The 72,089-nt window shown below is 43.5% G+C and overlaps 1 long non-coding RNA gene across 1 annotated transcript; it reads right to left on the bottom strand.

Moving 5' to 3' along the window:
* Positions 1-33,397: 33,397 nt before the first annotated feature.
* Positions 33,398-44,897, bottom strand: LOC131516107 (uncharacterized). Its single transcript, XR_009263893.1, has 2 exons — positions 44,495-44,897; positions 33,398-35,615 (listed from the first exon to the last, which is right to left on the bottom strand). It is a non-coding gene; the product is annotated as an uncharacterized LOC131516107 (long non-coding RNA).
* Between the last annotated feature and the right edge of the window lie 27,192 nt (positions 44,898-72,089).

The raw sequence follows: 72,089 nt of genomic DNA, 5'->3' as shown, positions 1-72,089 counted from the left end.
TCTATTCTAAATGACAGACTTGCTGGATAAAGGATTCTCGGCTGCATATTTTTTCTGTTTAGCACACTGAAGATATCGTGCCAAGCCTTTCTGGCCTGCCAAGTTTCAAAGGAGAGATCAGTCACGAGTCTTATAGGTCTCCCTTTATATTTGAGGGCACGTTTATCCCTTGCTGCTTTCAGAATTTTCTCTTTATCCTTGTATTTTGCCAGTTTCACTATGATATGTCGTGCAGAAGATCGATTCAAGTTACGTCTGAAGGGAGTTCTCTGTGCCTCTTGGATTTCAATGCCTTTTTCCTTCCCCAGTTCAGGGAAGTTCTCAGCTATAATTTCTTCAAATACCCCTTCAGCACCTTTCCCTCTCTCTTCCTCCTCTGGGATACCAATTATGCGTATATTATTTCTTTTTAGTGTATCACTTAGTTCTCTAATTTTCCCCTCATACTCCTGGATTTTTTTATCTCTCTTTCTTTCAGCTTCTTCTTTCTCCATAACTTTATCTTCTAGTTCACCTATTCTCTCCTCTGCCTCTTCAATCCGAGCCGTCGTGGTTTCCATTTTGTTTTGCATTTCGTTTAAAGCGTTTTTCAGCTCCTCGTGACTGTTCCTTAGTCCCTTGATCTCTGTAGCAAGAGATTCTCTGCTGTCCTGTATACTGTTTTCAAGCCCAGCGATTAATTTTATGACTATTATTCTAAATTCACTTTCTGTTATATTATTTAAATCCTTTTTGATCAGTTCATTAGCTGTTGTTATTTCCTGGAGATTCTTCTGAGGGGAATTCTTCCGTTTGGTCATTTTGGACAGTCCCTGGAGTGGTGAGGACCCGCAGGGCACTTCCCCCGTGCTGTGGTGTATAACTGGAGTTGGTGGGCGGGGCCGCAGTCCGACCTGATGTCTGCCCCCAGCCCACCGCTGGGGCCACAGTCAGACTGGTGTGTGCCTTCTCTTCCCCTCTCCTAGGGGCGGGATTCACTGTGGGGTGGTGTGGCCCGTCTGGTCTACTTGCACACTGCCAGGCTTGTGGTGCTGGGGAGCTGGCGTATTAGCTGGGGTGGGTAGGCAAGGTGCACGGGGGCGGGAGGGGCAGGCTTAGCTCGCTTCTCCTTAGGTGATCCACTTCAGGAGGGGCCCTGTGGCAGCGGGAGGGAGTCAGATCCGCTGCCGGAGGTTTGGCTCCGCAGAAGCACAGAGTTGGGTGTTTGCGCGGAGCGAGCAAGTTCCCTGGCAGGAACTGGTTCTCTTTGGGATTTTGGCTGGGGGATGGGCGGGGGAGATGGCGCTGGCGAGCGCCTTTGTTCCCCGCCAAGCTGAGCTCTGCCGTCCGGGGGCTCAGCAGCTCTCCCTCCCTTTGTCCTCCAGCCTTCCCGCTTTCTGAGCAGAGCTGTTAACTTCTGACCTCCCAGACGCTAAGTCGCGCTTGCTGTCGGAACACAGTCCGTCCGGCCCCTCCGCTTTTGCCAGCCCGACTCGGGGGCTCTGCTTGGCCGGCGAGCCGCCCCTCCGCCCCGGCTCCCTCCCGCCAGTCCGTGGAGCGCGCACCGCCTCGCCGCCCTTCCTACCCTCTTCCGTGGGCCTCTCGTCTGCGCTTGGCTCCGGAGACTCCGTTCTGCTAATCCTCTGGTGGTTTTCTGGGTTATTTAGGCAGGTATAGGTGGAATCTAAGTGATCAGCAGGACGCGCGGTGAGCCCAGCGTCCTCCTACGCCGCCATCTTCCGGGACTCCTCCTCCAGCCTGTCTTATAAGCAGACGTATCTCACTTTGAATACGGGCAGGACTTCCTCGGAGCGATGGTACGAGAGTATTCATGGACTCCCTCCCTCTCTCCCCCCACCACCCTCCTTTTCAGCCTTCCCTCCCTCTCTCCCCCCACCGACACCCAACCAAGTAAGCGGCATCAACAAAATCCCCACCACCCCACGATTTCCCCAGCAGCCACGAAACAAGAACATGAACCTTAACCCATAGGCTTCCCCACGTGCCAGCCGAAGAGACTTCTTGGCTTCGCGTGATGGTGCGCCAGCCTTTCCTCAGTCTCCCTCTTAAAAACAATACCCATCGTGTAGAATCAGCCACACCCCCCACCCCTCTCCTCGTCAAGGCAGAGATAAATCTCACACCCTATGCCTGGAGTGGCTCTTCTTTCTCCACAGGGCCTACCATTGACGAGAAACTTCCATCAATGAAACCCCTACTCACGTGTTATAATTCCCAAGGTAATAGCTCTCCTGCTGTTAGTTCGACTTCAGGCAGCTTTGTACAGAGTCGACAGACGAAGCGGCTGTATTCTAACAAGTGGGCTGGTTCCAAATCACAATGCAGGTAGGGTGACGGCACGTCCCCATGAGTAGAAAATGTTTCACACCAGATACAGGCTTGAAGGAGTGTGCAGCCAGGAGCAGGGCATGAGGACTCATCACACTGTGGGGACTTGTTACTCCCCTTCCTACCTCCTGCACAGGTTAACTTTACTCAGTGGCAATTTTCCTCTGTCGCCTCTGACTCACACTCCTAGTTTTCTAAAGTTGTTGGGCTTCCGTCTCTCTCTTCTTTATTTCTTTGGATAAATGCACTTGACCCCGAAGATGCCAAAGCAGATTTGGGTGGCTACCTCCCTTCGGCCCCCTTGTACCTGGCTCCTGAGCTCCCACCCCTCTGGCCGGGCCAGAAAGACCCCCAACAGTCAGCTCACGTGCTGTAAGAATCCCTCATCCTTCAAGCTCAGAGGAATCTCCAGATGTCCCAACATGGCACCAAATGAAGACACCCACAAAGAGCGCAGACCTGAAATCTAGCCCCCCAGTTGGTCATCCACCTGTTGGTACCCGCCGCTGTGTTGTTTCACGCTACTAGTTCCGTGGAGAGAGCCCATGCGGTAAGAAGTTGGTGAAGCGAAGAGAAATGGCCAGCACTGGCTGATGAAAAAAGAGAGGTGTGGGGACGTTCAGTGATTAGGATGGGGACAGGCGTCCACACCCAGCTCTCTTGAAGCTATCTTTTGCGCACCAAAGATGATACACTTCGGCTCGATTTTCTTCTTGGTATGGTTGTTATTTGTTGACCCCTACAGTCGACTTACAAAAAAAAAAAAAAGTCCTACTGATCTGAGACTGAGATAGGTCTGGTTCATGTCTGAAGGCTCAGTGTATGAAAGGGTACAGTAGTTAGTACTGCCCAGTTAAATATTTGTTGATTGAGTGATAGGTTATATATTTTAAGCATATTTTCCTGAAGGCACATGTAAAATTAAGAGGCACCAACCTCTAAGGAGCAAATGAGTGCTCATCCTGCTGCGTAAAGGTTGCCATAATGTCTCTCTCCGTCGTCTGGTCTGCCACCGTTTCCGCCAGCTTGGTGGGAAAAGCTTCCATTTTCCTGCAGAATTTTGTGTGAACAAAGTGCGTTTCTATAAAATTACGTGTGGGTGTGTGTGTGCCTGTAAGGTGTTAAGAAGTTATTTATAGAAGGAAGATTTTGCACCCTCCATTCTAGGGGACAATCTGTCTCTGTGGATGTTCCCAGGAGTCACCGATAACTTTTAACAATTAACTTTTTTAAGTCAAATGATATGGAAACACAGCGTGAGCTGCCTATAAAAGAAACCCCACACTGAATGCTTTTGAAATGGTAGTAACCATCTCTCTTCCTAAGACAGAACTTTTTTAATGTTAGGAATTCTTACAGGTTCAAAACGTTTGCATCACTGGGCTTTAAAACATTTCTTTTGGTCATAAATGATCTTTATTTTATACATCCTGCCACATAAGACCACTTTAAAATCATGAGGCAGTTTGGGGCACGTGGGTGGCACAGTCACTTGAGCGTCTGACTTCAGCTCGGGTCATGATCTCATGGCTCATGAGTTCGAGCCCCGCGTCGGGCTCTGTGCCGACAGCTCAGAGCCTGGAGGCTGCTTCCGATTCTGTGTCTCCCTCTCTCTCTGCCCCTCCCCTGCTGACGCTCTGTCTCTGTCTGTCAAAAATAAATGAACACTAAAAAAAAATGTTTTTAAATCACAAAGCAGCGTTACTGGAAGGTAAGCATCCTATAACTTAAAATTTTAAGTCTATTTTAAGGATTCTATTCTATTTCTTGGCTTTGCCCGGCTTCAAGAAGCTGAAGAAAGCATTTGTTTATATTTTTATTAACTTTAATGATGACCTTCTAAAAAATCATTTTTAAGTCAAACCTGAGTCATTTCATAAAAAGCAAAATTGTGCTTACAATTAATCAATAAAGATACCAAAATCTTAAGATTCCCTCAAACTCTGGGTATCTCTTTTAATACACCGGAAGGGGCGAAAATGATTTCAATCTTGAAGGTAGCAACAGCTTTGGGCATAGCATTTTGAGACATACTGTACTGGATGCACCTGTCCTGCCACACTTCCCTGAAACCCCCACCACAAGACTTGCTATTTAGAGTGTAGACAGTGCCTTGAAGTCCAATGTTAGGATCCACCCGTTTCCCCAGAAGAGGCAGACGTACATTCGCAGAAGATTATCGAAAGAGGGGACTTGGAAGGTTAGGTCTGACTAACCCTAAGAGAATGACTCATGGAACACAGGAATGTGCAGGGGTGGTTGGTATGACTATTTCTAGAGCAGAACATGGCACTTGGCGTGTTAACAGAAGTTTTATCATTTTGAGATTAATAACTTAGCAAAAGCATACAGATCTAGGTAAGGGCACCGCAATGAGCGTGGAGCAACCAAAAAGTTCTGGGTACAGGGGCGCCTGGGTGGCTCAGTCAGTTGAGCCTCTGACTCCCGATATCCGCTCAGGTTCGTGGTCCGGACGTCGTGGGATCGAGCCTTGCACCGGGCTCCATGCTGAGCGTGGAGGGAGCTCGGGATTCTCTCTCTCCCTCTCTCCCTGCCCCTCCCCTTTCTCTTTCTCTCTGTCTATCTTTCTCAAAATAAATAAGCGAGCTGTATTTAAAAACAGCTCTGGGTTCAGAGGGAGGGGTGAGCGTGGTGGATGAATAATGGCTGAGCTGTGGAAACAAGGAGAAGCTGTAACTCAGTGGCTCGAGGAATATGCGAGTTGATTTCTTTGTCACGTGACTCTGTCGGTTACAAGTTCAGATGGTGGGGCCTCCTCGGAACTCGCCCGTGGTCTCGAGTACCAACTTGTACCACTGCCCCCTCGGGCATCATCTTCATCCAGGTGGAGGCAGCTGGCTCACTACTCTGAACTCAGTCCATGTCCTATCCTGAGAGAAGAGAGGAGGCCATTTCCTTGGAGTCCATTTCCTTGTTTTAAGGTCACGCCCCGGAAATGGCCCACATCACATTCACTTACGCCCTGTTGACTGCATCTAACCATCAGAAAGGCCGTAAAATCTCAAGTGGGAGGTCATGTGCCAGCAAAAACTGTTTCTGGGAGAAAAGAGAGGAGCGGTTGGGGGGGTGGGGGAAGATATCTAGGAGTCTGGCAAGATGAGGAACAGTCTATTGACGACCATGGAGTGTTTGCTGTAGAGTCAAAACTAACTTTTCCATCACTTTTCCGTGAGGCTCATCTCCAGCACGACCACCGGGTACCAGCTTGGCCACCACCTTGGCCATGGGCTGTGTGGTCCAAGGACTGGCAATTTCTGCTGTTCCTGAGAAAAATCTCCTGCATGACAGCATCCATTTCATGGAAGTTGGCTAATCCCACGAAGGAAAGGCATTGTTTAAAACTTCAGCCCTGGGGTGCCTGGGTGGCGCAGTCGGTTAAGCGTCCGACTTCAGCCAGGTCACGATCTCGCGGTCCATGAGTTCGAGCCCCGCGTCAGGCTCTGGGCTGATGGCTCGGAGCCTGGAGCCTGTTTCCGATTCTGTGTCTCCCTCTCTCTCTGCCCCTCCCCCGTTCATGCTCTGTCTCTCTCTGTCCCAAAAATAAATTTAAAAAAAAAAAAAAAAAAAAAAAAAACTTCAGCCCTGCTTCCACTTTTTTTTTTCAGCCTTTGAAGAAACAATCTTGACATTAGAATTCTGAAAAAGAAGTAAATACTCTAGTCAGTTCTTTTCATTTACTTATATTTGAGTGAGCTGACGGCCAAGCTAAAAGGCACTAATGTATTCTCCTCACTCCAAATACATCAAAGAAAGAATGAAAAGATATTGTGAGTAAAGTTTTCAAAGCTTTTTTCTTTTCTTCTTCTTCTTCTTCTTCTTCTTCTTCTTCTTCTTCTTTTTAAGCTGGCTATTTAATGGAAATGGTTTCTAGGCAGTCTACAGATTATTCTTATTAACAAAATAAGGGGAATCCATTTGACGCTTTGTAAAGAGTAACTTTGCAACTTCTAAGCACTTTTAATCCAGGTGCTTCAGAAAAGTGTTACTCTGGGTTACTGCTTTTAAGGCAGGAAGTCCATACTTGAATGTGAGAGCAGCCTCAATGCCAGATAATGCAACTGCTCCTGAGACTCTGTTGGAAAAATGCCTTAACCTTCTGAGCAGCCAACATTGGACACTATTACTAATCATACTTTTATCTTGTTGATGGGTCCCACCTTTAAACTCGTCTATGGAAATGTTGGAGGAAACTCCTCATTACATTGGGAATACCGTCTACACAGACACATGTTTATCCGTGAGGAGGCTTTCCTACCACTCTTTTCCAAGGACTGGCATTCCCTCTCTACCCGAGTGATACCCTGACACCTTTGCACATTGTGCAACAGTTAACAAATGCCTGTTGTCTTCCTGATAAAATACTGAAAGCTTGTCATGGTCCGGCTGATGGGAGTGGGGGAAATGAAGAGGTTCCAGCTGCCTTTAGGTCTGTCTCAGCCTCACTGCCTGAGACCCGAAGAGCCTAAGAAATCATCACAACCGGGTTCTAATGGAGGAGGGTGGGCTCAGAACCTTCTCCTATCCCCAAAGACCTTGTGGGCTTTTATTTTAAAACCCTATCAGAAACAAGGTCCAAAGAAAGGGTTTGTATTCATTTTCTATTGCTGCCAGTACAAAGTACCACAAATTTAATGGCTTCAAACAACACCACTCATTATCTCACAGTGCACATGCTCTCGGTCTCTCAGGCCAAAATCAAGGTATCTGTTGTCAAAACTCTTATCAACGGGCTCTGAAAATTGGCTTCAAAGCCCATCTAGCTTGTTGGAAAAACCCAGCTTCTTACGGTTGTAAAACTGAGGTCTCTACTTCCTGGCTGGCTATGGGGTAGGAGCTGGAATATCTCTCTGATCCCTGTCCCTGGGCCCTTCCTCGTCTGAGCCAGCAATGACCTCCCTTAGAATCTCTCTGACTTTTCATTCTACAGCATCTCTCTGTCTCCAGCTGGAGAAAGTTCTCTGCTTTTAAGGGCTCATTTGATGAGATGGGGACCGTCCCGATAATCCAGGGTAATCTTCTTGTTGTAAATTTGAAATCTTCATTTCATCTGCAAAGTCTATTTTGCTAGGTAGGGTAGCACACTCAGAGGCTTCCGTGATTAAACCACTCTGCCCACCACAGAGCCTCACCAGAGAACACAGAAAACAGAAAGCGCTCTCCTCTTAGCCGGGAAGTCATGCCTAGTCACGGCCAGACTTGGGGGAGAGACAAGGTGATGGCGGTCAGAACTACCTACCTGAATCCCAGAGCAAGAGAGGACAAGGACAACAGATCGTTTGCAGCTGGTCGATTGTTGCTGGAAACAGACAAGATCCTAGACAGGTATGGTCAGACCTATTTTGTGAAAGGCCAGAACTCATTTTTTTAACATATATTTTGTTTTGCTCATTTATCTAGTTAGTTAGTTGGCTAGGGAGTCTGCTAATAAGCCACTAGTTGGCTGTTGCCCTACGTTTCTACAAAGGATTATGACAGCTTGCAAAACATATATACAATAATATAGGCACCACAGCAGCAACAATAAATCAAAAGACAGCTTGCTTAGGGATATGCAACTCTCAGTGAAATATTATATATCAGATGGCTCATAAATACACTTTATGAGGGGCACCTGGGTGGCTCAGTCGGTTAGGCATCTGACTCTTGGTTTCGGCTCAGGTTGGGATCTCACAGTTTGTGAGCTCGAGCCTTATGTGGGACTCCACACGTGACAGTACAGAGCCTGCTTGGGAGTCTCTCTCTCTCTCTCTCTCTCTCTCTCTCTCTCTCTCTCTCCCTCTGCCCCCTCCCCCACTCGTGCTCTCTCAAAATAAATAAAATGATTTTTAAAAATACGCTTTATGAAAATTAGACATTGGGGCTAAGCGGGACATGATGTTACGGCTTCTCCGTGCTTCATGCTTCCCATAAGAGAAGAAGTGAGCTTCAGTACAACTTTCAGGAGTTCTACTAACAGAGAAGGGAAAAGGAACACAGAGAGATTTTGCTGGACAAAGCACAGCAATGTTCTAAGAAGTTCCTGAAATGAACTTCCAGCTTTCATAGCTGGACATACTTAACCCTTGTGTAGGGTCTAGTCTCATCTCAGACTCGGGGACAGCTCTGGTTCTTAGGTCATTTGAAGACAAATCCTGACTGATGTGAGACACAGAGAGACCAAAATCGATGCAAAGAAGAAGCAAATCTGTCTATCTGAAGCCTTATTCTGGTGCTCCCTTCCTATTCAGGGATGTCCTCCTTACGTGTGGCTTGGTGGTGGGAAACATATCCAGCTCTTTTCTCTGGAGGCCAGCAGTCCACATGTACCCCTTTCCTATCTGCTGGCAACTAGATAGTGAGTATCCAACGTGATTTGTCTAAACTGATGCTCTTAGCTGGGTTTCAGAAGATTAGGGGGCTGTATTCACTCAGGAGCAGCAGGAATGTGCTTGTAGTTGACCCTTGGTGCCTGCAGCGTGAAGTGTCCGGGCAGGACTCTCCAGGCTTCACGATGGTTTCTGTCATTCCTGATATCCCAGTGCACTCCCTCCTTGCTTAAGTTAGCCAGAGGTGGTTTATTTTGTTTGCAGTCAAGAACTCCACCTGATGTATGATTTGTTGTCTCTGAATTCTTGCTTTGCCTGGCATTATTGTGTTGGGGATATATGAGACAATGGAGAATGCAAAAATTCTGATGGATTTACATGGAGAATGATGGTAACAGAACAACAGCCCAGGTGCCACATGGTCGAATGTCTAGGGAGCATTCACTGGGCAGGACAGGGACTCCACAAAAAAAGTCACAAGTTGGGAACTCAAGAAAAAAGTGATCTGGGGCACCGGGGTGGCTCAGTCAGTTAAGCGTCCAACTCTTGATTTCAGCTCAGGTCATGATGTCAGGGTTCAAGAGATCGAGCCCCACATCAAGCTCTGTGCTGACAGTGTGCAGCCTGTTTTGGATGCTCTCTCTCTTCCTCTCTCTTTGCCCCTCCCCCACGTGCATGTTCTCTCACTCTCTCTCTCTCTCAAAATAAAGAAATAAACTTCTTTTAAAAGGTGGTCTTTTGCCCTTCACAAGTCCACTGAGTAAAGGAAAATGACATCTCTGCAAATAAAGAATAGGCCTAGATCCTTTGAATCAGGTCATTTCGATTGCCCTGCTTGCAAATCCTCTTTGCCCCTCAAAGTAGAGTTTCAAGTACAGATATTCTTTAAAGGTCACCAATTTACCTCTGATATTGTTTGTTATTGATATGAATTCTAGATGATAGCTACATAGATAGATGATAGATAGATAGATAGATAGCCCCTATGCCATCCATCCTGAGTTTCCTGCAGAATTTCAGTCCTTTGTACAAACTCAGCCTGCCTTAGTTCTTGATTTTACTATCTACTGCTTCCCTGGGTTTATGATTTTCCAGTGGTTACTAAACACCAATAATTTCATCTCAGTTACTGTCAGATATGCTATTAAATGAGAGTGAGTTTCTTGTTCAGGTTCTAGCAGGTGGAGACGTGTTGGAACAGAAGTACATTCAATTATGAATCTGTCCAGTTGTCCTGTAACCTCCTCACATAAGAAGGTCACTGAAGAAAGAAGGTCAGGAATTCTGCTCTCACCCTTAGAACAGGTGAGAGACATTTCTGTGGTGGATAGGCCAGCTAATGCCTGAGGGAACACAGTTAAATCCCGAGGAAATGGAGTTGCTAGTTAGTCCTACAGACTGTCCCAGGCAAGATGAATTAGATTAGAACTGGGCAAAAATACTTGACTTCATTTAATATTAATTTCCAAAATACCCAACAAACCAGCCATTGAGGAAGGAAACTCCCGGAAGAATCTACTAGCACAAGGAAAGTCCCTTATTAACTGAACTATCTGTCCCTTCACCGAGTTACCCACTTGACCCTCCCCATTCTCCTCTGAGCCAATTTGCCTCTGTTTTGACCTAACATTTGTCTTCCATCCCCATCTATATCTTAGAAACAAATTGTGGTTTCCCTCACCTGAACTTAAGCTCAGACTAGCCTGTCTACGTGAGTCCATGCTGGACCTCCCACATGGAGCACCTTGCATCTTTCAAGGCCTCCATCTAAGTTCAGACCCCTGTAGCCATTTTTATTAGCTATTACTTCCAATCACAGATAGGAACCCCTGAAATGCCTTCTGACATTATCATAACCCCTCAACAGAAATCTCCCTTACTTTCATGGCCAGAGAAAGAAGAGGGACAACTTAAACATGTTCCAGTTGCCCATAAAAAAGGATCTACAGTGAGCTTGCAGCACATAGACCTTTGAGAGTGAAGGTGTTGGCAGGCCAAGGTGCAATTCGTCATCTTGGTTTATGAATTATTGGGTTTTTTTAAGTTTTCTAAAATTTATTTATTTTGAGAGAGAGAGAGAGAGAGATTGCTAGCTTGAGCGGGGGAGGGGTAGAGAGAGAGGAAGAGAGAGAGAATCCCAGGCAGGCTCTGCATTGTCAGCACAGAGCCCAACGTGGGACTCGAACTCACGAACCATGAGAACATGACTGGAGTTGAAATCAGGAGTTGGACACTCAACCGACTGAGCGACCCAGGCACCCCTATGAATTATTGTTTTAAAACTACATTATTCTACCTTCCTCTGAAGCCATATGCTTCAGCAAGGAGAGAGAGAGAGAGAGAGAGAGAGAGAGAGAGAGAGAGAATAGCAGGAGCCAGGATCATGTAAGATCTTGCATGCTATGTGGTTTATCTCCATCCCAAGAATAGGAGGACACCAGCGAAAGCTTTTAAACTAGAGCGACATGATGAAATTTATATTTTCATCACTTTGGCTGTAATATGAAAAACAGATTGAAGACGGCAAGAATGGATGCCTGGGCCCTCGGACTTAGGTTGTGGCAGCGGAGACCAAGACACGCGGGTGGATTCCAGAGATAATCAGAAGATGAAATCAACGGAACTCGGTTATAGTTTGAATTCGAGAACACGAGAGAGAAGGACTTGTCAAAGAGAACTTCCAGCTATTTGGATTGAGTCACTAACGGGAAGGGTTATGGTGTCATATGCCGTAGGAGGACCAGCTTTGTTCAGTTTTGTTAGGTGTGGGAGACAAATTAGAAGTTATGTTTTTGACGATGTTGAATTTTAGACATCTGAGGACACACCCAGGTGAAGATGGAATGCATAAAATGAGAGACTGACGATTGTCCCCCAATATCCATTCTCCTCTTTTTCCATTGTGCTGTAGATCAAAATAAATAGCCACAAATTCTTCCCTTCGCATCTGGAAGTGGAGTGTAACTTCTCTATTTTCTGAATCAGCATTGGTCACTTTGGGCAATGGAACTTCAGCAACCCTGACCCAAGTAGAGTCTTGCAAATGCTTCCGCGTTAGGGCTTGCCCCCTTCCGCTGTACGCACAACCTCGATACCACCATACAAGGAGTCCTAGGCAGCCTGCTGGAGATGAGAAGCCATGTGAAGGTGAACAAAGCTGACACCCCAGTTAAGCTATCCTGTCAATTGAAGTTAGTCACTCTTGGCCAGAGCAGAAGAATCGCGTGGCTGTCCCGGACGTCGAGTGCCATGTAAAATGGTTGCTACTTAAGCTGCTGACTTTGGGGGTGATTTGTTTTGCGGGAAAAGCTAATTAATACAAATGAAAAGAAATCTCTTGTTTTAAGCTGGGCAATCTTTCCAGGCCCCCTTACCGCTAGATACGGCCTTATGACCACATTCTGGCCAAGGAGATATAAAGTGCCGTCGCATGTTCTGGGGATTTTCTTAAAAGTTGGCTGGTATGACCATCCGCTTTATCTTCTCTCCTCCCTCACCTCCTTTATCTGCCACCTGATCTGCAGTTTTGATGGATGATGCTCCAGCCATCCTCCTGGACTGCAAGAACACGGGTTCACTGCGGGCATGCAGCATTATGAGTGGGGAGAGTCCTAAGTCCCTGAAAGTTTCATGTGGAAGAACCCCCCACCAGCCCTGGACTGTCTGTCTTCATACATTCATGTAAAGGAGAAACAATTCCGTTCTATCTTGTTTATGCCTCTATTATTTTGGACCCATTTTACTTACTGGCAAACCTTAAGCATATGAGTTATAATCAGAGTGCTGGGCTTGCCAAGTAAAACTGCACTGTGGTCGTCTCTGCTTGAGCCCGAATCTTCTAAACCACTCGTTTTTGTTCTTATGTTGCAATTCACTGCAGCAAACCATTTAGCTGCTCTAGTCTGGATTTCCCCTGCCTCGTCCAAATCGTAGCAATTGTCTGATTACCTGGGGCAATCTATAACTGGGCCTGTTAGCTCTTGCCTGTGGTTGAGCTGCACCTTACTCCACAGGCCAAGAGTACCTGGGTCAATCCACATGTCCTGCCCTTGGACACTCACTGATACACCAACAATTTTTAGTTGCTTCTTCTTATACTCTGTTTACAGAATTAAGGTGGCATGGACCCCATCTTAATATTAATATATAATATTATATTAACAGCTAAATAGTGCTTTACAGTTTATGGTGTACTTCGAAATATGTTTCCTGTGAGGAAGTATTTTGTAAACTGGGGTTCAAATTTGTGAATTATAGGGGCGCCTGGGTGGCTCAGTCGGTTAAGCGTTCAACTTCGGCTCCAGGCATGATCTCGAGGTTTGTGAGTTTGAGCCCCGTGTCGGGCTCTGTGCTGACAGCTCGGAGCCTGGAGCCTGCTTCGAATTCTGTGTCTTCCTCTCTCTCTGCCCCTTCCCTGCTTGCTCTCTCTCTCTCTCTCTCTCAAAAATAAATAAACCTTAAAAAATTTTAAATAAATTTGTGAATTATAAAATCAAATTACTGCTGTAAACTACATTTGGCAACGAAATGGGAGAAGATTGAAAACAAATTAGAATGAACTAGAAAATAGATCTAGGTCCACTGTATGCAGTGAGGTTGGTTATCTCTGGTGACACTGTTGTTTCATTTATATTATAAATACATATGTGTATAGGATTGTTGAATCATTTAAAAAAAGGATCGCTGAATCATTATACACTTGGAACTAATGTAACTCTGTATGTCAATTATACTTGCATTTTAAATACTCACACTGATTTTGCTAAACTTAGAAAATTTGGGACGTTTTCAAGAAAAAGAGCAAATGGGGTACCTGGGTGGCTCAGTTGGCTGAGCTTCCAACTCATGATTTCGGCTCAGGTCATGATCTCACGGTTCGTGAGTCCTAGCCTTTCGTAGATCTCTGCGCTGATAGCTCGCTTGGGATTCTCTCTTTCTCTCTCTCTCTGCCCCTCCCCCATTCTCTCTCTCTCTCTCTCTCTCTCTCTCTCAAAATAAATAAATAAAGTTTAAAAAAATAAAGAAAAAGCGCAAACTCCATAGTCATCTTACTATAAAAAAATACATATGTGCGTACCAGATCTTCATGTAAAAGTGATTTCTAATTTCGGTGATAATTTAAAGGTCTGAGAAGCAATGCTCTAGAGAACAGGCACTATTTCCCCCTACTTGTGAGCCATCCTTCTCCTTCGGTTAAAGTCACCCCAACTTTCAATGGGGACCCGCCCTCCCTCATTTATACTTCATGGAGAGAGCCGGGTACCTGGCTTCCACCTGCCCAGTGGCACGTTACACCCCTTTGGCCATAGAATGGGTTCAAGAAATGAGAGTCCCAGTAACTTCCAATCAGCTCAGACCTTGCTAAGTGAAGGGATACTCTTCTTTCCACAGAGCTCCAAGATAGGACACTGGAGTCTCTTCTTGTCCTTCCCCCTCCCGTGTCCCTCCCCTCATTCCCAGGGGCTGCTGAGAAGTTAGCGTGCGAACCTATGGAGGGTCTTGAAACCATCATACCACCAGCAGACAGAGCTTGCCTCTGGGTGGGGCTGACGCGGAGGAATGTACAGGGAGGGGCAGACCGAGAAAATAGGAGCCAAGAAGATACTGTTCGAGCTCCCTTATCCGGTCATACCTGCAGCCTACCTATTCCTGGAATGTGAGTTGTACCAAGAAATCCCCTCTGGTCCTCAATCACATTTGATTGGGCTATCCAACCCTCGCAGTTGAGAGTCCCGACCAGTACACTACCTCATTGGACCATCGGAGGAAATGATGTATTATTTTTAAAAGGGGGCACCAAGGCTTAGAAAAATTCAACAATTCTACCACTTTTACACAAATAACGGAAGCAGAACCTGAATTCAGATCTTCCCACTCCAGAGCCTATATGCTCCCCAACATATGACCCTCGTCTAGATGGGAGTTCAGTAGGCATCTTTGATGCCTTGTTTGAGGAGACAAGTCAGCTTTTATGACTGAAACACAGAATAAGAGCATCTCTGCAAAGTTTTGGCGTCATCTGGCCTTGGGAAATAGTACAGGCACCCAAAATCCAAACATCAGGCTGTTTCCTAGGAATTCGAATGTCTTAACGAGATAAGACTTACAAATTTCATAGGGCGATGTAGGTGGGGCAGGAAACAACGCTGTCCCCCATCATTTTGTTCTTTCATGCTTCCCGCACCTCTGCTCTAGTCTCCTTTTTATAGCTCCCTGCTCCAAAGGTGCACTTTCAAACGACCAATGACAAGAGTCACCGCTTTTTAAAATTGAGATATAATTTCCATGCCATAAAACTCAACTGCCTCGCAGCGTGCAATTTCACGATGCTAGTGTATTCGCAAGGTTGTGCAACCATCACCGCGATCTAATCCCAGAACATTTTCATCAGTCCCAAAGCAATTCCCAGACCCCTGAGCAGTTCCTTATATCCACCCCTCCTCCAGTCCCTGGCAATGGCTAATCTACTTTCTACCTGTAAGGGTCTGCCTATTCTGGACATTTGCTAAGATAGAACCATACAGTATGTGACATTCTGTGCCTGGATTCTTCCACATTGCAAAACGTTGTCAACATTTATCCACGTTGTACCAGATTTCAGTTCTTCCTTCTTTTCTATTGCTGGATAATATTCCATTGTGTGGATGGTCCACATTTTATTTATGTGTCCATCAGTGAATGGATGTTTGAACTGGTTCCACTTTCTGGCCATTGTATATAATTCTGCCATCACTGTTCATGTACAAGTTTTTGTGTGAACATAATTTTTTTTTTTTTTTTACTTTCCTGGGTGAATATTTTGAGGGACTGTCAGTCTGTTTTTTGATGTGTCTCCACCATTTTATAATCCAACCAGCATTTATTATTGTTATTTTATTATAGCCATTCTAGGGAAAGTAAAGTGGCAACTCATCGAAATTTTGGTTTGCATTTCCCTAATGATTAATGGCATTGAGCATATTTTCATATGCTCCGGAGGAATGTCTATTCAAATACATGGCCCATTTTTCAATTGAGACATTTGTCTTTTTATTATTTTTATTGTTATGAGTTCTTTATAGATTCTGGATACTAGACCCTTATCAGATCTATGATTTGCAAATCTTTCTCCATTCTGTGGGTTATCTTTTCATTTTCTTGATAGCGTCTCTCAAAGCACAAAAGATCTTAATTTTGTTGAAGTCTTATTTACCTATTTTTAATTCGGTTGCCTATGCTTTGGTATCATTTATAGGAAACCGTCGCCTTATTCAATATTTCAAAGGATACCAAGATTTTTTTCCTTAAAGTTATACAGTTTAGCTCTTACATTTACAACCTTGATCATTTTCTGTTTATTTTTATGTAGTGTGTAAAACAGGTGTGCACATTTATTCTTTTTAAAAAATTTTTTAACATTTATTTCTTTGTGAGAGAGAGAGAAACAGAACGCAAGCAGGGGAGGGGCAGAGAGAGAGGAAGACACAGAATCCAAAGCAGGCTCCAGGCTCCGAGCTGTCAGCACAGGGCCCGACGCGGGGCTCGAACTCACGAACTGCGAGATCGTGACCTGAGCCAAAGTCGGACACTTAACGGACTGAGCCACCCAGGCGCCCCCTCACAATTACTCTTCTGCATGTGGAGACACAGTGGTCCCCGAATCATCTGTTGAAGAGACTGTTTTTTCCCCATACCAGTAACATTTATTGAGCACCTGTTATGTACTGAGCAAACACTCTTGGCTCTGTGGTTACTGCACTGAAGAACATAGACAAAGTTTTCTCCCTCCTGGGCCTTATGTTTCAGTTGCAGGGGACCCGAGGTCAGGCAGTAGCCCAACAAAGCTCTTCTGCAAATCGAAGCAGAGAAGAGAGGAGAAGCAATCCTGGGGCGAGGTTACTTTTTTTTTTTTTTTTTGTATCAACTGATCCAAAGAGGCCTCCCTGCTAAGCCGATATTATTGACGATAGTTCATTTCATGCTCGCGACAACCTTCAGCGGCAGGCCCCCGACGGCCTTGACTGGACAGATGAGGAAATCCAAACACACCCGAGCCACAGAAGGAAGAAGCTCACCGCCGAGAAGGGTGGGCTTGCAGGTGCGTGTAACTTCAACGTGGTGACTGAACGTGTATCTCTTCCGTGCAGGTAAAAATCAGCACGGCTCCTTAACGAAAAGGTCCGCAAGGCAGATACTGCGGTGACTTTTGCAACAGCTTTAACAAGACAAAGGTGTGTTGCCCGTTGACAGCAACAGCGGTGGGGATTGCTGGTTGGAGCCGGTTCCCACCGCCCCCTCGTCTCAGCACCCTGGGCCAGGTTTCTCTGCCCCGCTCTTAAGTTTCTTCCTGCTCCCTGCCTTGGGGTCTCTTCTCTTCTTACCGGATGCCTCAACCCTGGGAAATGCTGCCACATCCCAGATCCTTCATGTTAATAACAGCTCTGAATTGCGTTCCAGCACTCAGAGGGTAAAACACACACACACACACACACACACACTCACACACACACACACACACACACACACACACCCTCCGTATTTCTTTATTCTCTAAATCAAGTGACATACCGTTCACACCCCCTACATCCAACATTAACAGGAAGCCCTCCTCTTCCTCTTCCTCTCCTGGGACCTCACAAGTGTCCCGGGGACCTTTCGTCAGGTCCCCGGTGAGCACGCATGTTTGTGCGTCACTCTCTTGACACCCATTGTGGCTTTGGAAGCTGCATTCATTTATTCACTCAGTTCAAGCCAATCATTCATTCATTCATTCATTCAACAGATCGTTTTCAGGTTTTTTTTTTAAGTGTATTTACTTATTTTGAAAGAGAGAAAGAGAGCAGTGGGACAGAGAGAAAGAGAGAGAAAGAATCCCAAGCAAGGCTCGTGCTGTCAGCACAGAGCCCTCTGCAGGGCTCGATCCCACAAATCTTGAGATCATGACCTCAGCTGCAACCAACAGTCAGATGCTCAACTGACTGAGCCACCTAGGTGCCTCTTGACAGATGTTTAGCAAATACGTAAACGATGCGTCAGACACTGTGACAGACCGTGGGATAAATGGGAAATGAGATGATCAGGCCAAGGCAGACATGTGATGCTTAGCCCGTCAACAGGTCTCATGCCTAGAAAAGGTCCTTTCACCTCTGGGAAACTACAATCCTCATCACTATCACAACCCACAAACCTTCCTTTTGTCTTTGGGGAACCCAAATACCATCATACACTCCTCCCTTCCCCCCCGCATACCTCTGAAAAAGCCCCAAGTATCCTCGTCTCTTCATCTTGAATACACATTCCCCCAGAGTGTCTGGACCGGAGAACGCAAGTTAGCAATTTGCATCCCGAACAGAACCTACAGATACATGCTTTTGGTTTGCATACTTTAAAAAAAAAATGGACTTAAATGAGTATTTTTAAATGAGCAGTTTTCACATAAACATCCAGATCCCCATTTGCTTTAAAAATTGGAAAGATCGAGGGGCACCTGGGTGGCTCAGTCGGTTAAGCGTCCGACCCTTGCTTTTGGCTCAGGTCATGATCTCACGGTTTGTGGGTTCAAGCCCCACATCAGGCTCTGCGCTGATGTTGCGGAGCCTGCTTGGGATTCTTTCCCTGCCTCTCCTCTGCTCATGCTCGCTGGCTCTCTCTCTCAAAATAAATAAATAAATAAATAAATAAATAAATAAATATTAAAAAAAAAACAAAAAAAACAGAAAGATCTGCTTAACCCAATGCCCTTCTAAGGGACGCCCTTCTAAAATGAGTGTACCCACTCTGGTCCTCCAAGGCCTTTCTGCACTGCCCTGGCCCTCCATATCTTGCACAGATATGGCCCCCATAGGTGCCAGTGACCCCAGTCTATACTTGTGATGGCAGATATGGCTATGGGTTCACTAAACCAGTTTCCTTTCCTGTCTGGGCACAAAGCCAGAATACATGTTCCCAGGCTCCTTTACAGTTGCCGCATGGGGTGGGGGCGGGGAGGGGTGTGCCTAAATTCTGGACAACAGTCTGAAGACAGGAGTGGTCCATGGAAATCTCCTATGGAATCTTCCATGCACCCCCTTGCCCATTGGCTGGATGTAAAAGACACAGGTAAACAGACCGGGGTAGAGACTCAAGACAGAAGAAGCCTGGGACTGACTGCATAGAACAGAGCTCCCCTGGGGCGCCTGGGTGGCTCCGTTGGTTAAGCATCCAACTTCGGCTCGGGTCATGATCTCGCAGTTCATGGATTTGAGCCCCGCATCAGGCTCTGTGCCGACAGCTCTGAGCCTGGAGCCTGCTTCGGATTCTGCGTCTCCCTCTCTCTCTGCCCACTCCTCCCCACTCACACTCTGTGTGTCTCTCTCTCAAAAATAAATAAATGTGAAAAAAAATTAAAAAAGAAAAAGAATAGAGCTCCCCTGCTGACTGCCTTGGACTGTAAGGTCTGCTAGACGAAACTTCGTTTTGTATTAAGCCACTGAGACTTTGGAGTTGTTTCTTACAGCATTCAGCCCATTTGACAAATACATGATACAACACGCAGTCCCTTATCAGGGTCATCTTCCGGGTAGGATGACGTCTCCAATTTTTCTCTGCAACACGCCAAATCTATTTCTAGTACACACCCAAACCCTCAGAACAAAAGCTGTCCCATCAAGAAAGAGCTAGAAAAAAAAGATCTTTTTTTTTTCTTTGTGGGGGTGCAAGTGAGAGAAGGTCAGAGAGAAAGAGGGAGAAGCGGGGCTCGTGCTCAGCCGACGCGGGACTCGAGCTCACGAACCAGGAGATCGTGACCTGAGCTGAAGTCAGGTGTTGAACTGACTGAGCCACCCAGGTGCCCTGGGTAAGACCCCTGAAGTTCAGAAAGGTTCGGCAACGCGTTCAAGATCGCACAGCCGGCCAGTCATTTGCGGCACCTGGTCAGGAGCTCAGTCACGTCCACCTGCGTGTTTCCCCATCTGGTTTCCTCAGCCTCCTTCCAGGAGGCCCGTGTACTGATTCACAACGAGACAACATAGGAGCTGCCGCCCCGTCACATGCTGCTACCAATTCAGACCGAGTATTGGATCAGAGGTGGGACTGATGGTACTTCATTCGAAACAATAACTAACGATGACTATTTCCATTGTTAGAGTAGGAGAGCACTGGCAGGGTGGTTGGCATGGCTTCATGTGAACAATAAATCCAAGAAGAGTCAAAGGAACACAGACAAAGCGCAAGCAAGACAGAAGTCACACCACTCCTGGAATCTCAGAAGAGACATCCTATCACTTTTTCCGTATTCCAGTCGTTAGAAGGAAGTCATTGGGTCCAGTCTACACTCAGGAGGGAATTACCCAAGAGTTAAGAATACCAGTAGGTCGGGAGGGTTGGGAGCCGCCTACCATACTATGTAAAATATCTCGCCCAATTCAGGATTCATCGTAGGCACTCAGTAAATCGTAACGGCAGTTATTACTATCATCTTTTTCATTGATGAGGAGGAGGAGGAGGATGGAAGAAATGTGACCACAATCCAAGACAAACAGATCTTTTTGAACCCAACCAGTTTGCCTGGGTTCAAACCCGTGCTTGGCCTCTCGTGCGCTGCGTGGCTTAGTATAAATTACATAACCTCTCTCTTCCCTCGTTCCTCATTGGTAACATGGGGATAACCACAGGATTTATGAGACCAACTCGGAGGGTTCCTGTGAAGATTCATCGACATAAGACAGGCACAGTCCTCGGGGCGCCTGGGTGGCTCAGTCAGTTGAGCCTCCGACTTCGGCTCAGGTCACGATCTCGCGGTCCATGAGTTCGAGCCCCACATCGGGCTCTGGGCTGATGGCTCAGAGCCCGGAGCCTGCTTTGGATTCTGTGTCTCCCTCTCCCTCTGCCCCTCCCCCGTTCATGCTCTGTCCCTCTCTGTCTCAAAAATAAATAAACTTAAAAAAAAGAGACAGGTACAGTCCTTTAGCTCAGAAGCTAGACATTAGTAAGTACTCGCATACATACTAGCGAACACTGAAGTCACCATTATTTTTCCTCTACCACTTGCCGAGGGCTACTCGGGCAACTCTTGCCACCATAACGCCACATAAGAAACATCCACAACATTTCAGGGGCGTAAAACAACAGTCACTGATTTCTTACGCATGAGTTGGAAGGTCAGCAGGGCAGCTCTGTTCCCTTGTGTCTCTCACCCCCCTTTTGGAGCCAATGGCCAGCCAAGGCATGTTCTCGTGACAATGGTAAAGTCCAAGAAGGTAGCCCACTTGCAGATTCACTTGCGTTACATCCGCCAACGCCCCAAACCAAGTCACGTGGCCAAACCCGAAACCAAAGGACAAAAAAAGTACACCCTCCCTTTTGTTGGAGAAACTGAAAGTTTCTCATGGCTTTAGCAAGTGGGATACAGATGGATGGAATGTAAAAATAGAGGCCGGGAACTCAATCTCCTACGTCTACCTACCTTAATCTCACTTTCTTGGAAGAGAATAGTAGAAATCATAACACAGTGGCGGAGGACAGAGAGATGGGCAGAGGGAAAATGAGGTTTTCTCGAATCTTCTCTGGTGAACACCGTCTGGATTGATCTTGTCATCATAAGTCCTCAGTGACAGAAGTATTGCTGTCCTCGTTTTATAGTTCCAGAAGCCGATCCAGAAAGAGTTGCCTGTGGCTTATCTGAATCTAGAGCTCTTTTCACCGTGCCACCTACTGCTGAATGATGCTGACCATTATAGCTAAGGTCACTGGGTAGGAAGCTTAAGGCTAGGACCAACCTTGAGGAGGCGACTGGCCTTGATTTCTGATACATGCAGAAAGTCTTCGTTTCTAGGTGGCCACTTTTGTAGAATTAGAAGGATGATTAGAGGTCCTTACAGGTCACTCCTTTCATTTGTGAAGGAAACCGATATTCAGAGAAGTGACACCCCCAAATGAGTTGGTGGTAACACCAGGATTGCAAATTTATGTCCAGGGCCCCAGGGCCTTTTCCACCTTCCCTAGCTACCTCCTTAGTTTAGGGCTTTGATCTCTGTCTAAATGCAAATTTCCCTGGGAAGAGACTTTTATCCTTAATGTGATTGATGGTGGGAAGCAGAGTCTGGAAGCATTTTTAAGTGCCTGAGGAATGAAGATTGGCCACAGGAAAGGAAGGACTCTGCCTACTTCACCCTGAACCTGGTCGTCCTACATGACTACCCAGGTGCCTTCATCAGAGCTCAGGTACAGGAGACCACAGCTTGGGTCTCAGTTAACTCTAGATCGGACGCTTCACAAATCCTCTAGTCAGACACAGGTTTTAAAGGCTGGCCTTGAGGCCACACCATTAATTAGGCACAAGGAAAGATTAGACCCAGTTTCTCTGATCCTGGGAATAATGTCAGCTCTCTGCATCCATTGAGGCTGCATTTGGATGACACCTTTCCGGGCATCCAAAGCAGTCAACATATTGCTTATCGAACACGTAGACGATGTTTGCCTCCAAATGAGCCTCGCGAAGCAGCCACCCACGTTCTGAACAAGGAAATAGACAAAAGTAACCTACTTAGATGCGTAACCCCGTGATTCACTGATTTTTGTCTTCCCACTTAATTACATGGCAAGAAATATTTGGCTAAGACATGGCTGCTTACGGTATCGACATTGATACCAGGATCAGGGCAGATTCGGGTCATTCTTCCTTTGGATTTTACTTTTACTTCTAGAAATAATATCACCTTCCCTGTCTCATTTGTAATGTGATAGCAAAATAAGTGATAAGGTTTAATTGTCTCTGGAAGAAAAGCTTTCAAAAATGCATTCTGTAATATGCAACATATTTAGAGCTTACGATAAGCAATTTCTCTCAGGAGGAAGTTTTTCGAGGAAAAAAACCAGTGACTCTAAAAGAAATTTCAGCAGCAAAGTAGATTAAATATCCACCATATTAGTCACAGAGCATTAGAGAGAATTGAATTGACTGAGCAGAGGTCAAAGAGTGGCTGAAGTTTTTAGCCCACCAGAGGAGCAATAAAATCCAACCATACTTAAAATCATTAACTTTAAACCCTTTGATATGAGATCCAAAACCTCACTGCTCATAGCAAGAACTTCCAAACACCAAGCTGGTAAAAGAATAAATCCCTTCAAGAGCTCTACATTTCATGAAACACTTTAACGGAATCGAAGGCAATGGAAAGACACTGGAATTTCCAGTTCCCTCCAAAGAAAATGGAATTCTACAAGGCCTGTTAGGACAAACAAACTTCTGGTCTACCCTCCAAAACATCCCCAGGCAGATTTGTTCCAAAACGTGAATGTGACGTGTCAAAAGACTTCACGTTCATTTCTGGAAAGAGAGGTAACCTCCAGGATATGAACTTTCCCCTTTCGCTTCGCTCAGCCTCAAGGACACAGCTCAACTCTCTTTGCCACACCCTAGCCCCTCCCCTTCCTGGGGGTGCCTGAACTCACATTCATACCTAATCGCGTTGGCTTCAAGGCTGTCTTGTTTTCTTGTTTTGCTAGAACTGGCTTTTAATTAGAATTGTATTCATGGGGCGCCTGCGTGGTTCAGTCGGTTAAGCATCCGACTTCGGCTCAGGTCTTGATCTCTCAATCTGTGGGTTCGAGCCCCGCATCGGGCTCTGTGCTGACAGCTCAGAGCCTGGAGCCTGCTTCTGATGCTGTGTCTCCCTCCTTCTCCGCCCCTCCCCCACTCGTTCTCTGTCTCTCTCTGTCTCTCAAAAATAAACAGCAAAAAAAAATTTTTTTAAAGAATTGTATTTACGATTAAACAGAAAGTATATTTGTTGCTGAGAAGCGAGTCATCTAGAGGATTACCTGGATGCTCTAATGTATTGCGGATAATATTTTAGAAAAAGTCGGGTCCAACTTTTTAAAAATAAGTGTGCCGCTTTGTGAGACAAGAACAATATTTGGAAGGGACCGTGCAGATTATAATGATGCACAGGCAGTCAAGGTTGAACTTGGGGACTAGACGAAAGGACACTGAGTCTCCATGTATGGCAGAGTTGGACCCAAGACAGAGGCGTCCCTGTTCACTTTTGTTGGATGAGCCAACGGGCCACCACTAATCCTTGCAGTTGGGAAGAACCATGCACAAATATCATCATCTGACTAAATGTGGACTGGGAAAGATGGTCCCACCAGAGTCAGGAGACTTCAACACGCCTGTGTATACATGATATATACACAGCATCTGGGAAGGTGTTCTAAAACCTTAGACAAAGAGTTTTAGGAAGGAAGTTCAGTGCTTATAAGCCCCTCCTTGTCTGTGTGAGCTTGGACAACTGGCTTACCTGTCTCCTGCCTCATTTTTTCCTATCTGCTAAATGGGGCGATGGTAACAGTTTTGATTTCATGTGGTTATTGTAAAGATTCACTGAACTAATATACGTAGGCATTAGAACAGTGCCTGGTACATACCAAACACTTAAGATTTGTTTTTATTAGTTCTTTAAAAAAAATAATAACTAGGGGCGCGTGAGTGGCTCAGTCGATTAAGCGCCCGGCTTTGGTTCAGGTCACGATCTCCTGGTTCGCGGGTTCAAGCACCTCTCAGCTGTCGGCACGGAGCCTGCTTCAGATCTTCTGTTCCCCTCTCTCCCTGCCCCGGCCATGTTTGTTCTTCTCTCTCTCTCTCTCTCTCTCTCTCTCTGTCTCTCAAAAATAAATAAATAAATAAAATAACTAGTGGATGTATACGGTACAAACTTTAAAAAGATATAAAGTAGGAGCACCTGGGTGGCTCAGTCAGTTGAGCATCGGACTTCAGCTCAGGTCATGTTCTCACGGTCTGTGAGTTTGAGCCCCGCGTCGGGCTCTGTGCTGACAGCTCAGAGCCTGGAGCCTGCTTCAGATTCTGTGTCTCCCTCTCTCTCTCTGACCCTCCCCTGTTCATGCTCTGTCTCTCTCTGTCTCAAAAATAAATAAACATTTAAAAAATTAAAAAAAAAGATATAAAGCAGCACACAGTGAAAACTAAGTCAGCCACCTGTCATTATCCTTGGACTCTCACTTTTCTTCCCTAAGGCAATCAGATTACCGGGACTTTAGGTAACCTCTCACAGCTATTATAAACATGTAACATACGTGTGTGTCCGTCCTTTCTTTAAAAAAAAAAATCGATGATAGAATACCCTGCCTATCATTTTCTGCCTATCATTTAAACTAAGAGTGAAACTTTGCTTGTTTCACTCAATAATCCATCTTGAACGTAGTTCCCTAGCAGACCTTAGAGAGATGCTCACTCGTGTCAGTATCAACACACCAGATTTCATTAAGTAAGTGTCACGGTTTTTTAAGCAGTTACTTATTGGTACACGCGTAAATTGTTTACAACCTTTTACTGTCCCAAACGATGCTTCCATGTCTACAGGTAAATAGACATCTTTGCACACATGTGCTTATATCTGTAGGAAAAAAAATGACTACATATGGCTTTACTGGGTCAGAGAATATGTACACGCTTAATCTTGACCTAATTCTCCAATGGTTCTAAGGAGATCTTCAGATGTGAATATAATTTGTCCAATTGAAAGTATATTACAAACAAAAGGTATGATTTTATGTCGATTTTCAAATGGGGGGCTCTGTTCACCACCCAGCATCATCTGATGCAAAATGCCCTAGAATTTTTTTTATTGGTGTGCAATTATTTTTACTAAGCCATCCTCTCCCCCAAAGTGATAAAGCTCATTAAAGAAGTCTGCTCAACCCGGGTATCTATGGTAGTTATGGGTGCAGACGCTTTATCCCAATCACATTATAAAAATAGAATTGGGAGCTGGAAAGCAACATGGAAATTATTTTTCCAACCCTCTCGTTTGACTGATGACGACACCAAGGACACATCATCATATGTCCATGGTTGTATCTGACCGGGGAACACCCAAGACAATCCACGGTCCTTGCTCAGTTTCAAGTGTCTCTCTTCACGTGAGATTACCTCCTTCTTAGTTTTGGAACCTCAAATCAGAAGACAAGAAGCAAAGTTTAAACTTTGAGTTAAACTAAAGTACATTTAGTTAACTAAAGTTAAACTAAGAGTAATTTTAGCTGGCTTATAATTCAGGGCTTGGTGGGAAAGACTGCCATTTATGTATCTATCTAACTGGCACCTTGATGAAATAAATAAGGTTCTATAAAAATTATGCTTAACAACAAGCATTTGAGATATCAAAAGCTATATCAACAATGTCAATATTAATGGTTCTTCTCCGATGAGGTGTCCGAAAATATTTTGTATCTCTTATATTTTTTGGCATAGGAAATGTTTTATTTCCAGAGAGATTGTACATGTAGTTTTCTTAGGAATAATTCATTGAAATGAGTATAGTAATACTTTTACGTAAGCTGATGAGCACTTCCCAAATCACAATGGAAAACTGAATTATCTCCCCAAATTTAGAAATTCCCCCTCAAACTATAATTCCCTTCAAAGTGTAGATTCCAAGAAGGTAATCAGCAGTCATCAATTGGTTGTATATCCCTCATTTCAATGTCCTACGTAGAAGAAGGCGTATCTTGAGTGGTCCTTGTAAATCAAGATATTGAATTTTAGCCTTACCGCCGCGAAATGTAAATGGTATCACTCTATGTATTATAAATACTTTTTATTTAGAATCAGACTATTTTACGCAACATAAAGGCATACGTGATGAAAGCAAAAACGTAAATAATCAAAACCCACCACAGCGTCCCTTAAGAGAGGCTTAAGAATAATGTTTAATAAATACGACGTAGGACTACCAAAATGAGATAGGGGCATCATTCAACCCGCTACAACACAGAGCTCCCGGCAGAACATCATTTATTTACCGCATACGCGAAACGCCAAAGTTAGAAGCTGATGTGGCCTCACGTAAAATTAGCTCGACTACAAATCTCAAACCACCTACATGAAGTGACTAATTACCTCCCTGTTTGTTTGGCTGGTATCATTAGAGCCCATCTCATTTTACTGTTTTTGTATGTGCTTTTACATGTTTCTCCAATTTGATATTATCTGTTACAAACAGTCAGCTACTTAGGGGCTGCTTCCAAAGTATTTTATAACAAGCCCAGACGGGTGCTTAATGAGCCTATTACAAGAGCTTCGGGAAGAAGAGGCTTTTGTGAGTCTCTTCCTGCCCCCTTTCGAGTTTAGAAGGTGAGAGAAAGCCGTTGAGAGAAGGGTTTAAATGAGCCTTTGCTGGCTTGTCCCACCTGTGAATAGCACTGGTGTGTTGCAATTAGAAAGAGGGCGTGGCTCGGGGGGGACAGCAAGGACTTGGGGGCGTGGGGGGGGACGTCCTCAAAGCAGCCACCTAAGGCTCCCGACTGCGGCCAGCTCAGAATCTGAGCCATCACAGCATCGTCAACTTGGACTAATAACTCTTTTCCAGACTCTGATGCTAGTGCCATTCTGCCTCTCAAGGAACAGACTCTAGCTGGGTAAATAGATTTTGAGACGGGTAATTAGAGTCTGAGTGGTAAGGGGAAATTCCCAGGAACTGAGGTCAGGCCCGCCAACAACCTCCTCCTATCTCAGCCCCTTACCAGCTCTGTGGACGTCAGCAAGTTACTTAGGAAACTTGTTTCTGCCTCACTTTCCCCGTCTGTAGAATGGGCATGGGAATAATGTTCTCTCTCGGTTGTTTTGAGGAGTAAGGATTGCGTGGAAATTACATGTTTGGCATGGATTTTTGGCTCTTTTCATCAGCTGTGGCTGTCCCCGGTATATAATAAGGGCTCCCTGGGGATTGGATATATTTATCTCCTCCTCACCACCTGCCAGAAATCATGGTAGGCACCCAAATGCATATCAAATAAAATTTCTGAGTATGTTAACACACTACTTTTAGTTCAGGGAGGCAAAAAAACCACAAAAATGTAGCTATTATTATGTTCATGACCTACTAGTTTGTTGAGACGTTATTTTGTGTATTTCCCCTCAAATTTCTCCAATACCACGACCCCAGGCACAGCAGATACCCAGCCCTTTGAGTATTCCAAAGAAATTGGAGCCAGCAACTCTGGAAGCTTGTGAAGACACGACAGCTGAAAGAGGCTCAAAGAGACCAAATGTTAGAGGAGGTGCCTCTACCCTAGACTGTACCCTACCTGCTGGCGGCAGGAGCTCAGAGGGCAAATCCTGCCAAGCGACTCACCCAGGATCTGCCCTTGTGCCAAACCTGATATAGACGCCATGGAGCCACGGTGCTGAAGTGATGTGAAAAGACCCACGGTTAGGTCAGAACTCAGGTGCGACCCGATGGCCAGTGATGATGGGTAGCAGACAAGTGTTCCCAAGGCCTGGACGCTGGGTCACACCGCAGGACCTCAGGCAGCCCCGGGGGGAATGGACTTTGGAGAGACAACCCGTACTGCCTGAGACTGCCTGACCGCCAGCGCAGGTTCTAGAATGGCTGCTGGGCTCAAACTAAATTAGCAAAGAGCACAAAACTGGAACGAGGACTATCTTCCGCAGTTTCGCCAATCCTAAATTTTAGTCTGCCCCATCGCTGTCTATTTTTCGTCGACTTTTAAACGTTTGTCTATCGTTAAGAAAGAGAGAGACAGAGTGCGAATGGGGGAGGGGCAGAGAGACAAGGAGACACCGAATCGGAAGCAGGCTCCAGGCTCCCAGCTGCCAGCAAAGAGCCCGAACTCGGGGGGGGGGGGGGGGGGGGGGGGGGCTGGAACTCACAAACTGCGAGGTCATGACCTGAGCTGACGTCACTTAGCCGACTGAGCCACCCAGGCACCGGGACTATCTTTTTAATGTGATACATTTTATGTTGAATTTAAAAAATCTTCCTTGGGGCGCCTGAGTGGCTCAGTCGGTTAAGCGGCCGACTTCGGCTCAGGTCATGATCTCGCAGTCCGTGAGTTCAAGCCCCGCGTCGGGCTCTGTGCTGACAGCTCAGAGCCCGGAGCCTGTTTCAGATTCTGTGTCTCCCTCTCTCTCACCCTCCCCTGTTCATGCTCTGTCTCTCCCTGTCTCAAAAATAAATAAACGTTAAAAAAAAAAAATTAAAAAAAATCTTCCTTAATTAACGCTACATTTTAATGGGAGAATGTTGTAACGGCGCTGTATTATGTATTATGTTGACCATTAGATAGCAGACAGATACAAGTGTTAGAGACCACTTTATCCATGAAAGCCTTCAGGATCAGACGTTTTAAGGGGTCTCCCTGCCTGTAAGTATTGCCCTCTCGTCCAATTGGCCAGCGGCCTTATTTTGAGCGGGAAAACAATAACAAAAATATACATATGCTTTAGGCAAGACATGTGTTCCCCAGTGTGCCATGGGCCCCACCGCAAGCCATTTCCAACTGGCCAGCGATGAACTCAATTTGAATTTCAGATTATGGTACAGAGGCTAAAATGGCAATACTTTCAGACATCCTAACCCGCCTGTGCATAACTCCGTCTTCCCTGCATCTCACTGGGTTAATGGTGCTGGTGAGGTTTATCTGAATGAGAAACAATCCTTTAAAACAAAATAGCTCAGCTCAAAACCACTGTTTACCCTCTGTCCTCTCCAAGAGAGAACTGAATGTGGGTAGCTGACTGCTTTCCTCTCTTTTCTTCCCGGGGGGAAAATAACGCCTCGTTCAGATCTTTGGCCCAACTAATGAAAATCGCAAATATATATATATATATATATATATATATATATATATATATATACCTGCTAATTACCCACATGATGACTGCTCCAGGTCAGGTTCCAGGGTGATTGGCCCCATATGCGCATGTCTGACTCTTCACCATCAGGCTGCAGGGTGCAGTTTTGTTGCAAGCAAAAAATCCTTTTTCTTATGCTGGCAGAGTGTCACCTCATATTTCCTGTTTTTAAGTGACATCACCACCACTTTTAGGAGAAATCACGGACCTGTCACCCTTCCTAGCAGAGGCGATCTGGCCCTATTCATGGCTCTGCGGATTCCCCTCCAGGAGTGACCTCATGAGACAAAAAGAGAAATCCATTACCATGCCCATTCAGGTCTTTGGCCTGTCTTCGGAGAAAGCCTGCAAGCCTGAAAACCTTGCTAACTATATAAGTGACTTAATTTCGATAATGTAATAGTTGACCATTAGATAGCAGACAGATACAAGTGGGCTCCACTCGGCGTTATGATGTCCAAATTGCTCAACGTTTGGTTGTTTCGTGCAGCCTCTTTTCTCTTTTCTTTTCTTTTTCTTTTTTTTTTTTTTTTTACTAGCTGGACGTATGTGAAAATAACTTCAAAGATACAAATCATCAGGAAATCTTAAAAGTGGAAAGTAGAGCCCGGTTCTTCCACCTCAATAAATACACAGTCTCGGAAGTCAGAGGGTTTGTATCGGGCCTCAAAATGGGATTGATTTAGGGTCTGAAAGACCGTTGCCTTGATTATTTCCTTCTGACACAAACTCCTCAAAGAAAATGTCTTCTTCCAACCACATGGGGTTGAGTGTCGAGTGCCTTATAGAGAGCTGATTTCCACTACTGTGGAAATGGTTAAAGAGAGACACCATTTGGAATGTTTGGCATGACTCATTAGAAAAATTATCCAAGAGTGCCGGAGGTTAATCTTGAACCGAGTAGCGATGTTTTGCTGCAAAGATTAGCACCTGGGTGGCTCAGTCGGTTGAGCGTCGGACTTCGGCTCAGGTCATGATCTCACAGTTCGTGGGTTCGAGCCCCGCCTCAGGCTCTGTGCTCACAGCTCAGCGCCTGGAGCCTGCTTTGGGTTCTGTGTCTCCCTCGCTCTCTCTGCTCCTCCCCAACTCATGCTCTGTCTCTCTCTCTCTTTCAAAAATAAATAAACATTAAAAAAAAATTTAAGGTACATTGTCTTGCATCAAGAGTGTCCTGTGTCGTCGTTGTCGTCGTTGTTGTTGTTGCAGAAGCTTATTGAACACAGAGCCACCTTTCCACACGAGCTTATAAAGATTCACTACTGCAGTTCCAAACATAGGAACTTGAAATCTGTCCGCCATAATTTCTTCTCATAGGTTTTACGGAAATGTGAAAGCATTCAAAAGTAGCCAAAATGAGCTTCCTCAGTTTGACATCATGAATAGAACTCGATAGAAAGAACACCCTTCTCTCTAACCGGGACACGTAATTCTGTGTGGTTTGGTTTTTGGTGGCATCCCTTGCCCAGACAGAAGTATGAAAATGACTCTTATCCATTGTTATTTTGGCTTCCTATTCCCACCTAGCTAATTCACTCGTGGGGCAAAATCACGGTCATTTCTAATTGCGCCCACAGTTACTTAATTACCACAGTAATTGGTCACTTGTGTCCTCACAATCGGAGGCAAATGCCTGATTTCCCCTGCCAACGGCAGGTGTAATTATTTGTTAGCAGAATTTCCACCTGAAATTAGAAATGACCACCAGAATAACAGGTGCGAAAAGGAAAACGCCTAAAATTTGGGCTGAATCGATAGCTCATTTCGATAAAGGGAACTGGCCATAGAGAAAATAAATAATGCGAATTGTCTCTATGACCTTAAGAAATCTCTGCAGGAAATAATGAAAGGTAATTGTAGGGTGGGGTGGGGGAGCGGCAAGAGGAGGAGGTGAGGAATGGAGAGGGGAAGGTACAGAGAAAGGGAGGGAGAGAGAGGCAGAAAGAACCTAGTCTTGGAGAAAAATAATGCCACCTTATCAAAGTGTGCAAGCCACCTCGACAAAGCTAGCCTGACTTCCCACTGCCAGAATGAGGCTCCAGCGATCAATTTCTTTTCACAGATAACAGATGAGGAGAATGCCTGACACCCAAGTACGTTTTTCGTCCTTAAACACCAGTCCCTCCATGTCTGGAGGCTTTTCTTTCCCCCCTAAAGATGTCGTGGGGCCTGGGGAACCACTTAAAAGTTCCTTGCTATGCTTTTGCCCAAGAAACACAAAGTGTTGGTGAAGTATAAACAGAGAGCTCTTTTTCTTTGACCCACTCTGCAGAGTGATGGGGTAGTGTTGTTAGTTTATGTGAGAGAAAACAGCATAGGCTTTCTGAAAACAGTGGGATTGGATTAAGGCCTTTGTGCAAGCCTCAATGCTGAGGGGAATTAGCAAGAGTTGTAGGCACTTAAAGGGGCCCTCATGCTGAAGCTTATCCCAGATTTTACACAATAAACATTTGAATATCAACAGTGTTTTGCAACTTGCAGCACTAATGTATAAACTTCTCTCTTTTGAAACCCCCAAATCCTTCCAAATGTCTGCAACACCCTCTCCATAAACATATAGAAGCTAGAGCAGAAAACACCTAGTCAATGATGTAAGTCTGCTTTTTTAAAAGATCTTTCTCCTTTCTACCTTCAGGATCTAGAATGTTTTATAACGGCTGGCTAGTGTAAGGACTTCAGATGCTCTATGTCATTTTAATCATTCAACTTTCTTTCAGGCTTTGCATTCTGACATGGGGGGGGGGGCGGGGGGCGGGGGTCCCAGGAACAGACAAGGATGCCCGGTTGAGTTTAGGACGGTTTTGACCAAGATCGTTGTTGTTGTTGTTTTAAACATCAGAATGCAAATGGGTATGTTGTTTCAGAAGGACTCCTGATGAAGTTTTCAAAAAGAAACCCAACTTTGGAGGAAAAGAGCTGTTTTGTCTAAAAGCCTGCTGCCTACCTCATTGAGAATCCACATATGCAAGCCGGGTTCCCACCCCAAACACTAATCTGATACCCAGTCATCCTGACTGAAGACAGGAGACTGATTTTTGTAGCAAGAGTGTCCAACATCAAACAGCTATTTGACGTCCCTGACATTAAGCAAGTTCTATTTTTCTCTTTAAGAATACCAAACTCCCAAAAGTAAAATCAAAGAGTCATAGAGCCTGGGGGGCGGGGGAGGGGGGAAACAGCTTTCAGTCCTCTCTCTTTCCAAAATCGATCAGAAGACAGACATAATATTTTGTTTTCAGACAATAGGATATTTGCTTTTGGTTGCTGTATTCTTCCGTCCAGTGCTTTGTGTGATCTGTGCAACGGTGTTGCTTTTTAACATTCGCCTCTCTTAATTTTACACGAAAGCAAACACTTGGGTTGCAAGCACATTCTTCGTCGAAAATCTACATCAGCAGTTTATGGAACTTAATGAATAAACAGATCCCCTTCTTGCTTTGCAGCATATAGTGTCTCGAGATGATTCTAAGCAACTTAGCCTGGCGGTAATGTATTCCATCCAACTGAGGAGTTTAGAGGGAAATATACCTACAGTGACCCAACAGAGTGGTAAAACACTTGTTTGAAATTATTTTTTTGTAACTGTGCTCATTTCATGCCTGGAAAGGCGGTGGTAAAAATCTCATTGCACTGGGGGCTGGCGGGGGTTGGAGGGGGGGTGGGGAGGGGGGTGGAGGGGGGGATGGGAATGAAGACATAACTGTCCTGTCCAGCTCTGAGGCATGTTGAAGCTGTTTGCCTATTGAATTTGATACAATGATGTGTAGATGAATAAAGTTATCTCCGGTTCTGAATAGGATGGTGTCAGTGGGAGGGTAAGAGGGGGGAACTTGGAATCTGAAAAGAATTCTTTTTTTTTTTCTTTTTCTTAAAAAAAAAAAAAAGAGAGAGAGGGAGAACTTGAAGGTCAGGGTCCAGCTGCCGGGCAAGAGTAGAATTCAACAAAATGCTGGACAGGCCTAAATAAAGACAACTATAGACACCCAGATGCACATATTGCAAAAGTTGCTTCGCTTCAAGTAACTAATGTATTAACATATATTTCTATAGGCAAAGAGCTATCTCTTTCCTTTAGGCTGTCTTAGACACTGATGAAAACATAACATCAAGAGCATCTGTAAAAATTACAACTTTAATGAAACAGATGAAACAGTCCATCAAAGGTAGGAGAAAAGAAGAAATTTTAATGATTATGGCTTAATTCTACTAGATTATAATTATGATGATTGGTACGAACCAGTTTCTGACTGACATTCCATTTTCCCCCATTTAAGCTTTCATTTTAAAAAGGGGGGGGGCGGGGGGGGCAAAAAAAAAATCCCAGCAGCCACTAATTATTCAGGATTTGCTGCTTAACTCAATACAAGGCCTTTAATCAAATAGAGTAAAGAGATAAAACCTTTAAATGTGAATCATCACAGAGATGCACACTTTTCCTCATCCTGTTCTTTTCGCAATGGTCTAAAAAGTTAACATTTTGATTTGTAGCAATTCGAGTGCTGTTGATGTGAAGGGACGATCTGAAGAATTTGCAGGTGGTCAGCTGGATTATAGCCGGAAGGTTGGGAGGTTTATGACAGATCAGCTTGATCTAATGTTTGTCATCTGTTCTCAGTACTGCTGATCGCTTTTATACTGTTTTTCAAATGTGGTGGTTTTCGATGCTTATTTTGATTAGATGATGCTTGTCTGTACCCTGATAAGTTTTTAGAAGACAGAGGGAGTGAGAAAAAGATGCAGAAGAAGGGTCTCACTCATCGAATCTGAAAATTATGTCCCTCCTGCTACAGGCACAGTGGTCCCCTTTCCATGGAGACATACCTGCGAAAAGCATTCTTGAAAATCACAAGTATGGACGATTCATATATGTATGCATTCATTTTTACTTCCATTTTAAGATATTTTTCGAGCCATCTTCTCTCAAAGCATGTTGATATTCGTGTCGGAAACATACTACAGGAGAGTTTTGTCTCTCTGTACTTTAAAGCAAAACAGTAAGGCCACCGTGATGATGCCAAATTATAAAAACTCAAAACGTCTAGCATGAGGTAGAGACTTGTTGAATCACTCTGTTGTACACCTGAAACAACTGTAAACTTTGTGTGTCAGCTCTCCTTCGATTAGGAAAAAAGAAAGAAAAAAAAAAAGAAAAAGAAAAGAAAGAAAGAAAAATTCAAAGTGACTGAAAAAAAATCTTGTTTCTCTGTATTTTGGTCCCAGGCTGTTCCAAGTCCAGCGTAGAAATCTAGACTCACAATCGTGAATATTAGCATAGGTTTTCTAAAGGCTGTTTTCGCAGAGATTGCATTCCATTTGATGCTTGCAATCAACTTGCAATTGAAAAGTACTTAATTTCAATGAAAAAAAACTACAAACCTTCACAATAATACTTCACGACCGAAATTATTTGCCCAGGGACATAACAGCCCTATATACGTCCACACTTTCCAACGTCCCTTATACTAGAGCCTTTCTTCTATTCCGCAGTGAAAAAGCCCGGGCCCGATCTATACATGTCACTGCATTAAACTACAGGGTGGCACGGCGTTTTAATCATGACAGTGGTCTCCTACGTCCGCAGGGGGGACAAATGGAGGAGTTTCTTCATCGTGCATGTTGCCAGTAGGCTATTGACACCCTATTGTGCGGTTGAGAGAGGTAAAGTCACCCAGGAGATTATTCAGAACGTGCGATTGTAAATGTTTCTTAAAGATGTCTTTACAGAAAGTATAGTTTCTCTCGTGTGGTCTCCAGGCCGCAGTGCACGGCTCTGGAGCCGCAATTGTTAAAGGCGGGTTTGGTAGCGTGCTGTGTTTAATGCAACTCTTACCAACAACTTGCAGAGATTAGGAGACTGGCAGAATGATGTCAATGGAGGTTTAAGGGCTCTGCTTTCTGAAGTTGCTCTGAGTTAATAATTAATGGGTATCTTTCTTTGATGGTTCTTTTATATTTACATGCAGCTGCCTGAAAATCAGCCACAAAGGAAACTTGATTTTGTTTGTCGTTAATTTTGACTTTGCTCAACCGATGTTTTTGTGCGCCTTCGCGTCACAGCCTTCCTAATTTGGCCTTGGTTGAATGTGGAGACGAAATCCTTGATTAACAGAACTGTTGTTAATTTCTAGGGATCGGTGATGGCGTTTTTTTTATGGAGTGAGGTCGTTCTAAGTCGTTTACCATCTTTCAGATGGGCTGAATCCAAGTAACAGTTCAGTGGTGATGCTGATGTTGAGGGAATGTGTTCACAGAGGAGTTCCTGTTCTCGTAAATGTAATCATTTATTCTGAGTGCCTTTAGCGTCGGACGATTCTCATGTTCTCTCCTCTGCTCTATTTTTAAAGGCAAGAGGGAGAATTACATAATTGCCCACAATAAGCAAATCTTAAATGTCCTCCCTGTACGTGTCTCCTGTCAAATAATAGGCAACAATTGGCCCAAATTAATATCGAAGATACCAATGAAGAAAAATAAATAAATACCTTGAAGTATATCCAGCCTTGAAGATATTCAAATCAACTGTTGCCATAAAATACATGTAACTTACCCGGATTTTCATTTGCACCGAATCCAGTCTATCTCAAAGGTGTCAGGATGATCTTAGAAATAAAACGGCGAATTTAATGTTTATAGTATGTGCATGGGATAGACTTTGGTAGCACCACACTTAAAGTCATTTCAAATGTCTTTTTATGCCAAAACAATTCCTGTTGACTCATTTCCAATTTCTGATTATATGAATAATTATTTCTGAATCCCACATTTCTCCCAAATAGCCTCTATTTTAATAACTGCAACTGATACTCCCATCAGTTAATATAATGTCTTGCTTCAGCAAATAACTAAACATCTGCTGGTTGCATTTACTGTCACTGAGTAAATGATTTTATTTAAAAGAAATCATGTAAATTAGAGAGAAGGACAGACTACGCAATTTTCTCTTCTTCATTAGCCAAAGAGTTTCTTTTCCCCCTTAAGATCAGGTTCCATACATGAAGAAAATTATCTGCCTTCCTAGCTTTCTGTAACAAGGTTATGGCATAAAATCTGGCTCTAGAAAAGCAAGATAAAAATAAATTCTATTTGGTTTCAGGATATTCCTTAATGCTCCAACTGTTGCTATTTAATTAGCTAACTGGGAGAGTTGAGATCTTTAATATCGGTGTTTCATTTTGCTGTGTTAGGCTATGCTCTCCTATCTGACGATAGCCTTGGATATTAAGGAAAGCTTTCGGTCCCTAAATCTCTGTTTGCTACAGACAGGGCAACTAGATGCCTTCAAGACTATATTTCTCAGATTTTTTTCCCAGTCAGCATTTAAAAGTCTTTTTTCTCAGTCCCTTCTAATAGCTACAGATGGCATGCTTTCAAAAAAAAAAATGGAAGGCTTCCTCATCATTCCAACATGCCCGTGATATCGGTGATCTCCTGTAATTGATAAGAGCATCTCTAGATTGTTTCTATCTGACACGTGTCAGACTCGAAAGCCACAGATGTACTGGGGTCATAATATACTTGTTCATGCCCCTACCTGTTTTCACTGAGAAGGTTAGAAAAAGAAACTGCTCCTGTCTTCCTGGATGTGTGATTACTACTTGGGTTGGACTTGAGAATACCTCAGAGTGATGTGTCAAAAAGATGTGTGGGGTGGGGGGGGCATTATGAAAACTTCCAAACCAGAATACTAAAAGGTGTCACGGTCGTGAACACAAAGAGTGCAGAGAAAATATGTGAAGAATTCTTTTAATCAGCACAATCAATAATGCCGTTAAAAATAAAACCTCCGTTTGAGAAAGAAAGCACAAAGTTAGAGCTGTCCGTGTGAAAATGTGTGTTTCGCAATTCAGCAAATGAATCTTACATAGCGCGTATGGAAATGCTTTTTAAAGAAGAGTGACACTTGTTGCAAGCTTTTCCTTTTGATGACATCTCATGATCACACATTAAAAGATACATTTTGTCCTCAAAGGGGTAATTACAAGATCAATATTGCACAAATGATCACAACCAGTTTTACGATTGGTTTTGTGTTTTCAGTACTAAAGGTTGTGAGTACTCCATTCAGGACAGGGGAAAAAAAGAACACTGGAATAGTTTAGAGTGCTTTTTATCGTCCCTGATTTAATGCTGTTGAAGTTCCTTTTTTAGCTGAAAAATAGAAATGTCCTTTCTCGCTGTTTTGGTCAGAATAGGTCATATATTTCATCATCACTTTCCACATTGTTGTGCATTTGTCAAGGCTAGAAAAAAATTATTTAAAAGAAACGTTTGACATTTAGGATTATTCAGAGAAAAAAGAGAGAGAGAAATGTAACAACGTGTATGTCCTCTAAAAGAGATTATGCAGATAGTTAAGGACCAGAAAACTAAAGCACTAGCAGGTTTTTATTCTTTTTCATCTTGAGACAGCTTACCATGACATTGGAAATTATTCTTGCTGTTGATTCTAATAACTTTCCCAAAAATGTATAAGCATCTATAAAACATGTTACTTCTGTATTAGCCACACGAAAATTCAAATCTGTACCTCATCATCTTTATGTATAAATACACTTTCAATAGCATAACACCTCAACTGAGAATATATACCTCATGAAAAATGAAAGGCTAACCCACGTTCATTCAATTAGCTTTAAGCTATGACAAGATTAAATATTGTTTTCCCTAAATTGATTTTATGTATTCCTGCTGTTTTTACTGAGTCCTTCGCTTTGTACTTTGGTTAGGTTACCCTCTGCTCAAAAGAAGCCCATCGCTGGAATATTAGAAAATGGGGGGCAGGGGGGAAATGCATCATTGTTCCACGGTAATAGATATTGTTTTAGAATGTTTGTCCTTGAGTTTAAAATAAAAGATATGTTAATAAGTGTCCTATTCAGGACTTTATTCTCCTACACTAAGAAGCTTGTTTTCATTTGATGAAAACTATTAATGCTAAAACAAAAATTGTTTTGAATTCATTTATCAGGGATGTGCACCTACCTCTTTGGTTAAAATCAGTGATCCATTAAGGCTTTCTAGCTTTTTTCCAAGCTGTGAGCATACTGAGTATTTAAGTATGAATAAGAGGGAAGGTGGGGGGTAGGTTTAGCTAAATAAAAGATTGCTTGATATCTTGGGGTTCTTTGAAGAGTTTTATAGGCTTAGAGTTCACAGTTTGAATAAAGGACTTTTTTTAACTTTTATATAGAGAAATTTGTTAACCTGCATTTCAATTATTGAATAATTAATTAATTACACTAATTACCTTGGTGAAAAAATTTACGCGGTGAGCAAACCTAAGCTTAAGTCATAAATGGAAGTGATAGACCTGGTATTGAAATAATTAAAATTGACTAGGATTTCAGTGATTTTTATTTAACATAGAACATTTACATGAAAAATACTACAGTATTTGCTCTGGAATATTAGTTCAGTGTCTATCAATGTACTTAAATACTAAACTATCAAGATATTTCATGCAAACAAAAAAAAAACCAGATAGTTACGTGTTTGCAAAGTTTTTGCTTTGGGAATTTATAAATATTGGCACTAAAAAAATAATAAAAATGTTTACTTTAAATAACTTTAAATAAATTTTTTATGAAGAAAACTGATTCTTGCTTGCCCAGAAATTATAAAATTATAATTAAGGAACAGAGAGAGTAAATGCCCAAAAGAAAAAAAAAAAAAAAAAAAAAGAATGCAATTTTGCCTTTGGAAATTTTGCCTTTTAAAAAAGTTTTTAACACGATCAACATCTACCAAACATTCTATAAATTGAAGACAGAAAAAAATGCGTCCTTTTGCACTACCTACTTTTTAAAGCAATTCTTCTTTATTTACCTGAGAATACTTAAAGAAGTCTTCAAATGCACAAAAGCAAATACAATGAATTGAATCTTGCAGACTTCTGTGAAATACTTTTACAAATGAAAATAAATGAAAGGCAAACAGAGTACCCTTGTTCCAATATTGACACAAACCGATGAGAAACAGAAAATTTACTCTCATTCTGCTCAGAAAATTTCCCCCTCCTAGCAGAACTGTCTGCCACAGTATCATTTCTGAAGGATAACCAAAATGCCGGACTATTCGCCGGTTTACTTCTTGATAGTTAGAATTTTTAAAGAATTATACCTTGGAAATATCTTTTGGTCTTCATGAACTACAACTGCTGTATTGCCTGGCACACACGATCCAGGATCCAGAAATAAGTCCAACAGAACGGGTCTAGATATACTTGGATTGCTTTGCTAGATTTTGTTACTCGTTATGGACTACGCAAACAAATAGTAATATGTCCTGATAATTTTCTCTGAGAGAATGCATTTTAAAATCGTCACTACCTTGACATCATAAATTTAAAGATTTTAAAATTTTATCACATCAAACTCAAACTCATAAATCATTACTTTCTTTGCAATTCCAGCCTTTTAAAATGGCTGCTACAAAATATTAAATATATTGAAGCAAAAACATTTTCTAAACTTGTGCAACTTATCTCCCCATTCTAATTGCCCTTGGAATATATATTGCAGTGGACTTTTATTATATAGAATTATTATTAAGAAGGAATCTTTTTCATAAATTAGAATAGAATGGAAAAGCTACTCTCACTAGAAAAGTCTCTAATTTTGACAGTCCATGTGAAAATTGTGGAACTGCATGAACTTAGTTTTATTTTTCTTGTATTATAGTCCACAATCAAATAGAAAAGTAATCAGATATATCTAAAATTAATCTTCCCTAAATTCAAAATACTGGCGATGTTGACAGTAAAAAATAAATTACTGTAGCAAAATAAATAAGCAATGTTGTTGTTAAACTCCAATTATCATAATTTAATGCTATTAAAGTAAATCTTAAATGCCTAATCCGTGGCTTTGATTAAAAATTTCCAAATATTTATCTAAATGATTCACAAGAACTTAGGCTTCAAAAAATATTCAAGACAGTATTCTGAATCCCATTCATTGAGGTATGCACCTGAAGGAAAAGGCGTTTGTTAAAAATACATTTAAGTAAATATTAGTGTGATAATTTTACTTAGCCTTCGATTTGATTGATGAAAAGTTACTTGACAAATAGCATTGATGGAGGAAAAAACAAAAGAATTTCTATTTCTTCTTGAAATTTAAATTGTAGAAATAAAGGATCTGGGGTTCATATTAAAATATTATAATACCCTTTTCGATTTGAAATTGAAAAACTTAAAAAAAAATCATAATTTTTTTCCATAAAATTATGTTATTGAACTAAGCAAAATGCTTACTTATGCCGTGCGTTCAAATGCAAGCTGAGATAAAGTGCTTCATATTTTAAAGGGCTTAAGGCATAGATAGCATATTATAATTTAAGGAAAAATACACGTGTACTTTTTAGTCCTGTTAATTTTGAATTATTTGGATGCAAATTATATTGTCGTGCAGAAACCTCAATCTTTAAGGAAGTTTAACACAATATTTAAATGAGTCTACTGTACTAAAATTTGAACCTACTTTTTCTTTTTATTTTGGTAGTCTGTGCTACATTCACTTTTATTTATAAAGCTTTTGAAATTTTCACAAACTCTAACCGGCACCAATTATAGGGGAAAGTATTGACCTGTATTTATTGGTGGTAACTATCAAAAATACAATCTTTTGTACTATAATTCATGTTGGTTTTATTTTAATGTTTTTCCTATGTGAGCATATATCACTGCAGATCAAAATTATTCAATGGCCTTTTCTCCTACCGTCTACATTCCAAGAATTATCAGAGATGAGAACGATGTCTCATGAACATTTCTCAAATGGTAACAAAATACATTCTAACCATAAATTCCCTCGCTTGTATGTGCAGATTTCAGTTAAATAAAATTTCAAAAAATAAAAATAATTTTCTCGATGTAATTTTTTCTCACAATGGAAAGTCTTTATCATAAACTGGCCTGAGTTACCTAATCAGGAACAGATCATATAGTAATGAGTGGGAAAATTCTAGGATGAAAAATAGAATAGAATCTTCCAGAAATAAAAAAAAAAAGGCAATTAAATGTAGAGGGAACTTTCTGGTAAAGTATATAAGCTCCTTGGGTTATAATATAGTTTTTAAAAAAATTATTAACATGTTTTTTTTTATGTTCAGTAATTTTATATGTATGTTTGTGTATACGTGTTATGTGTACGGGCATATGGGTGTCTATATATTTACAGAGTATGTTATATATTTAATATTATATATTTTTGCAATAGAAACAGTTAAAATTTTTAGCTTTTCAAGTGTGAAAATGTTTTCCATCTGACAAAAGTAAGGCTGAAATAAATCTTTTTAGACATTTTATCAAGCTGGCCTTAAATGACCTCATTGTCATTGTACCTTCCTTTGGAGCCCATGATGAATAGATAGATTTACAAAGTAAAAATCTGAATTGAAAACAGATCATTACTTGAGCTAAAGACTTTTCTTATTAATTTAGTTTACTGATTTGGAGCCTATCAAACAAGGAAAAAAGTTGGCTGTTTTCAAAGTACTGAATTGAGGATTATCATTATTTTGATGAGGCCACCCTACTATGATAGGGCAATGTAATCAGAATGTTGAATTAAGTCAAGCTCTAGTCTGAAAGGAATAAACCGTATTCATCAGTAAATGTTCTTAATGGGAATCCTGAAAATATTTCATTACTCCTAATTTAATTAAGAGGCCTTGAACAGTTAACTATAGGCCCGCATTCATATTCGAGAATATATTATTAGGAAAACCATAAGAAATGGTCCACAGGGTACTGATTTTAACCTGCATTTTTTTTTCATATGAAAAATAGCCTTATTAACTTGACAAACACTCGTGGCCTACACAGTTCTGAAACTTTGCAATGTCATCGACTATACGTTACCAATAGAAACCCGCTGAAATCAACATGTTAATTAAACGGTAATTTATAAATATTTATACCGGGTTTATGCTAATATGAAGTTCAATTATATTGGCCTTATCTATATAAATAATGGATGTGCGGGCCTATCAATAAGTGGACCTCGGAGTAACGTATAACGTTCAGAGAATGTTTATCGACAAGCATTGTCTTGCATTATTTTCACCTATGCGCAGCATCGCTGCGTGGGGGCCATACCGGAACTACATTGCAGGTGTTTTCAGTATCAGATATAACGCAAACAAACACCTAGCACGATGCCAGGCTCGTAGGAGGCAGGACAGAAATGGGAGAAGCTGTCAGCAGTATTATTAGAAGGTCCCTCTCCCTCAAAGCATCACTGCATCGTTACAGCCCGGAGGAAGTTCACTCACTCGCACACATCTCCCCAGTTAACTCCTCTGGCCAACTACACATTGTCTCCGTATAATAACGCATTACCATGTAGGGTTACACCTAGCATTAGGAAGACATTGGTGCGAGGTGAATGTATTTCCGATGAAATCTATCAAACGGGCTCGGGGGAGACGTGTCTGTAGCAGGGGGAACCCACGGTGACAAGCCAAAGCCTGGGTCCTCAGGCTTTGTGCACAGCCGTACGTGCACGTGCTGGCCGCCAGAAAGAATGGCACGAATTGAACGCACAACTGCACGAAGCCACACTTGAAACTTCTCCCTCTTTAGTCTCCTGCTGGGCTGGACGTCAGCTTGATTTGCTCCTTCGTGCTCTCTCTAATAAAATGGTAAGGGGACTCTGCTAGACCTGCAGGTGAAGGGTCCTGGGCCACACAATCCATTTGGTGCCCTTTCTGATAGAATTGCTCTGAGTGACAGTGCAGGGTGAGGGGATGAAGCCTGGGTATGATCTGATGAGCGTGGCTCGACTGGGGGCAACTTCCCTAGGCAGCTAAATTAAAAACCTCCCTGCAATTTTGATCGTAATCACCCCCTCCGAGGCTGTAATTGGGGACAGTCACTTAACTCTTTCGCTCCTTGCAGATTCAAATGTGCAGTGTCCCTCTCCACCGCACATTTATTAGATGCCTCCGAGGGGACTCAGACGGCATGCCTGTGTGACCTCCCCAACACAGGATGAAGACAGAGGGGATTCGACTACATCAAATCTCACCAGCCTCATGCATTGTTTCTTCCTTCTTATTTTTTGTAACAGGGAGGAAGTGACATCTCTAAAATTAAAGTGTCAAAGGTTTGGGCTTTTTCAAATGCTGGTTATTAAAAGCCCGTATTTGGGGCGTCTGGGTGGCTCAGTTGCTTGAGCGGCTGGCTCTTGTTTTCAGCTCAGGTCACGATCCCAGGGTCATGGGCTCAAGCCCCACGTTGGGCTCCGTACTGAGGATGAAGCCTGCTTGAGATCCTCCCTTTTCTATGTCCCTCTGCCCCTTTCCTCCGCTCAGTCTCTCTCTACAAATATATATAAAGAAATAAATAGTAAAAAATAAATAAATAAATAAATAAAGCCCACATTTATAAAATAACAAAAGATTATATTGTAGATGTTGAACCTAGAATCTGTGGAATGAAGGGAGTCCTTTAAAGATTGAAAAGCACTCTGAAAAAAAAGCTATTTAGGAATGAAGATCAAGCTGGAGAAAATCTAATCTTCAAAAAGCTTCCACAGGCGGGAACATCTGATGGCACCCTGAAAATCCTCAGTCACACCGAAGCACGTCTATCTGACCCCTAAGAGAGCTGGCTGCCTTGTCGTTTCCTTTTGTGTGTGTTTCTTTTGTAGCAGGGGGGGTATAAATGATTAGGAATTAGAGGCAAAGCAGGGTGATTCCAGAAGGTCTCCAAATCCCCACGCGGTCTGAAAGATGATCGTGGGGGTAGGAGAGAGGATTGCATTCAGTGTAAGAGACGCTTACTGAGTCGTGGGGGGCCGGGGAGGCGCACAGGACAGAGGCTCATCCCTCGCTCCTAAGGAGTTCGCCGTCCCTGGGAAAGAGAGAGGGCACGCACGGGGACCTATCACCCTCATCCGGACAGGAGCACACGCTCACAGAGGTACACACACACCCAGCAAACACAGGAGGGCTGCAGAAAGAGCTGAGGAAAAGCCCCAGAGTTGCGGAGAAGTCCATATTTCACCCAGTAAAGACATCTCTGAAATAAAAGGTGGCCTCTCTCACGGAGCCGAGCTGTAATTGACACCGCTGAGACTTGTAAAGTCATCCCCGTGACCTCAAGGCTGACCCAAACAGGGCTGGGGCCAGACAGCGGAGGGCTGCAGTGTGGGTATGGTAGTGGGGACCCAAGCGGCTTCCTCTTGCTTGCATTCCCCTGAATTACCGGGGTGAGGAAGCACGCAGGTTCAAGGGGAGAAGAGAGACAAGTGCATCGGGAACCGAGCCCGTTTCCGTGCTCCGGAAGAACCCATCTCTGCGGCCCAGCAGGCTGGCATCCTGGTCACCAAGCGTGCTGTGAATGCCAACCCCCAGCTGACTGCTTCCGGGGGGCAGGGATGAGAAGACGGCCGCTTTCCGCTTCATTGTGACCACAGTGCCTCGGTCACAGCCAAGCGACAATGTCACCCCCAACTGGATGGCAAGTTAGGAGCCAGCAGCGGCCCTGTGCTGGGAGACCCGGCGGGCAGGGTGGCCCCCAGGGCTGGGGCGATTGACGATCACGATCTGTAGCCATAGCTGCCTTTGCGGAACAGAAGTGTGACCCTGGAAGTGCCCGTGGGGTCTGCTGTGTGCATTCCACCCGCGGACACCCTGACTCTTCTTCTCTGTGCTCTGATAGACCAAGAACGGAGGGAGCCTGAGCTATTTACACATTCACACCAGGGCCCGGAAACGAGGCTGTCGGTCCGTTAATCTGTCGCATAGTACAGCTGACGCCTCTCTCTCTCTCGCCGTTCGTGAGTTCGAGCCCCGGGTCAGGCTCTGCGCTGGCAGTGTGTGGAGCCTGCCTGGGATTCTCTCTCTTTCTCTCCTCCTCCTCTGCTCACACTCTCTCTCTCTCTCTCAAAATAAACAAACTTCAAAAGTAAATAAATAAATAAATAAAGCGGGCCCGAACCGAAGGGATCCTTTCTTTCATTTCCTCCGGAGACAAGCAGCCCACACCTGGGAAATGTGAGCCCAGAACACACGCGGCTGGGATCCTTGCTCCGTGCTCTCCCCACGACACAGGAGAGGTCTCGCTGCTGCTCGGGTTATGGCTCATAACCCATTCATTTAGCCCCCACAGGGCCAGGCACGCTCCAGAGATCTGAAAGTGAACTTGTTGTCGTTCCAGCCCTCAAAGAACTCGGAGCCTGGAGGTGGGGGGGGGAGGAGGGGGGGAGGGGGGGAGACAGAAATTGCTAGAAATCGCAGCAGAGTGTCCAGCAGCGCGCGGCGCTGGCTGAGGCCCACACAGGCGAAGGGTAAGGGTGGCCTCGGTGATCATTCGTCATTTTCTGGTTTCTTCTCCTTCCTCCCCCAGATGGCGTGCCTGAAGATCTTCAGCTGTCCCGTGGAGGGTCTAGGAACGTCTTGGTGAGGCGGACGATAGATGGACGTGCATGTAGCGTCTCACCAGACACACCGAGAAGGAGGCACCGACGCAAGCCGTCCTTCCATGTGGGAAGAGACCCAAGCCCGGAAGCCATCTTGGACGGCCGCTTCCGCAAAATCGGAGGACACCCACCGTGGCTTCACGCGTGGCCTTCAGTCACGGAGCAAGCTGCGAAGACATCTGAGAGCAGAGGGCACGCGTGGGGTGTACACAGGGCACTGGTTTCCCGCCTTCTTGCCACCCTCCCCCCCGGGCCTCTTGTTCCACAGACGTGTGGGAAATGCAAGCCGCACACCACGCAGAGCGCCCCACGCAGAGCAAGAGGCCCCCCGAGCAAAACAGCTCTTCGGTCCCCATCCCACCGCGTAGCACACCCTTGAGATTACTGATGCCACATAGTTCCTTCAGGAATTTTCAATGTGCTCCCGCCGAGCAGCAAATCACCCGCCATCCAGAGTTCTGATGTGAGCAGCGTGAGTTTCCCCGAGGCTTCGCAGGAGACATATGCGAGCGGTGTTACTTCCTTCGTGAGAGGCCGGCCCAAATGCATGGACCGTTTCTTCCTCCCAAGGGGGTGGGCTTCTTTTCCAAAAAGTTTGCCTTACGACAGCCATTTTGCAAAGCACGGAGGCAAGTCACTAAGTAGGCTACAAGGCTTGCTGGTGAGGAAGGTGCTAGGGCGCTTTATCCTGGACAACTGTCCGGATGGGGCACTTCCCTTCCAGGTTGGTAATGGGCTCTGTGGACCCAGCTGCCCTTCCCTGGCCTGGATGATGGGGTAAGGGGGTCCCGGCTCTGTGGCAGGAGATTCTCTGACCCACAGTGAGATGTCCCGGAAGTGAAGTGTGACGAGATGGGGCTGCAGGAAATTTAACCTGAAGGAACACCTGAGCCTGAGACTGCCATCTGTAGCTGCTCCCCAGGGTCCTTTGTGGCTTGGGACAAGCTGCATTTGATGGCCAGGAATGGTACTCAGTGAGTGCTGTTGCCATGGGATTTTTCTAGAAGCATGGAGGAGCTCTTACGGGAGTCCCCAGATGACTATAGAACCTCTAGACATCCCCCCAGGAGGGTAGACACTATTGCGCTTTTGTTCAGTGTTGCCTTCTCAGGAAGAAGCACGGCCTGGCACTCAATGAGCATTTGATGGACATCAATCAATGGACCCATTCCCTCCCCTTTCCTATCTAAGAGATGTCTGGTCCAAGATCAGGACATCCTTTGACTCTAATCGCCAGGCACCGCACTGCCGCTGTCCTCTGAATACGGAAAAGCAGCCAGGCTATGGAAATCAAAACAGTACTTCGGCGCAGTTATAAGACACTCTGTTTTAAGCATCTCCATTTACTTATGTAACTTCACTTCAGCACTGAAAGGTAGATACTGTTATTATTTCCGGAAGAGGAAACTAAAGCAAAGAGAAGATAATAGATTAGTTGCCCAAAACACACAGCTAACAGCTAACAGATCCAGGATTGTGAACCCAACAGTCTGCTACAACACGCCAATACCTTCTTTTCTCAAAACCAGTGGGTTTTTCTGTATGCAGGAAACCTGGACCTTCTAGAGAAACCTTGTACTTCAGAATTGATGACGATGGTGTTTTCCCCAAATTGAAGAACAATGAGTAACAATGGCTCGCTCAAACTCTTTCTTTACACATACCTTGAATTCTTTAGATGATGAGCTATCCGTGGTTGGGGTTGCCTGGCCCACTCACTCTCCTCTTCCCCTCTCCCCTCTCACTCTCTTCTAATTTCTGGCCTCACTAACTAAGAAAAGTGAATAAACACAGCAATGGACTTCAGCATAAAGACAGTAGACTCATCGCGTGCATCTATTTTTATTAATGGACAATAAAAGGTTTTTTTCCCCCTAAGGGAACAAACTTCAAGAGGCAGGAAGAACTGAAGATGTTACTATAGCATCAAAATTTTCAAAGCTGTAAATCAGAGAGAAAAATAGCTGACACACACACCAAAAAAAAAACAAAAAAAACCCAGAATCCTATGAAAGACCTAAATGTAAGACAGGAAGCCATCAAAATCCTCGAGGAGAAAGCAGCCAAACCTTCTTTGATCTTGGCCGCAGCAACTTCTTGCTTGACACGTCTCCGGAGGCAAGGGAAACAAAAACAAAAATGAACTACTGGGACCTCATCAGAATAACAAGCTTCTGCACAGCGAAGGAAACAATCAGCAAAACTAAAAGGCAACCGGCAGAATGGGAGAAGATATTTGCAAACGACATATCAGATAAAGGGTTAGTATCCAAAATCTATAAAGAACTCACCAAACTCAACACCCAAATAACAAATAATCCGGTGAAGAAATGGGCAAAAGACATGAATAGACACTTCTCCAAAGAAGACATCCAGATGGCCAAACGACACATGAAAAAATGCTCAATATCACTCATCATCAGGGAAATACAAATCAAAACCACAATGAGATACCACCTTACACCTGTCAGAATGGCTAACTTAACAACTCAGGCAACAACAGATGTTGGCGAGGATGTGGAGAAAGAGAATCTCTTTTGCATTGTCAGTGGGAATGCAAGCTGGTGCAGCCACTCTGGAAAACAGTATGGAGGTTCCTCAAAAAACTAAAAATAGAACCACCCTATGACCCAGCAATTGCCCTACTAGGTATTTATCCATGGGATACAGATGTGCGGCTTCAAAGGGACACATGCACCCCAATGTTTACAGCACTATCAACAATAGCCAAAGTATGGAAAGAGCCCAAATGTCCATCGGTGGATGAATGGATAAAGAAGATGTGATATATATATATTGGAGTATTACTCGGCAATCAAAAAGAATGAAATCTTGCCATTTGCAACTACGTGGATGGAACTGGAGGGTATTATGCTAAGTGAAATTAGTCAGTCAGAGAAAGGGAAAAGTCATAGGACTTCATTCATATGAGGACTTTAAGAAACAAAACAGATGAACATGAGGGAAGGGAAACAAAAATAATATAAAAACAGGGAGGGGGACAAAACAGAAGAGACTCATAAATATGGAGAACAAACTGAGGGCTGCTGGAGGGGTTGTGGGAGGGGGGATGGGCTAAACAGTAAGGGGCATTAAGGAATCTACTCCTGAAATCATTGTTGCACTATATGCTAACTAACTTGGATGTTAAATAAATAAATAAATAAATAAATAAATAAATAAATACAGAATCCTAACCTCGCATGGGAAAGGCACACAACTGACCAGGTTCATACCAGCCATCCTCAAAATGTTCGAAACTTAGTGCTACCACACAATTCGGAAAATGGGCCATGAATAATCGGTGTTAACACAGGGATTAAATGCAAGTGTGTGTGTTTTTTAATGTTCACTTCGTTATTTTGACAGAGAGTGGGAGAGGGGTAGGAAGAGAGGGAAAGAGAGAATCCCAAGCAGGCTCCGTGCTCAGTACGGAGGTCCACAAGGGGCTCCGTCTCCCAACTGCGAGATCACGACCTGCACCCAAATCAAGAGTCAGACGCTCAACCGACTGAGCCACCCAGGTGCCCTGAAAGCATGTGTTTTAGATTCTCGGAAATCTCCCCATTTCTACACACTGGGGTGATGTGTTCCTTCTCCACCCTAGCAAAAGATGAGCATTCCAATCTTTGACTAGATGGAAAAAAAAAAAAAAAAAAAAACAGAATCTTTGGACCGGGGAAACACCAGACACATCTCAGGGAAGTTTTCATATGCAATCCAAGAGAATTCCAGCACCGGCTGCTATGGGACCCACAGCCCTCCATCTGCTATGGTTCCAGAACGCTGGAAGCTTGACCTTCAAGGCACAGGTTAAAAGACCTTTCAAACAAGTTACTGCCTTCTTCCCAAAGACTGAAAGATGCTGAGCCTGGAGATTCCCTAACTAAATGGTCCACTTGCACCACACTAAAGCTCTGCTCCCAGATGGTAAGCTCCAAGAGACTTCTAGAATTCCTTTTCCTTTTTTTTTTAAAGTTTTTATTTAAGTTCCAGTTACTTAACCTGCCATGTAATGTCAGTTTCACATCTATAATTTAGTGAGTCAGCACTTCCATACGTCACCAGGTGCTCATCATGCCAAGTGCCCTCCTTCGTCCCCAACCCCGGGTCTCGCCCACCTCCCCTCTGGTATCCATCAGTTTGTTTTCTACAGTGAAGAGTCTGCTTCTTGGTTTTCTTCTCTCTTTTTTTTCCAAGCTGGTGCAGCCACTCTGAAAGACAGCATGGAGGTTCCTCAAAAACAGTTAAAAAATACAATTCCCTTTTCTGAAACACAAGGAGGCAAAGAGAAATTATGGCACCAGGAAAGCCTCCAACATGAAAGACGGAGACAAGAACACACAGAGAGAAAAAGCAACTTGAAGGGACAGAGATGTTAAAATAAACTATCATTCATGTCCCCTCAAAAATAAGAGAAAGTAATGCAATTGGGAGCCGATTAGGAAAAAAAAAAAACATAATTAGGAGCAAAATACAATAAAATAATATCCTGTAAGACACTATTTTTTTTAAGGAAGATTTAGAAAAACTAACAAAGAAAACCGTTCGAAATTCAAAGTATAATAGTGGGAGTAAAAGCATCAGTAGAAGGGTTAGAAGTTAAAATTGAGCACTTTTAAAAGACTAAAGCACAGAGACAAAAAGGAAGTTAAAAAAACTATGTGAATGTCTCGCATGTTCATGGTATGTGAACAAGACCTACGCAGAACCTTCAGTATCTCCATAACAGAAGTTCCAGAATGAACAAACAGAAAGATTAGGAGGAAGTCGTCAATGAAGTAATTCAAGAGATTTCCCCAGAGCTAAAGGATATATATTTCCAGATGGAAAGATGCCCATCGAGTGTCAGACATAATGGATGAAAATAGATCCAAACGAGCACATTGTCATGAGAGTTCAGAATTCTAGTGACAAAGATAGGAGCCTACCATCTGGATATGCAGGATAGTGGGTCATATAGGAAGAATAAGGTATTAGAAGGATTTTCAGCTTATTTTTTTTTTGATGTTTAGTTATTTTGAGAGAGAGAGAGAGAGTGCGTGCAACTGGGGGAGGGGCAGAAAGAGAATCCCAAGCAGGCTCCTCACTGTCAGCGCAGAGACTGATGTGAGGCTCGATCCCACAAACCATGGGATCATGACCTAAGCTGAAATCAAGAGTCGGATGCTTGGAGCACCTGGGTGGCTCAGTAGGTTAAGCGTCTGACTCTTGATTTCAGCTCAGGTCATGATCTCACAGTTTGTGGGATAAAGTCACATATTGGGCTCTGTGCTAACATCATGGAGCCTACTTGGGATCTCTCTTTCCCTCTCTCTGCCTCTCTCTCTCTCTCTGTCTCTCTCTCAATAAAGACCATGGGGGAGGGGAAAGGAAAAAAAAAGAGAGGGAAGGAGCCAAACCATAAGAGACTCTTAAAAACTGAGAATAAACTGAGGGTTGATGGGGGGGGTGGGAGGGAGAGGAGGGTGGGTGATGGGTATTGAGGAGGGCACCTGTTGGGATGAGCACTGGGTGTTGTATGGAAACCAATTTGACAGTAAATTTCATATTAAAAAAAAGACATATAATGAATGAAAGGAACACATGGGTGTTTTGGACGGTGCTTGGAATGTCCTCTATTTCTTGATCTGCACAATGGTTACCTGGTTTTGTTCGGTTTGTGAAAACTAGTTTGAATTATATACTTACTATCTGTATATTCTTCTATATGAGTAACTTCATGAAAAGATTTTTTAAGTTTTTTGTAAAGCTGATATATTGAGTGATGGTTACTATGAAATTCATTATCTTCTACATATATGGTTTATGCCTCATATGTGGGGTTTATATGTAACAATAAAATGATTTAAAAATGGAAAAAAAAACATTTTAAAAAATCTTCGAAAAAAAAAAAAAGGAGTCAGATGCCAGGTGCTGACTGAGCCAGCCATGTGCCCAGGACTTTCAACTTTTTAACAGTAGCACTAGAAGCTAGAAGCCAATAGAATAATGCCTTTAACAACCAAGAAAGAAAAAAAAAAGATGTCAACGTAAAATTCTACTTCTGGCAAAACTAACAAACAAATATAAGAATGAATATAAACATTCTCAGGCACGTGAGTCGCAAAAACATTTTCCCTCATATGCGCTGTCTCAGAAAGCTACTAAAGGATGTACATTACTAAGTCAAGGGAGTAAACCAAGGAAGAGAAAGATATAGGAGAGAGAAAACAAGATCCAAACAAGAGAAAAGCGGAGACAGTCTCTAGAATCTCAGGTGAAGGAAGGTTGGCAGGTTGGGAACTGAGCCCGAGATAAGAATGGCAACCAGCCCTGATGAAGACAGCTCCATGAGAAAAGATACGAGTAATAGAATACAGAGTGTCCCTGAATAACAAGAATGCTGGCATGGCCTTAATGATATAAACAATGAATTGTGATCTAAACAAAATTTCAAAATAACTTTATTGGAAGAACAAAAACATTGGAAAGGGATGAGTTCGCTTAAAACTGAAAAATCAAGTAGTGAATATACATGCACAGCAGTTAGAAATAGGGAAAGATTATCAAAGATAATCAGAAAAGTCAAGAAAGTGGCTGCTCCTGGGGAGAAGAAATGTAGGGAGGGATGCAGGCATCTATGGTTTTACCTAACAAAACTCATAGAGCAACTACGGCTCTATTAAATTATGTGCATGTATAACTTGATCTTTTTTTTTTAATTTTTTAAAATGTTTGTTTAGTTTTGAGAGAGTGTGAGGGAGGGAGGGACAGAGAGAGAGGGAGACCCAGAATCCGAAGCATGCTCCCGGCTCCGAGCTGTCAGCACAGAGGCCGATGCAGGGCTCAAACCCATGAACCGTGAGACTATGACCCGAGCTGAAGTCAGATGCTTAACCGACTGAGCCACCCAGGCGCTCCTAATTCGATCTTTTTTTTAAGTTTTTTTTTTATTTGTTTTGAGAGAGAGAGAGAGAAAACATGAGTGGGGGAAGGGTAGAGAGAGGGGGAGGGAGAGAATCCTAAGCAGTTTCTGCACTGTCAGAGCAGAGCTGATGCACGGCTTGAACTCACAAACCATGAGATCATATATGACTTCACTTTTTAAATTTTTTTTAACGTTTATTTATTTTTGAGACAGAGAGAGACAGAGCATGAATGGGGGAGGGTCACAGAGAGAGGAAGACACAGAATCTGAAACATGCTCCAGGCTCTGAGCCATCAGCACAGAGCCCGATGCGGGGCTTGAACTCACAAACCGCGAGATCATGACCTGAGCCGAAGTCGGACGCTTAACCGACTGAGCCACCCAGGCGCCCCTAACTTCACTTTTTAAAGAAAGAGTGTCTTTGTACTTCTGAATAAATTGCCTCAGACAGGACACTGGCAAAATATCAGCATCTCTCATACAAAAACACAAAAATCCTTGCATTGACAAGAAAGAAGGCAAAAGCAGAGAGGCAGCAATCAATATTTGGTTTAAATGACCTCAATATCAATTGACGTTACACCCAAGGAAAGATTCCTTGACCATCCATGTGGCACACAGCCATGCAAAAGGAGTGGAAAACTTCAGAAAAGAGGAAGGAGAATCGCCCGTCTCTTGTTCAAACCATCTTGCATGCTTTTCATACAATGGTGCTAGTTAGCGATTCCTAATCTATTCCTACAGAGTTCTTCACCTGTTAGCAGGTTTGCTAACTAAAACAAACCCTTCAAGCTCAAGGAAGCGCAAGAGATGTTAAAGGAAAAAATGTTCCCAGGGTAGCTTGTTTCTCTATGAGGGGAAAACTTAACATTTGTTAAATGGAGTGGGGGAGAAAGCTCCTGTGTTTACAGAAAGTAGCGTTTCTTCCATAGCACAGTCTTGCGGCGTCTTCACAGATGGAAACCACACTGTGTTGCATCCATCGCGGCCCTTGACAATCCCCATTTGGGGAAAAGCATTCCACATCCCTGACATCTTCTTATGCCCCATCCAGTGTCTTGTAACCCATCCCCCCAAAAAGTGGGTAATTTTGACATTGATAGGGCACTAGTAACACTCGGTTATCATTAAAAAAAGAAGAAAAAAAACATAACAAAACAAACAAACAGACCTGGTTTAGAGGAGTTCCCACCTCACTTGCTATAACCATATCTCATTCCTCTCTGGCCCCAGAAAAGCAATGTCAAAAAAAAATGAGGAAATGAGGGAGACTTTATCATAGTAAGACCAAGATATTACCAACTGATTAATAAGAACATACCCCCACGTACACCCCAACAATGCAATTGAGAACCTTTCCTGTGATATCTGTATAGATAAATACTGATGGCATCCCTTCTAGGTGCCCACCATTTGAATATTTGAAGGAAGTTGCCAGCCCCACCCCCAGAGTCATCTTGGCAGAGGAGGCATTTTTTTAGAATGGAGTTGATTCCCAGTTGGAAGCTTTATCAAGTATTCCTTAAGAATTGTAGTTTTATTTTACCTAATATTCACAATTTTCTTTTTTTTTCCTCACACTCTCCCCCCATTAATGGATCCACCTAAGCTTAAAAGAAACTAAAGACTCTACATCCTTTCAAATAGTTTAGCTGCTATTGACCTCTCCCTCCTGCTTTGATACATCAGTTGACCTTTTTATTTTACATGTAAGCTCACATTCTCATATTTTCTTTATAGAATCTGGTCTTGTAAGATTCAGCCCATCATCCCAACCTGTTGTTAATAGTTTTTGTCTTGACTTTCTGAGCTTTAGATCATGCTCACATGATTGACAAGATCCATGTATATCCTCAGTGATAAAGTTGACATTTCAGTCAAGGGCAGAGCCAGGTGGCCAGCTGCTAGAGACTTCCCTTTGGGTGGATCCAGATCTATTAGTCAGCTCTTTTGTCCTAAGATCATACTCCGCCCCAGTTGTAGCCAAGCAAGAAAACCAAGCCAAGCAAGAAAATGAAATCATTCAAAAGTTGATATGGCAGAGGGGCATGTCTCCTAATTAGTCCCCAAGCCAAAGACTTATCCAACTACGTCCCTCTTTTCTTTGAACACCCCATATGTGGGTGGTCTCTTTTCCTGTTCTATTCTTCTAGATCGTTGCATTCCATTACTAATCTTTTGGCTGTCTTCCCTCTTGTTCTGTTGTCAGACTATGATGAAGCATTCTTTCTACTGATACTGAGCTGCTTTCAATTTCTATCCTAACAGCTCATCTTTCATGACGAAACACGTAAATGCCCCATCTTTGAGATAACTTCCCTCTCTCGTCTGTGTGTCTGTCATAGGGAGGCAGCAGAGCATAGTGGTCAAGAATACCAACTCCCAGGGGCACCTGGCTGCCCAGTCGGGAGAGCAAGCGACTTTTGATCTCAGGGTTGTAAGTTCGAACCCCATGTTGGATGTAGAGATTACTTTTAAAAAAATAAAAGAATACACGGGGCACCTGGGTGGCTCAGTCGGTTGAGCATCCGACTTCAGCTCAGGTCATGATCTCACAGCTCGTGAGTTTGAGCCCCACGTCGGGCTCTGTGCTGACAGCTCAGAGACTGGAGCCTGCTTTGGATTCTGTGTCTCCCTCTCTCTTCCCCTAACCCACTCACATTCTGCTCTGTCTCTCTCAAAAATAAATAAACAGTAAAAAAAAATTTTTTTTAATAAAAAATAAAAGAATACAGACTCCTGAACCAGATGACCTGAATTCAAATTCTGGCCACACCTTTCACTCACTTGGTAACCACTTACTGGCTTTGCATTTTCCTTGTGCCTCAGGAGTTTTGCTCAACACTTATGACTAACTCCCAACCCATCGCCACCACCTCTGGGCATTTTTGAGGCCCCGGATCATTTTTAGGTTAGTAGGGTAATGAACTTTAGCTTCCTTCATCCTCTACCCTGTGACTTGTTATTTTCCCAATCCTGCTTAAGTAAATGCTCAATCTATATGAAATTCAGACACTTACTAAGCAAATGCATCTTTATGACAAGTGTCCATGTCCTTCTGGCCAGCCAGATTCTGCCCCTAAATTCCTCTTATACAGAAATTGAAGAGCCACCACTGGCCAGTGGGAAGTCCCATGAAATCGGACAGATCCTGGGTTCAACTCATGTCTCTGCGTTCAGATCTGCACCTTTGGGAGCCAAACAGCTTCTTGCGAATGATGCAAAGAATGATCTGGGTTCAGGTGCAATTTCAAGAGAAATAGCAAGGTACATTTTGTTTTCCCAAACAAGCAAAGAACTGGAAAGCTTTAATTGGCCGTATGAAAATCATAAGATATTTCTGCATCAACAGGCAGGACAAATTCATTCTAGGGGGTTATTAGATTAGGGCCCAGTAAGAGGTTCCAACACTTACGAAGATAGAGACAATGATTCAGAGTTTTAAAAATGGAACTAGGAAGGAAATGTTCTTCTGGGAGGGCTGAGCCTATGAGGGCTCCAACAGCGGTCTATATCAAATAAAACAAGTTCTTTATCCCTGCGATGTCCAACAGCTGTTTGCCATTTCCCTTAAAAGCAGCGGGAAATTGGCGTAAACGGCAAGGATTTGAGTTCGACATAAGGAAAATATTCCTGACAGTAGGGGTTGTTAAACAATGGAACAAGTTAGCAATAACAATTGTGGAATGGGTTTCCCAGGGCTCTTTGGACATTGTACCCCGTTTGTCTGGGAGGTTTTGATATAACCTTGCCTATTGGAGACCTCCTAGGCTCCTTTCCAGCTCCCTGGTTGTTAATTAGTTCAGCATGCTTTTGCATTAATAGCATTATAATCCTGGTCACAACTGATTAAAGGACAAAAATCAATTTCCCACTCAAATCCCCCAAACAAGAAGGTGTTTTTCTCCCCCCGTGCCCCAGAAATGGGATGGTCCGTGCATGTTCATTCATATGTTTTTAATTTCTTTGGGGAAGTTTTCAAATGGAGATTTCCATAAACCAAAGTTTAGCCTAAGAATACGTTGAATTATAAACTGGTGGAAAAGCTGAATAGAAATGTATAATGGAAACATTAACAGAGCTTTAGCAGGGACGGCAATAGCGTGTCCCTACAATGCAAGGAAATCATGTTAAAGTAACTGCTATTGTAGATAAGGGGGTGCCGCTCTTAATAATGGATTTTTCATGCATTACTTCTATGCTTTTAACATTTTTTCCATCATGAATAGTGACCTTGGAATAACGCTAAGAACTATATTTTGTATTTAACCTAAATACCAAATTTAAAGACTTAAATAGATAATACCAAGGACTTGATTCCATGCTGCTAAAGACTGTGGAAGGTTGTAAAATGCTCCTACAAACTCATATGTAATGGAAGTAAATCTTTTTCTATTGCAAATATGCGATACATAACTACTTCCTTCCAACAAAGCCCGGAATAGTTCACGGAAAGGGAAAAATTGTAACTGAATTGACAGGTAGATATGATGCAGGTGCAAAGGGGGGGGGGGAGGGGAAGAGTTTCAGCTTCCTCCCGATAATCCTCATAACACCCCCTCAAACCACCCTAAAGATGTCGAGAGCAAAAACAGCATGGGCCGCCACAGCTTCCAGTAACTTCTCCTAATCCTCCTTTCAGCCAGACCGCTGCCCTAAGACTCTCCACCTAAATTCTAGAACGCCAGCATGTCTCAAGGTAAGCATACCCAATTCATTGGATATGTAATTATCCCGCTTCTAGGAAAACCGGAAAGTGTGCATTTAAAGTCTGCGGGCCCATGCCACCTTCGTGAAGACCTGATCATTCTTCCCCTGGCATTTCATCCATCCCCTAGGGCCAGCCTACTTGTCACCCTCCATTGTTTTTGGTCTGTCCCTGCCCTGATCTTGCTCATCTCACTGCCTGACGTAGTCTTATCTCAGAACCAGGAGGCCGACCAGAAGACCTGATCAATTGGCCAGTCCCCTTGTCTGGCGAGAGAGGGATAGACGAGTCACTAGTGAAATCTGAATAAGACTGCCTAGTGTTAAATGCTCCCTGCTCCACCGCCCCCGTGAGTGCTTGGACAGAACACGTGCCGCCTTTGCTTCCTTTTTCCCATCTATAAGATGGAGGGGATAATACCACCTAGATCTTAGGGTTATTGGAGAATTACTGGGTTAATACGCATCCAACAGTGACTGGCACAAGTGAACACGTAATAAATGTGAGCTTTTGAACTGGCAATCAAGAGATAAGACCTAGGTTTCTCCAACAGTGATCTACCTCTTGCCTCAAAAACTGTACCTGGAAAATTCTCGTCTGCTCTGGGGTCCAGGGTTAACCAACCTCCTGTCTGCCTGTTTCCCTTTCACTCTCTCCATCTAAGAAGGAAAGGCGGTCTCTCATCTTGGTACACCTCTTCACATGTCACTTTTGATTCGGTTTCCTTTAAACAAAAACAAACGCAAACAAGCAAAAAAACAAAAACAAAAACAAAAAACTTTCTCTGAAACAATGGCCAGGAAAGCGTTTCACCTTCCTCTTCCCAGTTGTCACAGGCTATCAGGTGAAAAGAATCATTTTTTTCAGCCATGAAACTTTAAACAAAAAGAATGACGAAAGCTTAAAAGCGTAAGTCTTATTTTTTTTTATTCGAGTAACATTTACATACAAGGTCACCTTTGTTTCCGATGTATACTTATTGACTGAACATTTCTATCATTACTCAATGCTCATCGCATTGAATGTAGTCACCATCCGTCATTATGTTATTACAGTATTATTGAATATATTCCCTATGTTGTACCTTTCACCTCCATGACTTACTTATTCCATAACTATAAGTTAGTATCTCTTCATCCCCTTATCTATTCAGCTATCAGCCCACCCACCTCCCCTCTGGCAACCACCAGTTCATTCTCTGCATTTAAGGATCTGTCCTTCCTTCCTTCCTTCCTTCCTTCCTTCCTTCCCTCCTTCCTTTCTTCATTTGTTTTGAAGGGTTTTTCTTTTTTTTTTTTTTTAATTTTTTTTTCAATGTTTTTTATTTATTTTTGGGACAGAGAGAGACAGAGCATGAACGGGGGAGGGGCAGAGAGAGAGGGAGACACAGAATCGGAAACAGGCTCCAGGCTCCGAGCCATCAGCCCAGAGCCTGACGCGGGGCTCGAACTCACGGACCGCGAGATCGTGACCTGGCTGAAGTCGGACGCTTAACCGACTGCGCCACCCAGGCGCCCCTTGAAGGGTTTTTCTAAGTTTATTTATTTATTTTGTGAGATAGAGCCCAAGCTGGGGAGGGGCAGAGAGAGAGGGAGAAAGAGACTCCCAAGCAGGCTCTGCACTGTCAGTGTGGAGCCTGACGCGGGGCTCAATCCCACGACCTCGAGATCCTGACCCAAGTCAATACCAAGAATCTGACACTTAACTGACTGAGCCATCCAGGCACCCCATTTGTTTTGTGTTTTAGATTTCACATATAAGTGAAATCCTGGGGGGTGGGGGGGGTGGCGGGAAACGCCTGGGTGACTCAGTTGATTAAGCATCCGACTCTCAATTTCAGCTCAAGTCATGAACTTACAGCTGATGAGCTGGAGACCCACATCAGACCCTGCCCTGAAAACCCAGAGCCTGCTTAGGATTCTCTCTCCCTCTACCCTTCCTTGCCCTCTTTCTCTCTCTCCGAATAAATAAACTTTAAAAAAGAAAAGAAAAGAAAAGGGAAGGGAAGGGAAGGGAAGGGAAGGGAAGGGAAGGGAAGGGAAGGGAAGGGAAAAGAAAAGAAAAGAAAAGAAAAGAAAAGAAAAGAAGAAAAGAAAAGAAAGAAAAGAAAAGAAAAGAAAAGAAAAGAAAAGAAAAGAAAAGAAAAGAAAAGAAAAGAAAAGAAAAGAAAAGAAGAAAAATCTTATGGTATTTTTTTTCTCTGTTTGACATATTACACTTAGGATAATACCCTCTAGGTCAATCCATGTTGTCACAAAGAGGAAAATCTCATTCTTCTTTATGGCTAAGTAATATCCATGTGAATGGATACAGATATATGTATATATCCATTTAGCAGTCAATGGATATTTGGTCTGCCTCCATATCCTGGCTATTGTAAATAATGCTGCAATGAGCATAGGGCTCCATATATCTTTTTGAATCAGTGTTTTTTGTTTTCTTTGGGTAAATACCCAGAAGCGAGATTGCTGGATCATATGGTAATTCTGTTTTTAATTTTTTAAATAACATCCATGCTGTTTTCCACACTGGCTGTACCAATTTACCTCCCCACCAGTGTTGCATGAGGGTTGTTTTTCTCCACATCCTTGCCAATACTTGTTATTTCTTTTTGATTCTAGCCTTTCTGACAGGTATAAGGTGACATCTCATTGTGGTTTTGAGTTTCACTTATTTCCCTGATGGTGGCTGATGTTGAGCATCATTTCATGTGTCTGTTGACCATGTGTATGTCTTCTTTAGAAAAATGTCTATTCAGGTCTTTTTAAATCAGATCATTGGTGGGGGGTTTGGGGTTGAGTTGTGTAAATCTTCTATAGATTTTGGATATTAACCCCTTATTGGATATATCATTTGCAAATACCTTGTCCCATTCGGTACATTGCCTTTTCATTTTTTTAATGATTTCCTTCACTGCACATTGAGTTTTAATTTTTAAAGTTTGTCTTAGTCTCCTTCTCTTCTCTGGTTAGGTTGTAATACAAAGAGAACAACGAGGCACCTGGCTGGCTCAATCGGAAGAGCATGGCATTCTTGATCTCAAGGTTGTGAGTTTGAGCCCCATGTTGGGTGTAGAGATTACACTAGAAAAAAGTCACAAAGAGAATAACACAAGCACGTGAATAAAGCATCAGGTAAAAGGGACCCACCACCATCTTAGAAAGATCCAGTCTCCAGGATGACCCAACAAATCCCCATTCCTTCCAGGTCCACCTGACTGCATACCACAAAAGGATCAGACAGGCTATTCCATATATCTTATAAACTGGAGTGAAAGTTATTACCAAAACACTAGTCCAACTACCCAGATATTTTCGGGAAAGATAGGGTGGAAATATAAGCTGGAGAGTAACACAGTGAGAAGGACGAGAGAAAGGAAAAGAAAAGTGCATAAAGGAAACAGCTACATTTATTGAGCACTTACTGCATTTTTCTCTTTTAATCCCTACAACAATCCAGTGAGTTAAGGATTTTTATTTCCGGGTGATACTGAGGCCCACAGAGCTACTAAGGTGTGGATCTTGGGATCTGAGAACCCAGATCTATCATATTTCAAAGCTGGTACTCTTGACATTCTGTAAGCTCATACCCAGCTTAGGTGCATGTTCAGCCTTTCCTATTTCTTAAAAATAACCAGATTAATCTCGCACACTATCACAATCCGACGTGTCAACTATTCAAAGAAAGAAAGCAGCTAACAAAAGTAAGGTTTTGATTAAGTTGGTTTAATAACTTGTTACTTTGATTCTTTTCCCTGTGGAATGAACACTCAATGCATCTTCCAGAATCACGCCCACTCTCTTTCTGACCTTCCTTACACTGGGTCTCATAGCTTCCTTATTTATGTAATATATTTTCAAGTCTGCTTCAGGAAAGCATCAGGCTAAGTGCTCAGTGATGCCACTTTGTCCCCAGACCATTCTTCTTTCCAAAAGACACTCCCTTCTGCAAAATGTCCGTGTTCTCACTCCACACAACAGCTTGGAATTCCGGGAAGACATTAATCAACTCCAGCTCCCCCACCAAGGGTACAACCTTGGGCAAGTTCCTTGGTTTCCTCACTTTTTAAAACAGGTGTAACTCATGAGATCGCATAAAGATGAAATGAAATGGTATATACAAAGTCTCGGGTATATAATGTGCCCTCTGTGAATGACCGCTATAGATGGTGTTGGTCATGGTGAGGCCTGATGACTCATTCTACAAAGATGACACCTTTTCTGGGGTCAGAATGTTCATACTATCTTCCTTCCCCAGATGGTCCTGAAGAAACCTTGCTAAATTCTGGCTTTTTCTGTATCTTTTTATCAGCCCCTATGCTGGTGGTCCATAATGTCCTTTTTCAAGATGAAGACTCATTTTTAACACACACACACAACACTCACTGGTATCTCATAGGATGATAGCTGTTGACTGATTGAGAAAATGGCTGTCGCCAGACCCCTTTCCCATACATCAGGAACCTTGCTCTCAGTTGATCAAGGCCCTTCTGTTCAGAAATTCTCTCTCCAAGCACAATATAAGAAAATAGGTCTTTACTCACCAAATAGCAATCACATTCCTGCTTCTAGGCCTGCCTTCTGTTAAGAATTACAAGGTCACCTGGATTGGACTCTTGGCTATTCTGAAACTCCCCTGTTCAACTTTACAGAAAATGCCTTGATTTACTCTCACAGATGGTTCGTCATGTCCATTGTTCATGAATTTTTAACAGTTTAATACTCTGAAAACAACTTTATTTCCCTTTATTTTAAGTTCCTGGCAGAGCATGTGGGAAAGAAAAGATCTCACTTGACCTTTTGTACTTACAACACAGACATCCAATAAATATCTACTAATTTGGTTCATGATGTTGAGATTTAAAGGAGATATTTGCATTCTCCATACACGCCCAACATTTTCCCAACTCTGAGTTTTCCCTCCCTAGAGGTATTTGTCTTCATGTTCAAATTCAGTCAGAGCTTCTAGACGCCAGTAATGCTCCCACACCAGCTCCTCTATGAAACTCCTGGAAGCTTGCCTCCAAGCTTGGCCAGGACTTTCTGTCCCTAACCACACCACATTGGTGCCAGCTTATCACCAAAACCCTGGCACAACATCCCACAATCTTCATGATTATCCATGCCTCTACCCACGCTCTCTCTCCTAATTCCCTCCACTCTACTTGAATCATTTTCTTGTACTCAAAAGTTTGGCCCCTGGGTCTAGGTATTATTTTTCTTTTATTTGCAACACCCTAAGCTATATTAGATACTAAACCATGGAGTCCGGGAGGATGGTGACTGGTCAGCCTCACTTCCTGTCCTTGCAACCTCCAACTGTTTCTCTGCCTGTCCACTTGCCTTCCTGCATACGATATTGGCATCTTGCTTACAACAAACTCGGGGTATTCCAGCATCCCACATCCACATAGATTCGCATGTAAACCAAACACAAGGTAAATGGAAAAAAGAAGGGCTTATATTTCCTATTACATCTGCTATCTGATCATATTTCAATTCTAGACACGTTTTCCATTGTTATTTTCCGGGCTCAGTTAGGTTGCTGGAATTACAAGGCAAAGATTATGGATATGAAGCCCATTACCCATGAGTTCATATGAGATTAGGGTGCTAAACAGTGGGCCCCCAGGACTTCTCTTACCCACAGGACTGAAATGATTAAGACAGAGTACCATTAGCTATAGCTATATAGATATAGATATAGATATAGATATGGAGATAGATATAGACCCCAGCTAATTTATTTTCTTTCTTGTTGCCTAATACATCATACAATTTGGGAACCACTTTAGTGGTGACTCAATCAACAAAGACCATCACACCCCGGTATTACTTTTTACCTAATTGCCTCCCTCTTTTTCGGAGGCCTGCCCTCCACAGCCGTGGAGTGTGCTTTGACTAGAAGGAAGGGGTCAAGGTGCGAAGTGACTACAGTGTTAATGTAGGTGTCACATAAATGCATTAGCTCGGTGGACCAAATAAGGGACAATATTTTGATGAGAAAATGGCATTTAGAAGTGCTGGTGCATTTAAAACATTTTCCCAGGGTGGTTACATTAGCAGACCTAAACAATCAAGGGCCAGGAGGCGTTGCTGCAGGGACTGTGGGCTTAAAAAGTTACCCTTGTTCTGACACCTATTAATAACCACCTTTGGAGAATTATTAAACACAGTGAGAAGAGAATTGCTCGTCTCTGTGCCTGCAAATATTCCATAACTCTGGCTCATACCGACCGAAAAAAAAATCTATACAGTATAATATATGTTTATTCTCTGTGAATAAGAGGCTTTGGGCATTCAGAAATCTATTGTATGTGATTCTAGGTACCAGCGGCACTTGGGACCTTTTTCTGACATTTCCTACTTACGGAGCAGATCAGTTGCAAAGGCACAATGTGCCTCGGCAAAGAATTCAGAATGTATGTGCTTGTTCCAGCTTTGAAAGAATTTTCACTCCCTAGGCTAAAGAAAACCTCAACACATGGGGAAAAGAGAACTTTTCTCATCTTAAACCTTTTGATTCAACTGCCTCCTGCAGCAAGTTCTGGTAAGGCCTTCATTCGCATCGACCGCTTACATTTTTCACTGGAGGGAGATGATTTGGAGGGAAGGGAGGAACCTCAGGGTCGGTTGATGTTGAAGGTTGTACAATCAAATGCCAAGGCCAGCTTGTTTGACAGAGTTAAATTCACAGGATCATGCTTCATGATGAGAAGAAGCTTTGTCCAACCTTCCGTTTCTACTGGAATTACTCATTTGGGCATCTTGAAATCTTCCACCACTGATGTTGAACATAAACATTACTGGAGAAATATCTGTCCCTGAGGCACAGAATTCCAAACATGGAAGACCACCAGGAGGAGTGAAAGATCCTGTGCCTTTTTCTTTAGTCAGCTTCTTTTAGCAAAAAAATTTAGCAAATTTGCTTTTAGCCAAATCGGAGTGCCTCCATCTGAAGAGTCTGCCTTCCAGGTACACAGCTTCTTTGACAGAGCTCAGAGTCTCTGGGCAGCTGCTGTAAAGTTTACTCCAAAAGAGAGATTCCCTCTGGCCACACCAGTAGGGGCTGTGATAAGCTAGTTGGGGTGTTCAGTCTTTCACAAAACTTAAGAGGGATTACAGGGAAGACAAAACCTCAGTGTAAGTTCAGATCTGAGGCCAATGTCGGCCCTCAGACACAGGCTCAGCAGGCAAAGCGAAGCCAGTTGGAGAGGGTTGCCCGCGTCGGAAAGAACATCAACAGTCGGAAGACATGGATCCTGTATGAGATGTACGTCTGCAGAACCAAGGCAATAGTGGCCTTACGTTGGTGTTCAGAACTTGACGGAGTTCTTTCCTTATCACAGACAAGCAAACTGAAGTACAGAATCATAAACTCATGAATGTTCAGGATCGGAAAGGGTCTTGGATGGTTGTGTTCTCTGGACGTTCAGATGCCCATGACCATGTCATCAGCAGCTTCAGCAGGTACCATATTTAACATCAGGGTCTCTATCAGAGCATCAACTCAACAGCCACTGCGCTTGGCCCTCCTCGAGTATCATTCCACTGATCTTCCCATCGACTCTCTGACTTGGCTATTACTGGCCCATCTTACACAGGGAGAAACTGAGAAATTAAATGGCTGGCCAAATCCAGAGGGGCTGGGATTTGAATGTTAAGTGCTCTGTTACTTCCCTAATCGGTCACCCCATATCCACTTGAAGACCGTTAACAATAGGAAGCTCGGTACTGTGCATACCAGACATTTTTATTTTAAGACCCTTCCCTTTGTGCCTCCACAAAATCAGCTGAATGTTTACCCTTTCGTTGAAATTCTGCCTACTAGGGCCCTGTAAGACAGGTTTAATCTGTATTTTATGTGGAAACCCTGAAACCAGCAAGAGACAGTAATTATGCCTCTCTATTTAAGTCTTCCTTAATTCAAGCTAGAAATTCCCTCCCCAACTCCTTTACACTTTCATCATTGTAACCAATGAGATGACATCCGAGCCTCGAAACCCAAGCTTTTCTAGAGCAGGCTCCATTTCTTACTCATTCCTCATCCTCAAGACTCAGCACTGTGTCTGGCACACAGTGAGTTCTCTATAAATGCTAAAGGGTATACTTAGAAAGGCTATAAATGCTTAAATGTTTGTCTTGAAAGCTGTAGTGACGTGGAGGTTAGAGTGGAAGAGAGCCAAAGCATAAGAGACTCTTAAAAACTGAGAACAAACTGAGGGTTGATGGGGGGTGGGAGGGAGGGGAGGGTGGGTGATGGGTATTGAGGAGGGCACCTGTTGGGATGAGCACTGGGTGTTGTATGGAAACCAACTTGACAATAAACTTCATATATCGAAAAAAAAAAGAAAGCTGTAGCAACTTTTCACCATCCTTCATAGAACGTGGAGCCAAAATGAAATAGAATCTCCATGGGTGATCCGGCCTTTAAGCCGGGAAAAACTAGCACAGCCCTTCTAAGGATGCTACATTACTCTTAATACAACACGGAATGGTGTTAGGATTTGACTCCCTGATTACCCTGCCTATTCATGCCAAAATTAGGGGAAATGAAGCTCCAGGTCTTTCTGTAGCTTTAAGATCTAGGTGCAGGACTGTATCCCCATAAAGCTGATGCTAAGCCCATGGTCCAGCCTGCTAGTCTATCTATGGGGCTCCTGCAGTCTGTCATGAAAAACAGCCATTTCCCCTTCTGCCTTGTTTTATTCTCGAATGAGTGAAGCCAGACACCAATGATCTCACCTCTACCATGCAAGGAAAATCTGTCATGGCTTGGTTTTAAGCTCCTCTTTTCCCACAAAGTGAAATTCTCTTGGCTCCGCATTAGCAGATGTTCCTAATCCCAGCCTCTAGAACCAATCCTGATCCTGGAAAAGAGACTTTGAAGGAGCTTCGTACTCAGAATCCGAGCCTCAGCTCAACCCATTTCATCCAGCTCTGATTCCCTGGACTGCCGATTAACTCCTTGGTGTTCTGGTCCTTGGGTTGGTAATTAGACTAGCGCATTAGCTGCATGAGGACCATGTTAGTTCAATTAAGCTAGGCTATGTGCAGGAACAAACAAATCCCTAAAGCTCAGTCAGTAACAAACCCAACTTTGTCTCACACTTATGCAGCATTGGAGAGTTCGCTTCTAGACAGATTCCGTTTCACAGTGCTACCATTTCAGCGTGTGGCCCGCACAGTCACCACAGCAAGAGAGGGAGCACAGGGAGCCCACGTCTGCCCTTCAGTGCTTCCTCCCGGATATCACACAAGTCATTTCACATGGCACCAGGGGTCAGAACATGGAGAAACACCTCCCCACACACACACCCAACAGCAGGGAAGGCTTCCTCTGTGTCTTGGAAGAGTAAAATGACACAGGACTTGATGAGCACGGGGTATTGTCTCTGCTACAATTGTTGTTGCATTCTCCCTTCCTTCTTTTCCTCTGGGACCAGCTTCCTCCCCAAACCAAGCATGGTGATAAGGACGCTACTTTTCCGATGTTTCCCCCCTGCTATATAGCTCTTATCATCACCTCTTCTTGGCTTCCTCACCGACGAGCTCCAAAGGTTCCGCATATCCTCAGGACTCCTGCTACAGATAATAGAAAATTCCACACACAGAGATTTAAGCAAGAGAGGGAATTCACTACCTCATGCAACAGCAAAGCGCAGATGTAGATTTTATTCTGAACTCACGGTTCGGACAGTATCATCGGGATTTGTCTTCTCTCTAGCTGTTGGGCTGTGTCTAATTCCAACATTGGCTTCATTCTCGGGCTCCACTGAGGGCACCAGACGCACATTATCACAACATCAAGGCATGTTCTGCCGCCGACAGAGCAGTGAGATCAGCTCCTACACAACTCAATCAGAAGTGCCAAACACCTGTCTCCTCGGTCCTGATTAACCAGCGCACATCCCTGAGCCAATCACTGTCCCTTGTGAGATCTGCTGCCTCAATTGGCCACATCTGGGTCACGTGGTATTTCCTAGAGCAGGAAGTGGGAGTGTACAGGAACCACGTGCACATAAAATAGGGATATGGTGGATCCCCAAGTGAAAACTTGGGCTTTTCACAACATAAGTGATAGGTACTGAGAGGCCACAGACCATGGCTGTCCACTAACCATCACTTAACTTTGTGTCAACCCGCCCCCAATGGCAGACCTTGATGCTGGCTGACCTGAGCTTCAGCCTCCATAGCCTTTGCCAGTTGACCTGCTCCTGGTCCAGCCCCTGCAACATCTGCTTGGCAAGACGCACCCTCACCTCAGCAGTAGATTTAGTTCTAGATCAAATGGCCACCCACGGTAGCCGTTCTCACCAGCAGAAACTAGACTGGCCTGATTGGATTGAGAAGAGCCTGAGACCACCTTCAGGACAAGTAGGAGTACTTTATGCAACACCCTACAAGGTAATCGATCCACCAGCCCCAAATGTCACTACCACCTAATTGGCATTTCTCCACCTTATTTTATAAGGCTCGGGGAGAGTCTGCATCAATTGTCTTTCGGAAATCCATTCTCACTTATCTCTACCTGACTTGTAACTGCATCCAAAAAAGAAATGAAGTTATTAATCTGGCAAGATTCATTCTCAGCAAATCCACCCCGGTTCCCAAGACCACCACTGCCTTTGGTCAAGGGCTCGCAAACCATCTTCTTAATAATCCATTCTAGAATTTCACTCGGGATTGACATTAAGCTCACAGGTCTACAGTTTGCAAAATCCTCTCTCCCCCTTCTCAAAAGCCAGGGCTGTTCACGTCAGCCTCCTGTCTCTCGGCACTTCCTCCTCTTTATGAGAGGAAGCTAATGGGGGATTTGCCTAATGTCTCTTAATGAGGCAGGTGCAGAGGCAGGATTAGAAGTCAGCAGACCGTGAGGGTCCAGGCTTTTGCTTCTCCTTTTCAGCTGTGACCATTTCCCCACCCTGTGTTTCCGAGATGAGTGCTCCTTACCAGCACTGCCAGGCATAGGATCTCTTTTCAGAAACTGGCCACCTTCCCTCTCCCCTTTACGTGCCTCTCCTTGGGCATTGGAGCGGGGGGGTTGAATGGGAGGACCGTGGCCTGAGGTCTCTGTGTACAGCACAGTCCTGATCCCCAATGAGGGACGATCTGTGTCACTGTCATCGCTGTGACTGATTAGTATTCCTCCGGTTCATTTTTGAATGGAATGTTATGAAGCGATTTTACCTGGAGGTCCTCTGAATCTGAACGTAAAGGAACTGGGGGACCCGGGATCATTTCTGTGCCACGCGGCAGGTTGGAACTGCCTCGTAACCCCCACCGCCCAACCAGCCTACACTTTCCTGAAAATTTGCACCCTCTGAGCTGGTCTCATTGGGCAGAGCCACCTGCCTTTTCATTCCCATTTGCTTATGTGAACACATTCACTTTTAAGTATCCATCCAATTTCCCATCTTGCCCTTGAAAATCTCAACTAATCTAGTATAAAGTAATCAGAAAAAACATGTTACACCACCGTTAGGAGCTCAGCTGCACAAAAGCCAAAGTGGCGCTGGGCACGTGTCTGGGCCAAGTAGATTTGCAAATCGACGTAAATGTACTTGATATTGATAGCTCTGTAATTTCTAGAAGGGTTCAGAATCCGAGTGATGTAATTAGGTTTAATTGGAAGTTTTCCTTTAGACTTCAAAGAAAAGAGGGGAGAAATCAATATATTACCTTGCTATGAGGTAAAAGTAAGTGAATCATCCATCCGTCTTAATTTATTCCATGAACTGAGGAGAATTATGTTCACCTCTCTGGATGATATTGTACAGCGTGAGTAGATACTGTACTAATTTTTAAAGGCTAAATTCAACATTTCCACAAAGCATAAAGATTATTTTTCGCTCATGACTAACAATATAATTGAGTGTAGAAATGAATCATTAAATTTGTAGGTAACCTTTTATAGCAATCTATATACTTAATATGTCTTTCACTCTGTGTCACTGTGTGGATCTTATGGAATGAAGACCTTATAAGAAATTAGAACACCAGCAACAAAGGAAAATAACAGACCAAACGATAAAATCTCTGCCCTTCTCCATGTGGGGGAGGGGCGAGAACACATTTCGCTGGGCGAAGAGGGCACAAAAATATGAAGGGCCCAATTTGATCTGAGCCACCTCTCAGTGCTATAAACTGAGGCAGACCATTAATAGCTCCAAGACTTGGCTTCATTATAATAACGCACACTTAGTGTATCAGTCAGCTACTGCTGTGACAGTGTCCTGTAACAAACATTTCTTAAATCTGACTTTGGATGTTGGCTAAGGTTCAGCTGATTCTGGCTGGACTTAGCTGAACTCGGCTGGACTGCGGACTTTGGGTGAGATGGAGGTTTGCTCTCCATGTTTTCAATCTGGGATGTGGGGTACATTCTTCCCATTGGAAGAGGTCAGAAAACTAAGTGAGATGAAGGAAAACCCATGAAGCCTCTTACAGCCTTCGTTCCTAACACTGACACTCTACATGCCCATAACCAAAGCAAGTTTCTTAGCCAAGCCCAACATCAATGGGATAGGAAAGTATTTCCACCCATAGTGAATACGACAAAGGTGTGGGAAAAGGAAAATATGGGCAAATGGTGTATTCTATCCCCCTTCACATGCTTAACATAAGGATGTTATGGGTTAAGTTATATAAAGCACCAATCACATGTTAGGCATACGGAATGTACTAGCCATTGTTTGACCATCTAATTATGTAATTAAGAGATCCGAAGTTTATCAACACATTTTCCCAACCTTGATTCTGAGGAGCCCTTATGAGCTGGCATTTTAAGCACTTGCTACTTAGCCACAGAGTGGCTTGCCAAAGAAATGTTTTGCCCATTTGACGTCATACATATCAATACTCTGGATGTGGCCAAGATACAAACCAAGGAATGTGTCTGGAATTGGCATTGCTTGGTTACACTTTCCTACACTTATTGGGCAGATACAGACAGGCAGCTGCCCTCTTCTGGGTCGTCTGGTGAAACCGTTGCAAGCGGTGTTACTACATAAAGGAATCAATGAAAATTGTCGTGATTTTTGGTCCCAGCAGAGCTGCTACTATGTAAGATTTCACAAAATTCAGAATTTCCTTTTTTTTTTTGAGTTGGTGTTTTCCAGATTTTTTTTTTTTAATCTCAAGGCAGTTTTCTGCGTGGGGAAAAAAAGGGATCACTTTAGAAAACACATTTTATAGTTAAAACAAATTCTCATACAATATGCTGGGCAGGCAAAAGCAGTCCTGAGATCCTGTCCAATTCTTGCTTATCTCTCCTACAAGTACAAGTCAATCTTTCTGCACCACATTCTCCTCAAATTCAAAGAGACAAGATTGGCTTCGAAAACCTTTACAATCTTCTCAAGATCAAACATTGTATAATCCTAACTTAATTCTTGCTCAAATCGGAAAGTGCCTCAACAGATATTTGGCCCAGGTGCAGAGGTGATGTTGGTTGTCAGGGATGCCACAGGCAAAATCTTGGTGAGGTATTCAATCCAAAGGGTTTTGCTAAAGCTAAAGCTCTATGTCGCCATTGGATTATTTCCCCCTCTTTTCCACCACCAACAGTCAACTTTCAACACACGCCCCAAATCTCTTCGCGACTCTCCATTCCCAGTGCAATCACCTTGGTCCAAGCTTCCCTCTCTCATTCACACATGTCCTCATCACCGGCCCCCTGTCTCCTCCATGTTTGCCCCAATCCATTCTGTTCTCCACCCAGCATTCCGAACACTGTTTGTAAAATCAAAATTAGATCACTCCTTCTTTTGGAACCCAGTGCCTTCCTCTTACTCCTAGAATAAAATTCCAATTCCTTCCATAGACTTCAAGGCCCTACAGCCCTGCTTATCCCCCAGTTTCTTCTTAGTCCTCCCTCCTCTAGCCACATGTGTATATTTTTGGTCCTTGATCACGTGAACTCACCTCCTAGCTCTCTTATTCCATCATTCTCTCCCGCTGGACGTGTCCCTAGATTGAGCTGACATTGTCAGCTCCAATGTCAAGTCTTCAGAGAACTTTCTGGACCATCTCATCTAAAGGCTCCTTCTGCACACCTTGGTGTCTATCATATTACATTTTTTAGACTCTTTATTGTTATGTGAAATCGTCTTGTTTATTTGCCTGTTTTTTACCCTAGTACACAAGCTCTGTCAGGCCCCTGCTGGTCCCTTAGATGCTAAAAATACTGCCTGGAACATAACCAGGGCTCCACAAATAGCTGTCAAATCAGTGATGAAAATAATGAGGTGAGCTGGCATATGGTACACCTCACCAGCTCAGAGACAGGGAGAATTAGTCTCCCGGTGGCCCTTCGAGGGATTGGGACTGTGTTCTCCCTGGAATCATAAAACAAAACTTGAAACACCAGGTGTCTCTTTCTGCTGAGATGAGTGAAGACTCCAGAAGTTACTGAGAGAGAGAGGTGGGGTTCAAGGAGACCTCCCTGAGGTCAACACACAAACCGTTCAATGTCAGGATGGCTTTCTTGATTCAAAGGAGGGAAAGTCCGAGGGACCAAGAAAATCTAGGCAGTGAGCATGAAGAGAAATCATGAGTTAGCCCTAACTATGATTCCAGCTTAGCCCTTAACTTCTGACCTCTGTCTCTCTCTCTTAGTCGTGGGTCCCTTGTCCATGACATGGAAATAATAACAACAGTGATTGTCACCCGAAGGGCTTATTGAAAGAACTAATCCAGTGTGTGTGAAAAGGCTCTGGTACATAGTATGCACTCAGAAAATCCTCATTTCCTTACTTTTG

The sequence above is a fragment of the Neofelis nebulosa genome, chromosome 7 (assembly GCF_028018385.1).
Source record: "Neofelis nebulosa isolate mNeoNeb1 chromosome 7, mNeoNeb1.pri, whole genome shotgun sequence".
Classification (NCBI taxonomy): Eukaryota; Metazoa; Chordata; class Mammalia; order Carnivora; family Felidae; genus Neofelis; species Neofelis nebulosa.
This window is presented reverse-complemented; position numbering and strand designations above follow the sequence as displayed.